This window comes from Orussus abietinus, unplaced genomic scaffold (genome assembly GCF_000612105.2).
Source record: "Orussus abietinus isolate OABI.00-Male unplaced genomic scaffold, Oabi_2.0 scaffold24, whole genome shotgun sequence".
NCBI classification, from domain to species: domain Eukaryota; kingdom Metazoa; phylum Arthropoda; class Insecta; order Hymenoptera; family Orussidae; genus Orussus; species Orussus abietinus.
In genome coordinates this window covers 1,034,384-1,105,221 of record NW_019394437.1, presented here as the reverse complement: position 1 = coordinate 1,105,221, position 70,838 = coordinate 1,034,384, and the positions used below count along the sequence as shown (strand labels likewise).

Here is a 70,838-nt window from a genome sequence, read left to right as displayed (position 1 = left end):
GGAGATCCTGCAGAGGGACCTCATGTACCTGGTCCCCCTTCGTTGGCGACGGAGGAACCTGCAGGTGGACGACACCCGCGGGACCGAGAAGAGTCCTCCCCGCGTGACCGAGTAGGCAAATTTCGGGACGAATGCCCGAAAACAAGCCCACCCTCGAAAAATGTCCAAACTCCCGCTCGACGTTTCACTCTCCAAGGGATGATCGACGAGCCGGAAACCCCGACCCCTGAGTCCTGTTTTCCCCCGGTTGGGGAAAATTCCCCAATTTGACGAGCTCTCCTGGCGACCAGGATTGGCGCAAAAAAAATGGGGATTAAATCGAGACCTCCCTGTTTTCCAGGATTCAGCTCGCGATGGGGGAGACCCGCCCCGAAGGCGTTCCCCCGATGCGAGACCAGAGGTGAGTCCTTAACACTCAGATGATAAGTCAGAGGATGCCGTGAAAATCTCGGGAAAATTCCCAGGAATCGAGGGGTCCAGGAGGAGGACCTCGACAGGACGATTCGCCAACTGGTCGCCAGCGAGTTGGCGAAGAGGCGCGAAAGGTCGACTACTGCGTCCTGCAATCGGCAGGACTCGGTAATTGTTTTCCTCCACGTTATCCCGATATCAGTTTCTATCTCCGAAATTTCCCTGACTGTTCTCAACCTCCTTAAAATTCTACCGCATTCCGAAAGTCCTGTCACGGGGTGCCGGAGGTCGTCCAGGAGGTCCTGCGAGACGTTGTGCAGGACGTCGCGGCTCGCATGTCCGCCGAGGTCATCAAAATTGAAGGCACCAAAGGATCATCGAGGTCGAACCTCGAGAAGGATCGTCGAGAGGTCCTTAAGAATTCGGACGAGGGCGAAAAAGGACTTCCTTTTGGACCGAAGGAGCCGCGCGTCATGGTCGATGCCGCGTCCGCGCCGAAGAGTCCTTCCACCTCCGCGTGAGTCCCCTCGGTTAAAAAAAAAAAAAGAAAACTATAGGAAATGTCGTAAACAATTTTTTACAGAGTGACTCTATTGACGCGATTTCTTGATTCGAGGCGAGTGGACGTCGCGACGCAGACGGAACGCGACCACGTGGCGACCGTCAGGAGCTGTCCTATGCGGCTCGGTCGTCAGCCGTTGCACCTGCACCTGCACCTGAACCCTCATTCGCATTTTCCCGGTTCCAGGACCCCTTTATCCGACATCCCTGCCACGGAGATCCTGTCCAGGAAGGCATCCGATAACCTGGTCTACGAGAAACGCAAGGGCAGCTCCAGTCCTGGGTACGTCCCCGCTGCGGAGAGATTCCGCTGGCGGTACGTCATGCCCAGGAGGGTGTCCCGGAAGCTGTGACTCGATCGATCCTATCGATCTATCGCCCCTTGCCCCTAAATCCTGGAATCCAGAGGAAGGATCCGAGGTCTCTTCGATAGTTCCCTCGTTCTGTCTTGCGGCCACGTGGACCGACTGTCAAATTGCCCCAAAGGGGTCCGATTGAATCGGATCGATTAGATTCCGATTAATCCTGATTGCCGGCGCATACGGCGCGTCTGAGAATTCCCTGATACCTTAGCAATAACTCGAAACTGCAGTTCGGTCTTCCGTAATTCGATTAGGCCCCGATTAAGGCGAATTGCGAGCGTATCGGGCGGTGCTCCTCGGAATGCTCCGATACCCTTAACACCGGTGATTACTCGCGGTAAATGACTTATATCACTCGGAGTTACCGAGTTGGGACAACGAGCCGATTCCGCCCGCGGTTTCCGCCTCTGCCGAGAAAGCGACGACGCGATCGCCAATTTCTAGAAAGACTTTCTCCCGGCGATTCGCTCGCGAGGAGAGTGGGAGTCGATCGAGAAATTCACACCGAGGAACTTGTCCCGCGCCTTTATTTTATTTTAATTACTTTCGCCGAACCGGCGACATGATAATCAATTATCCCGAAAATTCTGCCCAAGATACGGGAAATATCGAGAGAGGAGATTTAAGGATTGAAGTCCAGGATATGAAAGTCGGGATAGCCAGAGGAGACGGAGAGCGACTCGATGTCGTCTGCCGTTTAATTAGCATACAATGTCCGAGTTTCCCGGCAAATCGAAAGAGCTCATCTTATCTCGACTAGGAACCTACTCAATAGCTATATCGACCGTGATAGCGATGCATAAAAAAATGACAGATAATAGTCACAGTAGCCGATTCCGCGATTCGCAGGAAACGAAGACAGAGGATCAAGAGAAGTAACTCGAGCGCGTCCACGCACTTCCGACACGGTCGTGCTCGGAGAATTCCGCAAAAGAACAATGCCGGAAACCGCAGCCGCGACGCGTGGCCGTAATTACGGCTATCTACGTGCGACGAAATGCGGGGCACAATTGCGGATCGCGGAACGAAATCCGCGCCGGGATTCGCACGCGGATAGGGAACAATGCCGGCGAGCTAGCCGGCGGAAATGATTAAATTATTGCGGAAGGACGGAAGAGAGATTCCGAAAGGGCGGGGAGACGTTCTTTTTTGAAATTCCACCCGAAATTCCGGGCGCATAATTATTATAGATATTTAACTGGGGCGAAAAGTCAAGCCATTGTCTCATTGATTGGCGAACGGCTCGCGATTTTTCAGACATTCGATTCGGTGGGATTTCTTTTGTTTTCTCTCTCTCTTTTTTTTTTTGTTATTCTTGCGAATGGAGGAAATGTAAGGGTCGACGTTACTCACTGTTCTTGTCTCTGTACTGCGAGGCGACGCCGCCGGCGAGACAGACGACGGACAGCCACACCGCCACCCAGCACCACCTTCCCATTTGGTCCTGAATCCTGAAAAAGGGGGAAGAAAAATATTTAACGTCGAGAGGCATCCTCTTGGAAAGGATTCGAAAGGTTTCTCGGCACATCCCGGAGAGATTCATTCGGTGTTCATTAATATTTATTATTCGAGGACGTCGATCGTTACTCGGGGAATAATTCCTATCACGGCAGAATTCCTGAATTTTCGAGGCGCGGACCGGTGGAGGATGTTCCGATGGCCGAAAGAAAAAGAAAGAAAAATGGAAGCCGAGGTCATTGGAGGGAAGGAGAACGAGTGGCTTCCTCGAGTACGCGTTTCCCTCTCTCGGCCTCGGAGACCACCGACGAGTCGAGAGACCTAATGCAATTCCTGCGAGTACCCGAGGAGCGTCGCCGATCCTCGAAGGGACCTTTCGGTTTTGCTCGAGCACCCGCCACCCTGAGGAAGACGAATGCCCCGGAGGAGACTCCCTGGGAGTGACCGATCGATCCCGGCAAAACGCATCGGTGGTCTCGATTTCTCCCGAAAACTCGCTCCGGGCGGTTCTTTGCTCTCTTCGACGTTCCCCGAGGCCGACCTCGAGGAGTCGAGCCCAAACGAGCCTCGCCTACTTCTGCGGCAAATAATCGCCTTCGCACCTTCTCCTCGGTCTTTCTACATTTTTTCCTCCGCAAACATTTATCGAGCAAATACTTTTTTTTAGACATCTCTTTGAGGGAATTTCTCTCCAACGAAATTTACTTTTACTCCACGTGCTAGAGAATTTCCCTGCTAGGCAGGTAAGCTCGACGTCGAGCGCACCTGCAAGTTCCTCGCGCTAGAGGGATGCGGCTCGAACTGCACCTGCAGGGGGCCGCATCCCCAGGCTCCCGACACCGCTGGGATGCAACTCGTAATCGCGAGCGTCTCGCCGTTTGTCAGGGCTCTGCAACTGCGTCGGCCCGTGACAGTCCTGACAAATTGACACCGAGTACTTCCGGCCGGATGCCGAGAGGGCCGTTAAAGGATATTAATGGCTTCTTGTCCATTCGCTCCTCGCGAGTCGAACCCCTCTCGGGGTTTTAACGAGGCAGGAAGCTGCCTCCCTTATCCTTCGCGAGGATGTGGCAAACGGAGAATTCCCCGGGAATTCGAAACCGAGGTGAAGGTTTCCGTGTCTCTCGGCAGGTGCACCGTAAAAACCGAGGCACGGTGTCCCAGGATTTATCCCGCACGTAATGCATGGTTAATGCAACCATATTTTAAGGTGTCACATCGAGAGATGCGGCCGCGGTGCGGGGGGGAACACGCAATTATCTGTCCTCCTTTTGGCGAGGCCGCAAAATGTGGTCGCATTAATCACGGCCCGCGAATCATTGCCCTATCTCGAGGCGCGCGCGCATCCCTGCACTTGTACTTCACCTCATTCTATCTTCCGCTTTTTCATTATTCCTTTTACTTTCATTTCACAGAAATTCCCCCCGCGGTCCGTTTCCATTTTCGATTATCACGAGGGATTCCGGCGCGTCTGTTTCCTTTTCAGTGTTCCTTGTTACTCCCTCTTTTTTTTCTTTTTCTTTCTTTTAAGTTCTTTCTGCTTCCGTTTGCGATTATCGGTGCATGCCTTTCATTTTCTATTCTTTTTCATTTCTTTTCATTCTCTCCCGAGGAATTCTTCCGATGCTCATTTTCTGTTCGATCGTCACGCGGGATCCGGCCTAACGAACCCGGAACGGGGTCACGCGTCCCGATTAGAATTAATTTGTTTCGGGGGCTTAATTATGCATCCCGAAATCTGGATGGCAAATGTTAGCTCCCGGGTGCACTCGGCTGCCGATACGCGCGTACATGCACCAGGATGTGCACTCGATGCGAAACTCGGGGGTAAATACCGACCGGGGAGTCGGAATTTCCGCGCCGATTCGCGCTTTTCCGTTCCGTGGAAAGTCCACCCCCCGGTACGGGATAAAGGTAAAGAGAGGCAGAAAGACTTAAAGAGGGTCAACGAGAGAAACGAAGCCTTCCACGGGGGAGAGATCAAAGCGGCCATTCCTGCCCCGCCTGAATCCCGCTTCGAGGAGCAGAGGACCCCGAGGACCATTTTCCTCTTAACGAAAGGAAAAATAGAAAATCGCGAAAACGTTCTCATCGCCGTCCGAAATTCACGGCAAAGGCACCCTGAATGCGATATACAACCGTATAAACTCCTCGGAATGGATGCGGAATCCACGAGGCGTACCACTTCCCTCTTGAAGGAGGAGAAAATGGAAAAAGTGGAGAAATTCACGCCGGAGACCTTGAATTCCGCATAAAATGGTATAAATTCCTCGAGGTCGTCGCGGAATCCGCGGGCCGGAAAAAAGCCGCGACATTGCCGAAGAAGCCTGTGGGATAGGGAGAGGGAGCGGAATTCCGCGGATTCCAGGAAGCGCCCGATGCCTACCCCGAGGGATCCCCGTAGGGGGTGCAGGTCCGTCGAAAGACCACCTGTTGATCGAGGGAACACCCTGTAATACTGCGTTTCATCCTCGCGAAAGTCCGTTCGATTAGGGGGCGGTGTTGAGAGGGGTGATAAGAGTATACGCGTGTGTCAGGTGCGGAGAGGCCGCGCGAGGGTAGCAGGACGTTATCCGCGCCCGGAGGACGCGTCTCCGGAAGAGGGGCAGCCAGGGCAGGATCGATATCCTGGCCGGGACTCCTGGGAGTTTGAGGAATCCCTCGGAAATCCCCCAGGAATCCCGGCGGAGTTCCTCCCCTCCTCCGAAGGAATCCTCTATAAAAGCCCTTTACGTCCCTGCCGAAAATTGGTCTCGAAAGAAATTCAGGAAAAATTCAGGTGAACACTCGGTTGAAGATTCAGGTCGCAGGTGAGGGCGCGGCAATCCCCGGGGATCCTGGCCATTCCCCGTGCACGCGGATCCCACTTTCTCGGGCGCATGATATCCTCTTATCAGCGGCTCGTCGCGCGCTACCTCGTCCGCGTTCCATTTCCCGCGGAATCCGCCGCGGTGGCGTCTCCGCCGGAATCCGCGAGGTCCTCGAGCCCGAGTCCAGGGACGAGGCTTCGGGCTTATCAGAAATTTCCTGGCCGGTGATCGAGAGAGGAGACGAAGAAAGGGACGCGGAGGAGAAGAAGGCGAAGGTGCGGCAGGAGAGGGCCGCCAGGTGTCTACTTCCCACGGCTGATGATGGCCGCGTGGGCAGTCGCCACCAGCCCACCTTTCCGGGTGATAATTAAGCATCCTCGGTCTCTATTCCCTAAATGGTAACGTTCCGCCCCTCTCCCCTGGAGGCCCTGGAAAAAATGAACCAAGTCTGCCCGGACCCACTCGGCCCGACCCCGACACCTCGTCTCGATTTTTCCACTCCAAGGTGTTGTACACCTTAAGTTCCGTAATTATTCTCGATTATTCATATTCCGCATAATTCCCGCAATTCCGCGGTGCGCCGGGACGGCGGAGTGGCGATCCATCTTCGGGGGAATCGGCCGAGTTCGACGACGCGTCGAGGCAGGTCGCGGGGAGGGACATCAGGGGGGCTCAGGTGAGCGCGCGGGAGCAGGGGCCAGGGGGCCCGACACCTGTCGGACCTCCTGCTATCCTGGTCGGCCGATACCAATAACCAGCGACTCTGCGCACCTCGATCCGAAAGCGCTTTTTCCTCGGCGCACGCACGCTCGTCATTGGCTCGCACCTCGAGGCCGCGAAAGAGAGAGGAGAGGATCTACGCAGGCGTGCGTCTCAGGAGGTGGTCGATGCCGAGCACCTGCAGGGGGCCGTGCATGCGCCCTGGCGGCCTGGATCTCCCGGACCTCGCTTCCGGGGAACCTGGAATTCCCTCGAGGGATTATCTCCTGGGCTGTTATCGGTACAGGTGCATCGATCTACCAGGGGCAGGAAGCAGGGGCAAGGAACCGAGCACCTGCGACCGAGGCTCTAAAGAAAGATAAAACTACACCCAAAGACCGTAAAGAGAAAGAGACGCAACATAGAAATGCAGCGCGAAGGGCATTCGAGCATCTCCCCCTGATCCGCTCTTATTAATTTTTTTTTTATCAAATTCCATTTTTTTATTAAATTTGAAACATTCGTTTTGAATTTAGTCGAAGAGGGTTTTTTTAGTCCTCGAGGATATTCTCGGAGTCCCGTCACCAGGTTAGAATTCAGGATTTCAAGTTCGGTATCAGGTCGAACCGGATCCTGGGGGTCCGGGCGGGCCCACCTGTCCCCTCCTCCCGCACCTGCCTCACCTGCCGCGAACGGCCAAGACGACGTCGCTCCTCTCGCTCCTGCTCGCCTGGCAGGCAGAGGTGCAGCCTTCTACCTGGCTCGACGCCCACACCTCCCACTTTCCTGCGCAGCCCGCACTCTCCTGCGCCGTTCCCCGCTTCTCCTACCCCCCCTGGCCCTCCCTGATCTCACCTGGCGCCCCCACCTGCGCTCGCGACCGCCTCTCGCCTGCCTCTCCCCCTCTCTCACCTCCTCTCCTCCTGTCCAACCTTTCCGCCATTTTTCTCCTCTTCGAATAAAGTCCCTAAATGAAAATGGAAGAATCTCCCTCGCGGCTTCGTTCCAGGTGCGGAACCTCCGCTTCGAGAATATTTTATTTCCGGCCGGAAATTCAGGTGCGACGAGTTTCCCAGGTTTTTCGTGTTTCTCTATTCCTTTTTTTATATGAGAAGGAATCGCGCGGTCGAAACGAATTATTTTTTGGACCGTTGAATTTTGACCTCAGGAGAGCCGTTCTTGTCCCGAGGGATCCCCGGGCACGATTCGAAAGGTTTCGGGTGATTTCCATGCCTGGTCGGTACCAGGCGAACAGCTCGGCTGGAGGTATCCGCGGTTCCGGGGATAACGAACGGCCGACCCGCGCCGGGTGACTAATGTCGGCGCAAAAGCAACGGGGAGAAAAAAGGAAAATCGAGTCCGACTCCAGGAGCTCGCCCGGACGAGCCACGTCACGAGGGATTTCCTTTTCAGGTGAATTCCGCGAGCGTGGGCGAGCAGGGGAACATCGGCCGCAGGGGGTTGGCCTTGGACACGGCGGTTCCGTCTAGGGTCACGGCTCACCTGTGCGATCGAGCTCTTGAAGGTGCACCTTCCCTCTCAATGGTGAAAAAAAAAAAAATATGGACCACCTCAATTTTTGGTCCAATGAAAAATCCTAATTAATTGCAGTACATCATTTTTAGTTAAGAAGGTCAAGAGGGAATTTTTTCGTTTTCACCTTAAAAAGAATATTCCAGGGGGAGGATATTTAAGTAATTAGTAAATCTAGGGGGGTATAATTTTAAAAGCAATTTTGAAGAGGGAATCTTTTCCTAAGCGTACAATTGCCGGAGGAAATCGGCGTTCCCTGCCAGTGGTTTACCTGCGGTCGATTCACCTGCGCGGTCCAGGTCGCGGAAATGAGTTACCTGGAAGAATTGCGAGTCGGTGGGCCCGGTAGATCCCCTGGTACCAATGGTCGGTATTTCGACTTCCTCGTTTCGCCATCTTTCGGGTCGACCTGCGGCCGGGCCGCGCCATCCGGCCCGCAGGTGAACGCTCAGCCGAGCGCGAATCGATCTCTTCGATCGCTCGATCGTAGCACCAGGGGAACAGGATCGAAGGAGGTGATCTCTCGCTCTCGATCGCCGAGGATCATCCATCCGAGCGATCGCGCAGGTAACGCTCAGGTACCCGCAGGTGAGGCAACGAGCGCTTGAGTTTCTCATTTCCGCGTAACTTTTCCATCCTTAACCTGCAATGTAAATCCGCGCGGCGTCACCTGCGAATCACCTGCCCGACGTAACCTGGGTTGCGCAATGACTTTCGAAGAGCCGCGGTCCTCGGCGGAGGAATTCCGCGGGCGGGATTTCCATTCCGGAGAAGGAAGTCATAGGTTTGGAAGGGTTAAAACAAAACGCCTCCTCCGGTACCAGGGACGGCCGCGGCGGCAGGAGGCGGCGAAACCGCGTGCGCGGCCGGGCCTCGATCTCAGGTGATTCCGGTGCGCGAACAGGTGCGCCGGACCAGGGCAGCAGGTGCGGAGGAGCGCGCGCGGATCGACCAGTGGCGGGCGTCGATCTTCGGGATTTTACTGGAATTTATCGGCCCCCTTGATTTCCTTCCCCCTTAGCCCCTGAATGATTAAAACCGACGGGGTATCAAAATCCATCCGACTCGATGAAAATTGAAATTCCAATTGGGATATCCGGAAATCGCGGACTGGAAATCCCGGCATCAGTGGCAGCGTCTCGCTCGGTTCCCCTGCAACCGGTCGCGCCAGGTGAACGCGATCCCTGCGGTAACCTGACGCCCTGATCCCTCGCACCTGTTCGCTCACCCGGAGTCAAGATTTACCTGCGCAGGTAGGAGCGCTCAGGCGCGCCCCTGAGACCGCAGGGGAGGGACCGAGCCACCTGCAGGGCCTCATGCTCACCCGGTGCCCTTGAATACGAGGTTCGATATCTCGCCCGGTCGATCGGAACCTCGTCTTCCGCTTTCCTGGCGGGACGCGGAAAGACCGCGGAATCGCGACTCGCTCGGGCGGAAAGTCGTCGATTCGAGCCAAAGGACGAGTGCACTCGGTGCAACGCGTCCGTCTGCATAAAAGGGCCTCCAGGAATATTCCCGAGTCCTCTCAAGGACTTCCTCTCGAGCGAGTTCTCATCGAGATTTGAAAAAAGCCGCGGAAATAAAATAGAAAAAAAAAAAAGAAAAAGAAATTCCCATAAGAGAGGAGCCTCGGAAAATTCGAGGGAGCCCTTTAAAGGGGACGTCCCGAATCCTCCCGAGTTCTCGTAAGGACGTTCTCTCCGAGTCTCCACCCTAATTCGGAAAGGTCCTCTGAAGATGTTCCTTTGAGGGAGGCGCCTCTGAAAAATCCTGGGGAATCCCTTAAAGGGGAACTCGCGGCGGGCCGATTAAAGGGGACGCGTCGGAATCGAACTCGATGAGCGGATTCCCTTTTGCGGTCCCACGGGCAGTTATTCGCAATTCTCAAGGAGACCGGCGAGTCGCGATCGCGTAATCGGCCTATCGGCTTCGAATTCGCCGGGACGGAACGTAATCGATATTAGGAAAGCTCGCTTGCAAAGGCCGAGTGCAGGCCGTGTAACGCGCCGAGCGGTTGCGCGGACACGCCGCGCGCAGTAAAATCCCGCGTAATTCGATAGGGCCCCGGAATAGCTGCAGAATCGGCCACAACCCGTTCCAGGTGTACCCCGAAGAGACGCGGAATGTTGCCCCGCAAATACCTTTCCCCTCTACGTGTTTATTTTCTTTTTTTCTCTCCTTTTTCATTTTCCACCCCATTCGCCGGCGAGACTCTTCGATCGCCGTTTAACGACCTTCCGCCGTGGATAACGTCTCGTTACGTCGCGACTCGCCCGCAAATCGAGGCTGAGGGATTTAAGGTCGCCTCGAGAAAGCAACTTTCAAAAGCCAGCGTGCTAACTCTTCGAGGGAGAGAGAGAGAGAGAAAACTGGTCGGCCGAACCGCGGCCTTAACGCTCGGCGCGAAACGACATACTTACGCGTCGTAAAGAAAAAGAAGAAAAAAAAAAGAAACAGGAAAATTAAAAAAGGTAATTAAAAAAGAGAGATACAGACCCGCCGAGTCGGACGACATGCGCGAACGCGGCCGATATGCGGCCAGCGTAAATCCGGGAATTTACCAGCGTTTTCGACACGCTTTCGATTTTTATCACTTCTGAGTTCTTTTCCGCCGACCTTCAATTTGATCGAGTTAATTCCGCATTTACCAAAAATTCCATCAGGAGCGTCTAATTAATCGGACAGGTCGGAGAGGAAGACGGAGATGCGGAATAAAGCAGGGAAGCCGGGGGAGATAAAGGTGTCGAAAATTACGGTAATTAGTGCCCCGGGCATCTCGGGGCTGTAATAGAGGCAAATTATGCGAACCACCGACCGGCGATAACCCGTTGTTGAAGCACTCGATAACGGCCGAGAACCCACAGGGACAACGGGGGCGATAATTGGACGGAAATAGGGAGGACGCGGAATTAACGCGGAATTGGGTACTCTCTTCCAGGGAACCGGCAAGTCGGGCTCGTTACGTCCCCTCGGGTTTTCGGGACTCCGAAAGGAAAAAAAGAGAAAAAAAAAGAAAAATTAAAATCGACCGCCCAGATTTTCGGGTCCAGCGGCCGTTCCGTGCCGCCGGGTGCCGCCGTTTATCCGCCCTTTCGCCGCTACATTTGTCTGCATTTGTTGCGCGGGTTCGCTGCTCGTCGGCCACGGACCGCAAAAGTTACCGCTCTCGTCCCTGCCGCGCGGGACGCGGTATTAACGACGGTAATTGTTTCATTCGACGCGGTAACCGCCGGTTCCCGGTGTTCCCGGTTTTCCGCGGGCGCACCGCACTGCGGCATTATTAATATGGCCATTGTACTTTATCGCGCTCGCGCGGCTCGTACGGGACGGCGATCGCGACTCGCCAACCCCCTTCAACCCTTTATGAACGTCAACGAAATCCACCCTCGAATTTCCTCGGTAAACCTGGCCCAACGAAGGTAACTGTACAGAAAATATAATTATATAATATACAGGGAGATTCATTAAAAAAAGAAAAAAAAAGGGTGGAGGTCGTTTTAGGGGGGCGACCTACACCTAGACTTCTTTCCGACTCGGTGAACTCGGTGAACTCGGAGGGTGGAGGTCGTTCCAGGGTGCCTCCTCCGCTGCGACTCACCTTCTCGTGGGTCGCTTCCGCCCTTATCACCCCGGCTTATCGCCCCATTCGAGGTCCCCGATTCGAGGAGCTCTTTCCCGCTCCAGGTGTCGACTCTCGACCTCAGGAGGTCACTTCTTTCAGGGATAAGGTCGAGTCCTGCCACCGAGCGGACCTCAGCGGCATCTTTCGCGGCGCGTCCGCGATTCGCGCTTTTCGGCCTCGTCGGTAATTCCCTCGCACTCGCCGCACTCGCTCGTACTCGCCGTACTCGCGCCTTCCTCGGATCGAGGTCTTTCGGGACACTGACTTCGGGCCGAGACATTCTCCGATTCCTGACACCGCTCTCTCGCTCTCTCCCACCTTCTCTCGCGCCGACCTGGTGGAGGCGCGGAGACGGGCGAGGAGATCGCTCTCGATCGATCGTCGACTCTCCTCGAAATCGGAGTCCTCGGAAAGTGGATCTCGGAAACCGGTGAGATATTTCGGGCTCGTAGAAATCCTTCCGATGTGAAATCTCTTGGGATGGGCCGCTCAAAAAAAAAAAAAAAAATAGAAGGAACGGAACGAAAAGTGAAATTTGTATTTTTAATGAATGTTATTTCTATGCACCTTTCCTGTTAATGTTGGGACTGTCTGACGTCTATGGTGAATGAAAGGAGAGGGGAATTAAAAGGAGGGATCTCTTGGATAACCTGATATACCGATAAACGGAATATTAGATAATGGAAGCTGCGTAAAGAGCTGGAAACGAGGCTGAAATCGGTGACGGGCCGACTCGGCGGAGGGAGAAAGTTACGAGCGGAACGGAGCTCCTTGGCGATTCGGTAGACTGTTAACGACCAGCCATTAGTATTACCAGTAGCCAGTCGACAGAAATTCCTCAGGGAGCGGAACATCGAGATCGGGTCAAGGTAAGCAAGGAATCCGTTCTCCGGGACAACCACGTGGCGACTTCTTCCGAGTTCCCCAGGGTCGGGATGGAGGACCTCGGAATGAAATTCTCCTCTCTGCCGAGCCCAACTCCATAAATCGCGTATACGTCCCTTCACCACACCAAGCCGCGATAAAATATGAAAATCGACATACTCGTTCAAAAACCGCACTCGCGGCCATTAAGAATCGGCCCTAGCCAGGAAGAAAAACTGGAAATAAATTTGACGTCTCGCTTTACAAATGATCGGGGGTTAGAAATAAATCGATAAAAAACCGGGGGAAAATCTGGGAGTCGAGAAATCAAAAGGATAACACCCCTCCCCCCGTGGATACCGGGGATTAAATTGGCTGTAATTAAAGCTCCCGCTGCTATGACGAAGCAAATGGAAGAGGCGGATCGGCCTTTCGAAACCGATGTGTATTAATTCCCCCCGAGAGACGCGGTTTCCCTCCTTCTCGTCTTCCCCGTTTCCTCGAGGTGCGCGTGCCGCGGCCATTTTTCCTCCGAGGGATAATTTTAACCGAAGCGTAGGCGTGGCGAGGCGAAAGGTGATTCTTTTCGATCGAGTTTCACCCCTCGGCCCCATTGGGGCAGCCGAGCGAGGGAATAATATGCGCCGGGGCTCGCCATTGTCGAAGGGTTTCGTTACCCTAGGCCGTGGAGGCCATCGAGGTCGCCGAGGGTGGAGGGCGGCATTCCCGAGGGCCAAGGGTCTATAACTGGGAAATTGTCCCTTGGTCGCCGGTAATGGAAGTCGACCCGGACCTGGGGAAATACCCGACTCCATTCCACGGCTGCGGAATCAATCGGGCGGAAAAAAAATTCCATTCGCCGTTTATCAAGCGCGGACACCTCAGGGTGGGCTCGCGAAATTCCCCCCGACCCCCCTGATTTTTTCTCGTGAATTACTGCGATGGATTTTCATGGTTAAACGGACGGCCAGGGGGAGGAGGACGTGCCCTAGGGGTGGAGGTAAAAGGTAATTGAAAATAAATAAAGGATTCGAGGATCTCCGCAGGCGCCGGGGGAACGAGTCGACGGTGGGGTGGATGCCCCACGAGGGGTGGGGAACTACCGAGACTGCTTCGCTGGACCTGGAGCGCGATTGCGGAGGGTCTTCCCCTCGCGAGAGATTTGCGAGTGGATGCTGGAGAGAGCAATGAATAACGAGGGTGTTAATAAATAGGAGATCACCCTCGGGAATCCCTTGGTGAGCGAGGTAGTGGAACGCGCGGCCTCGGGTCAGCCGAAGTGGAGAGAGTACTCGGTAGTCGGCCACTGGGAATGATCAGACAATCGACGAGAACGAACGTTATACCGTGCACATTATTCGCGAAGACAAAAAACAAGGGAATTAATTAAATTATGGAAAGGAGCGCTCGCGATCGATCGGGCCGCGCTTTGAATTATTAATATAGAGGGGATGGGGTAGTTCCTTTTTCGGGGGCCTTTCCTACCCCGACCGCGGAACCCTTCCATCGTCTCTAAATTGTCAAAAACATTACCGTCACTCGCACACCCCTCGAGGGGGTAGGAGGGTGGGAAGAAGTCACTGAACGGTACGATTGATCGTTGCAAGTGCGACCGGGGCTAAATTATGCGGCGCATGTTCCATTACGAGGTTTCGGCCGCGATCTGCATTTTCTGCGTTGTCGTTACGGGCTGCATAAATCCACCCCCGGCTACGTGGCTCCCCATAATTTACGAAAGGGAGGGTTCCATGAAACGTCACCCCCCTGCGCCAAGGTGGGGAAGCCTTATCGAGATCAATCTGGATCGTGGACATCGAAGGGAAGCTTCCGAGATATGCCTCGAAAATATCCAAAATGTACGTCGGCCCTACCCCCCTGGGAGGCGCGAAAACGTCAAACCCCATTGATACAGCTGGGAATAATTAAATCCAATATCGCCATCCCGAGATTCAAAACCCTCTTCGAGGGAGTTTCCTGGCGGGACTCGTTCTTTAAACGAGAGTTCCCCTCCGGAGAACCCTCGGAGAGTCGAGAAACGTTCGATGCAAATTTCTCGGAGGGTCGATTAGCGAGGGGTGTTTCCACCCCTAACGAAGTGCCCGCGTCGGAGGAAGTAAGTTGGCACTTACTTTTTCCAGGAGGGGCCGGATGTGAGGGGGGGAGAAATCGCGAATAGGGATGCTTCGATCGGGGGTGCGAAGGGGGTTGGGGGTGGACTCGAAGGGACGCCGATCCGATCCTCGAGCACGGACGGGGGCTTAATCGAGCGAAAAGCACGACCGCCCGGCGAATCCGAACAAATGTCTCGAATCCCCTCGAATGTCTGACGAGTGCCGAAGAGAGCTCCGAGGGTGTTGAGGAATAGAAGCCACCTGGAGAAGAGTTTCCGGTTTAATTGGCTGCTGCCTTGGAACGTGCCCGAGTGGCCTTACGAGGAGTCGAAAGGCAATCGCCGGAAGCACCCCTAAACCTGGACTTCCTCCTATACAAATCGTAGAAGCGTTCGCCTGGCTGCAAACTTTCGGCCAGCGGATCCACCTTTCGTACCTGCCGAGAACCCTGAAGAGGATCTTCCAGTAGCGAATACCCTGAAACGAGATTCCGGGGTAACCGGATTAACTAAGTCAGCTAGCGGATACATTTGACGAATTTCTGGGGAAATCGGCAGGTGATCGAATAATTTATTCGGCCAAATTGTCAAATTGAAGCGGGTTGGAAATGATCCTCGACGAGATGGAAATCCACCCCGGCGGGATTTCTTTAAGGACCCGCGTCCTCCTCGATCGTCTTCACGGGCGGAAGGATATCGCGGGGGAGGTAAGATCCTCTTTCCCCCGAGTTAAGTAAAATTTCTCTCGATGGAACCGTTCCCAGCCTCCTCACCCCCCGAACCCTCTCGTCTCCTTTCATCGACCCCCTCGCACCGCAGCTTTTCCGAGCTTTTCCTCCGAGCGAGTCTGGAGCATTTTAAGGAGTTGGAGGCCTGTAATTCCCGGCCTTGAACTTCCCTCGGAACTTTCCCTCAACTCGAAGCCGATGTACAGAAAAATTCTTAAAACCTACCCTCTCTCCCTCTCGAGAGGAAAATTTAAAGTCGCAGATTTGCCGATTTCCGCGCGAGGCGCAGCAAAGCTCGCTCGCGGAGAAATTCCGACTTCGGCGTGGAAACCGAGGGGCGGGTTGGCGAACAATTCGCAAAGCAAACTACAATTGCAGCCCCGCAGCCGAATTCCCAATACGAGGGCCGGTAACTTTCCTTTTACTCGCATATTAGCGAGGAACTTTTCGTCGGGCGCGTTGTTTCGCCATTCAGGGGGCAGCTCATGAATTTAAGACACGAGTTCGTAAAAGCCCCCCTTGGTTGCAAAGCTCGGCGAGAATCCGGGGCAACGAGCTCCCCTTTCCACCCCGAAGGCTTCCAGGGAAAGTTCGAACTCTTCTCGCGTTACTCGCCGAGGGGAATCTTCGAATCGGCTGGTAAGGGCGGATACTTAACGGAGAAATCACGTTCCGCGAGCGTCTTCCTCGCGGAATCCGCGGAATTCCAGCGGCACGCGGCCCGGCGCTACCGTGGGGGCCGGGGGCAAATTCCCCCGAGAAACAGGGGTGTCGCCCCGATACCCCATCCCCTGGATAAAACCCCATTCCCCTCTTTAATTCTCCTAAATACTCCCCCAAACATAAACGCCGATGAATTTGAGCCCTTAGATGAATTTTTACTATATTTCCGCGTAACTTCGGATTCCGGACGCGGATGGCAGTTAATTATCCTTGAAGGGTGGTAATCCCGTTCGCGGGGCCGAAATTAACCATCAAGGGAACCGATTAACACCATGAGTACCGAGTTAAGCCGGATGAAGAGGCGGAATGCGAAAAGGGGTGAGAGTTGCGGGAAAGCAGGGGTGAAAAGGAGAGCCGCAGCATCCGGCGCGGATGAGAGGAACAGGCGACACGAGAGAAGTTGCACCGGCTACACGAGTTTCCGGCTGCGCAGCCGCAACCATGTCGAGGGGGGATGGGGGGAGGGGGCACCCTCGCCCCCGCAAAATCGGCGATCAAAGCCACAGGGGAATTAACGAGGCATTCAGCTAATTAGCACCCCCGCGACGCGGACGAGAGCGCACTCCGTTTTTCCGCCCCCTTGGCTATCCCGTGGACGTTGAAGACGAGAGGGAAGGGCGGAAAACGGCGAAAAATCCAGGGGCGTTTCCGCGGCGAAAGAGACTCCGCGCAAAGTGTCTCCCCCGGGAATCCTCCGAGCCGAGCGAGGAATAATGTAAGTGTCGTACATACGCGACAAGCATTCCGCGTTTACGTTTCCTCGTAAAGCCGCGCCGCGCGGATCTTTACGAGCGGAAGCACGCAAGACGGCGAGCGGGCAGATTTCCCCGACGGGGCCTCCACCGCCGCGACCCCTTAACGTCGCGACGCGACCCCTTAACGTCGCGTTTATCGCCGCTAAATTAACGCGCGCCATCGCGCCGGGGCGAAAAGTGTCGTTCGTCCCCCTCTCCGGGTGTCGACCGAGGGAACACGCCGAGTATCTCCGATTTGGCATCGAGGGGTGCCAGAGTAGTCGAAGATCAAAGATCCGAGATCAATGATCCAGGAGAAGAGGGGCGCGGCGAAAATCCGCCGTTCCTGGCCACCTCGCGGAATCCCGCCCTCGAGAGAAATCCCGCGCGAGAGAAATCCCGGGGCTTATAAAAATGCTCATAAAAATGACCGTCTTTCTCTGGAAGGAGACCCGGGGCCGAGGGGGGAGAGGGACTCTCGGTCTGCCCACTGGAGAGAACGAGGGTCATTAATCGCTCCACGGGAAAAAGTCCAGGGGACCCCATCGGGCTCCGCTCTTCTCGGAGGACTCGTGAAAAATACCTGAAAGCAGGGTATCCTAGGGGGAGGGAAAGGTAATCGCTGGAAGTGGACGGGAGAACCGCCACCCGAGGTGATCCTTCGGAATTATTGCCAAGGAGACCCCGTCGCGACGCACCCCAGACGCTGGTCCACCCTGCCACCCACCCCATGACAATCGATAACGATATCTCCCCGTCTACGGGCCAGATCAATTTCCCTCCGGACTCGACCGAGTATTTCCAATTTTCGGTACTTATCTAGACAACCCCTTGAGCGCTAGTCGTTAATCGGAGGGGTGCCTCGATTAAGTGAAAAAATTCAGTCCCTCGTGCAGGGGGAAAGGGGGTGACCTGGAGTCGTCCCACGACGAGAGGACGTAAGACATCCGTCACGGTGGTGGTCGACCCACCCACCGCCCGCCACTCTCTGCGCGTGCGCGGTCGCCCGGCCGCCGCGCGAAAGCTCGGCGAGCTTGGAGCGCTCCTCAGTCGGCGGCTGCCGGGCCTGGGGTGAGGGTCGGTCTGGCGCGTCGCGAGTGATGCCGCTGAACCGCGGGAGCCAGGGCGCCTCGGAGTGATCGGAGGGTAGGTCGGTGCGGGCCTGAGGTAAGGGTAGGTCGGTGCAGGCCGCGCGTAGCGGTCAGTCGGTCCCGGCCGCGCGAAGCGGCAGGTCGGTGCTGGACCCGCGCCTACCGGTCAGTCGGTGTGGGGTACGCGGAGTGGCAGGTCGGTTCCCCGGGTCCCGAGCCAAGCCGTCCTAACCTCATCATGACGGCCGGCTGAAGACCCTTCGGCGCGGACACGCACCCCCTGAACATGCTCTTCAAGGCGGGGACGTGAGCTTCGACCATGCAGGTAAGTCCTTCCTAACCTGTACCTGTAACTAAGGGAATGCCCTTACAGGGTCCATATAGATGGAGGTAAACGGGGGACGCGTTGTCCTAACCCGCAGGACATCCCAAGGGCGGAGGTCTTGCCGACTTGTTTTCGACGAGTAACGTCGATCGATCAAATCCCTATTACCGCGCCGTCGAGCGGCAAACTCCGGAGGAGTTTCCCTCGTTTATTTACCCCGCAGATCTCCGAGCGGACACCTCGTAGTCTCGCCAACTTTCGCGGAGTTGGAAAGGAGGACGCTTCCTGGGGGTCGAGGGTGCATACCGGACACGGATCGCTCCCTTTTGGAACCTCCCCTTTGGAATCGCGGACGAGTAGCTGGAGAAACCGCCACGTGAAAAACCATTGTTAAAAAAGAAAAAAATAAAGGACCTAAAGGCTAGGAATTGAGGCATTTTGATTTTCCATCGCGTAAAGATAAATTGTAAATATTTCTTTAACTCGTCGATTGATCGGGATGAAAGTAAATTCCGGGGAATTCTGTGCGAACGGGCGGCGAAAAGGGCGCGGCGAAAAGCGTAATTAATCGCGCGGGTATACAAGCACCCCGTAACATCCCCAGGCACGGTAAACCGAGCTCGCAACGGAGTGTAAGCTCGTTCGAGTATTCCCGATGCGCGGCCCGAGGCGGTGCAAGACAGGTGTACAGAGCACACAACGATGCGCAACCCCAACCCCTCCAGGGGGTGGCGGCTTTAAAGCCGAAAAATAACGGCCTAGACGGCGATACCCACACATGGGATCCGCTTTTCGCAGGGAGCGCGTTCCGCATCCGGAATGGCACTCGTGCACCCTCGAACGCCCATCGACGTACAAGCAAATACGAAACACCCTTGCGGGGAGAGCAACACGTTTTCGATGGCTCGAACTAACGCGCGCGGTGAGCGACGTTCCCCTCTGGGGCGAGTTCCACTTTCGCGATCCACGCCGTGTCGAGGGTGGATGGTCCCCCCGAGGTCGGATTTTTTTTTACATTCGAGGGGAACGAGGATATTCGGACCCCCTGAAAGGATGTTTCCGGGCTTGAGGGGGGAAATTAATCGGCAGGGAAATTTCCTCCCTCGTTAGGGGGTGGCTTTTCGAACGGAGGCGCACTCAGGACACCTGTAAGAGAGTTAACGCTAACGCGATTATAAACACCGAAGCGAACACGTGTCGGGGGTAAAACTCGCGATAAACTCGGGAGGGGTGGGGAATTATTTCGCGAGGGTCGTCTTGGCGGGGCCCCGTCCCGTAACTACCCCTGTACCTACTAAACGCCTCATAAAGCGCGGGAAAGTTTCGCGGCGTCTGCGACGCGCGAGGGTCGGGCCGGAACCTGGCATTGAAATTCATGGCAGTTGGATTCGATTGAAAAGTTGGGAAATCCCCGGCGGAAGTAGCCGACGCCCCCCGGGGGTTTGACCCGGGCTTCCGGTCGGTGATATCCGGTGCTCGGGCCCCGCGATTGGGGGCAGATGTAAACGGAGGAAATTAAATCTACATAACCTGAAATCCACCCCGGGTACCGGTCTCGGGGAATCGCATATATATACAGGGGTTGAGGGGGTGCGGTTCTGGAGTTTCGTTTCGTGGTTTCAGGGAATTACGGGGGTTGGACGGTTCCTTGATATTGGGTGGTTGAGGCGCGTACTTGGGAGAAGAAAATTGAACGGCGGGCGGTAACGGGGGGCGTCAGGGGGCGACATCAACCCCTCGGCCTCTAATCGGCACTAAGGGCGGCATTACTTCGTAAGCCGGGCCCGCCGACGATTGTCACCCCTCGAGCCACCTCTCGAGAGCCGACTCGAGGGCTGCCTCGAGAGCCGCCCCCGGCTGGCAATGCGCGCGAAAAATACTCCGGGCGCAAAGGGTTAAGGGGCGATAAAACGCGGCGGGGGCGCGCTCGATTCTCCTCACGCCTCGGGACTTAATTCGCCAGACGCGGAGGCGGTAACCATGAATAATCGACTTCGCGCGTACGCGACCTCGGGGATTCCGCCGGCCATTATGGATCGTTACCTATCGGGCCGCGATTTATGATTGCGGATTCGCGGCAGATGCTGCCGCGAACCCCCCACGGGGAGGAAAGGTGCCGCAAGGGGTGGAGGTCCTTCCAGGTGGAGGTCCTCGAGGTAGAGGTCTCGCGAGGTGGAGATTTTTCAAGACGGAAGTCCGATCGATGATCGATCCCGGGGATTCCGCCCCGGGACGGTCGGACCCACCCCCGGAGCCTCGTTTTTCACCCCGCAGTCGAATATCTTCCAGCGACACGCGCCCGTTTAAAGTGACCCCCTCGGGAGTGGGGGCGGGAGGGACCCATGAATATTCAGTGGATTTCAATTCCCCGAGTGCGGAATTCCGCGGTTCCGGCTGAATTTTCATTAATCCAAGGATCAACGATATTACATTGCGTTACGCTGATGGAACTTTTAATTGTCCGGCCCGATTAACGGCCGAGCTTTACGGCCGTTTTGGGGATTAATCGGCGGGGGATGAATTAATTTCAACGTCGATACGGTCGCCTCGATCCCGGAAGTGGTCTCTTCCTCCGATCGGGGAGGGGTGGAAACACTTAGGGAGGCTTTAAAGGGTGGCTTAAGGAGCTTTAAAGTTCGGGGCGCGATATTGCACTTAGGCACGCCGTACGTGCGTACGTGCCGAATTCTCGTCCCCGGCATTCCGACTCTTCTTCTACGTTTCTACCCCCACACCCCCGTAACATGAGAATTCCGCAAAGGGATAAGATCACGCGGGACGAGATGCTAGGAATTTCGGGGATGTCTTCGCGGTCTCCTCGGAACTCCGGATTTCAAAAAGTGGGAATTCGGCTACGTCGTAGCAGGGGGGGTAACGACCGAGGGGTGCTCGCGATAAGCCGGAAACAAGCCCTTTGAGGGAGAGACGCCTCCTGGCTATGCGGAGAGAATTTTCGGGGGAGTTTCGACGGGACGTCGACCACCCTCCGAAAGGGTTAACTCCCCGAGTGGAGGGCTACCCCCGGCGACGGCTCGCTTTGAGTCCACCCCCCCCCCCTTCACGGGGTTACAAAGTGGATATTAATTGCTGGTCCGCCCTTGTCAGCAGGCTTCTTGACCGATGGCGACGCCGAGCTCAAACGAGGAAGCTCAAAGGGTTGCTGGACGAGACCGATGTACAGGTGTAAGGTCGATGTGCACCCCTTACCCTGTGTTCGTTTCCCAGGGTACGAAGAGGGACACATAGGGACCTCGAGGGGTATATACGCGGGTGCAGGTGTATGCAGGTGCAAACACAATTTCACCAGACGGAGTACCGACCAATTGCCAATTGGCAATCGCCGATCCACCCCGTTACGTTTTTTTTTGTTTCTCCTTTATCAATCCGCGAGGCACCGTAATTCACCCCCGCAGGGTGGGCGGGAGGGGGGAGGGGGCGGCTGCGCTTCTTCCCCGCGAAATTCGACAGAAGCGGAAAATATTTTCCCGCCGACACTTTCGCCCGGGCGGAACAGCCCGTTCCAGCTCGCTCGAGATATTTCCGCGTGCGTAAAGCCACCGGGGGTTAACTGCCGACGCAATTTATACGCGTTTCCTGCCGTTCGCAGGGGAATTCGGTTAAGCGGCTTCACCTGTTACTCGGGAATACCTGACGGGCTAATTACCTGCGCCACCGCGAGCCCTGAAAGCCAGGTGCCAGGAAGGGGGAAACGCACCCTCCGGGGGCACCGGTGACAGGAGGTAATTTCCCTACTCGGTTATAGAATTTCTATAATTTTTATGATTCCGTTGAACTCTTTTATGGGAACCTTGTCATTTCTGTAGATATACGGAAAACCACCCTATCCTACATAGTACACGTCCCGGTCGTCCTGATACCTACATCACGTAGAAATCACACTCGGGATAATTTTCAAGGGGTTACTACCCCCCGAAAAGTGACACTATCGAGTGATGGACTCTAAAGGTGTCATTTTTCGGGGGAAAATAAGTATCTCGGAGGGATGTCGTTTATCCAGGTTATATACCTCGTCGCCGGGGGGGTGCGGCGCCCCGAGCGACGCTAATTATCGCAAAGTTAGCGGTGCCTCCCCGAGACACGGGGGTGCACCATTAGCGCGGCGATATTAATTACCGTCGCCAGAATCCCGGGCCCCTAACTAACACCGGTGTCGTTAAACCAATAACGCGAAATCCGAGGAGAGGTGCACCCTGGCCGGGGGATGCGCGGGATACCGGAAGGGGGGGTGGAATCGGAGATCGCCTCATTTGGTCCCCTTCTACCCCAAGAAGCAGCCAGACCATGGAGATGGGGTTATCGGCCACCAGGGGACAATGGACCTCTCTTCGTGGCGATTTTCCCGTAATCCAGGGGAGAGGGTACTCCACATCAAACCAGAGATGGTGGACGCCACGAAAATTAGGGGGTGAAAATTATTTCGAGGGTGGAGTTTTTGTTAAAAAACGCCCTGGAGGTCGTTTTGCCTTCGACGCTAGGCAATGCAACCCCGATGACGCCCCCCGAGCTCGGGTCGCGTGAAATTGATTTCCTCGTCCTCAGGGGGTGCGGTCGTTGACGGCGGCCACGCGTTTTCCGCTCCTCAGAGGGGAGGGGGCGGAATCGCGAAAACCGAGAAAACCAGGGCGAGATAGAGCCTCGGAGAGCTCCGGGCGTGCGGAAAGACGCGACCCCAGGATCTTCTCTGAAAGTGGACGCGCCACCCCCGCCCCTGGGGGGCACCGAGGGGAGGACGTTGTTTTCTTTCATTACTGCAACGAACCGTAACTCGGTACGATGATTCCCTCGTAAACGCGCCGGAGAGGGGGAGGCTGGAGCGAGCTTGCGCGAAATTGATTTTGCCGAGCTCGAGGCTCGTTGCTTCGTTAACTTGAATTTTCATGCGGAAAATTGCGTACGGGGGGCGGGGGATGGAGACCCCCCGGAGTGTAAGCGGGGAGTTTTTATACGGGACCGCACCTGCCCCCCGAGACGGCGGGGTCCCTCGGGATTACTGGCGAAATGGCCCCCTGAAGTATGGCTCGAATAACGCCTCGGCGACCCTCCCTTAATAATTCCTCCTGCATAATTCATTTATTACGGTATGTTAATTCGCCGTTACGCGGACACCAGAATTACCAAAGACCTGCCCTAGGATGGGTCCAGAGGGTGGAAAGAGCGACGTGGCCGACCGGACGACAGGAAATTCCCCTAGCTCTGGGATCGAGGTTAACTCTGGATTGTCCGATGTCATTTCATAATTAATAAAAAGAAATGACGATATTCAACGACTATAAGAAATCATATTGAACGATCGGAAAATTTCGAGGGGGTGGAAAGTCGAATAGCCCCGTCCTTGGAATCGACGTTTAACGATTATTAGAAAATGACGATGTTAAAATGCTATTGAGAAATATCGGCACCGAGGGATCGCGCGATTTTCCCTGCCAGACCGTACAGGAGAGACAATCGCGAGGGGGTGTAGGTGCAGAAAGCGGGAGAGGGTATATCACGGCCCGTTGGCATCGAGACCGTGTTTCCTCCGGGCGTCGCGTTGGCTCCGCGCGCGGGACTCCTCCGGGTTCCGCATTCATGAAAAATAGTATTCCCGGGGGACGGCCGGCCCTCCCAGTTTCGGAGAGCGCCGTGCTCGACAAACTCCCGACCGCTGCGTCGGCCACTAAAGGCATAATCCGCCCGGGGGGAGAAAAAACGGGAATTTATGCGGCGCGCCCGAGCGGGGCTGCGCTCTCTCTCTTTTTTTTTTTTTTTTCTTTCGGGGTCGCGATAAAATTTTATTTACCCCTGTTAAAACCCGAATCTCGGTTTTATCGGCTGGGATTGGTTATCGAGGGTGGGGCCGGGCTCAAGGGCGCCGAATTTCTCGTCCGCAGTCCCGAAAAAGGGAACGCTCAATTTATAATATCCAATTATGGCGCGACCACGTCATCCCCCGTTGGCATTGGGGCCATGTTGGCTCTGCTCGCGGGGGAGGTTTCCGCATTCATGAAAAATAGTGTTCCCGGGGTGGACCACCCCTCGGAGTTCCAAGCAGCGCCGCAAGTTTCGCCGTGGCCCAAACTTCTGTCCGACCAGCCGCCAAGTTACCACCCCTTGGAGTTCCGGCTCGAGGACGCGGCTTTATTTCGACCCCCTCGGTCGGTCCCTCTCAGGAGATTTTCCGTGTCCCTCGAGAATTTTCATACTCTTTCGGACAATCGCGGGAAATCGGGAAAAATCGAGGAAAATCGAGGAAAGTCACCGCCACCCACCTGGCCTCGAGGAGACGCCGGGGGTAGAAGACCCCGACGGGGGTAGAAGACCCCGACGGGGGTTGCGACAGGGAACAAGAGAGCCACGTAGGCGGAATTTCATCCGCGAACAAAGGCGACCTAAACGCCGAAGAAACGCACCGCAGATTCCCGCCACCCTGAATGAGTTTTCACCCCCTGCTCTTCAAAGGAACCGCCCCGGAGTGCTTCCTCGGAAGCTTCGAACCCTCGAGTTTATTCGGGATCCACTAGAATTTCTCTCACCCCCGGCGACAACGGCGCGGATTTTTAGCGAGGAGAACCCCCGGCGATAACCCCGTTAGTATCAATCCCACCGGGGGTGGTTATCCGGATATTGCCCGGGGTCGTTTTCCGTAAGTTTTGCACGGGGGTTGCCCGGGTCCCCGACAACGACCCCGTAAAACCGGCTCCTAGGGGTGGTTTTCAATTTTCGAATAGACTCGCCTCGACTCGGGGAGTGCACCGACTCGTTCGTCGGGGGGTGAACACCCCCACTTGGGAGCTAAACGGAAGAGCGGTCTTCTTCTCCCCTCTGCGCGCCCATCGAGAGGGGAAGAAGTCTCTTCCGCTGTTCCCAGGCGAGGGGGAGACTTCTAGGGGATGCTCCATGAATGATAACGCGGTTATCGCGGTTATGTCCGGATATGTAACGCGCTGAAAATATGCCGGGAGATTTCGGGGTTGCGATCTCTCAGGTAGAATGGGATACTTCGAACTGCCGAGAACCATTTATCACCCAGGGACGATGCCGGGCGATTAGGTGTGCATATCTGATACAACTGTATTAATTTTGAAAAATGACTGCTCTCTTCCGGGTGATAACGTCAAGGGGGCGCCCCGAAAAATATCTATCGCTCTCAGACGGCCGAGATATCGGATCCAGATATTTCTGGAATATCGCAAAATTCCCGATTGTTCGACGATGGAGTTCTTTTTTCCCCAGAGTAAACAGCGGAAGTGACGCCATTTTTCCACGCGTCCCGGAGGAGGCTCCTCTCGTCAAAGGCAACTCCTTCCGCCGAGCGTGCCCGATCACCTGCGGAATTTCATTATCGGAGAAATATCCGGCGGAGGCTGAAAACCGCGCGAGAAAGAAAAGGATAAAAAATAAACCGAGGGAAAAAAAAGGGGGAGGTGAAGTAAAAAATGAACAGGAACGAGGTACTGGATGGGAAGAGGAACTCGGCGCAGCCGGAATTCCGGATCGCGGAATTTGTCAAGGATTATCTTATCCCTTGTCGGCGAGGGATCGGACGGAGGATGTTCCGACAATGTCGAGGGCGATACCGAATCCGCGGGACCTCTTCCTCGTGTCTTCCGCCCCCGCGAGTGTCCTGGAAATTCCCCGGTCATTAATTCATCGTACCGCCGAGCCGCGCGGTGCGCAGCCCCCGGAATGGCCGCGTCCGTGCAAATTATAAACATTGTCCGGCGTCGAGCCAGCTCGGCAGGGCGGACCATAAACATTGGGGCCGCTTCCGCCGAGGCGCGGCCGTTCCGGCGCGGAAGAGAGCCCGTGCCGCGTAAATCAATCGGACCCTAGCCGAAAAAGTCGCGCGTCCACCTCCCCTTCTCTCTCTCCCCCTCGAACTGACCGAAATTAATGAAAAGAATTTGAGGGAAGAAAAAAAAGGAAGGAAATTGGACAATTCGAAACAACGGAACCCTTAGTTTCCAATTACCTAAGTAAACGCGTCTCGAGATGAAAGGAGCCGGGAAGACAGCGAGGGGTGCACCTATGCAGGGAGGGGGTGGTGGGTGGTGGGGGCGAACCTCCCCCTTCGAGCGGCAAAAGCGCACCCCTGGTACGCGTTTCCGCCCTTTGACGCATGCCCCTCCTCGGCAAAGGCCCTCTTTTACTCGGCATCTCGCGACTCTGAGGGGGGTGAGTCTAAACACGACCACCCCCGCACCCCTTCGCGCGGACCCGCGATTCATCTCGCTGATGCAGAGGATAGGTCGCGCCGGGTCGCGCGGTTCGTGGGGTGAGTTTCCCTCTGGGGTATTTTTGCATCCCTGGTCCAGAAACCGCGAATTTCGGGAGCCATCCACTGGACCACCCCTTGAATTACCCGCTGAATGACCTATTGAATTATCTATTGAATTACGCGTTGAATCGCCCATTGTACCACCCTGGCCAATCGAGGGGCTCCAGAGCTCCTACCCGGGATAAACTGAAAGACTCCCCGGGCCTACCGGATCATTATAAAACTTCCGGCCTCGGATCTCACCCCGTGAAGTTAGAATCCTCCCCCGAAAGTTCCGGATTCGGGTATCGAGCACTCCGGAATTGAAATTCCTCCGCGAGCGCGTTTAAGGGAATCGGGAAGATCGAGACCGGATTCGGGAAGGTGAGCTTATTAAATTCCAGGGGTTGTTTCGTCGGGGCGAGAGACCAGGTGGAGGGGTTGGGTGAGCTTTCACTCGCGAGAAGTAGAGAAAGGGGGCGACGGGGGGCGGGAGATCGACCCTTAAGGGTGGCGATTTAAGGCCGTCGCTCGTCCTCGTTGATACGTAAATTCCTTCCCCCGGTTAACGAGCCTCCGGGGAAAAAGCACCAGGGCTGGTCGGGCGTAAAGATATCTGCTTTAAGAGGAGCTTAAACCACCCCTTGCGCAGCGCCTAACGAGTCGACGCGAGGACGAGCCTTCGGGATCTGCCAGGCCTCTCCTGATCCTGAAGATTAATCCCCGACGCTGGGGAACGAGTTCCCTCGATCTCCGATATCCTGGCTCCCCTTGCGAGGCAACCCTCTTCCTTGGAATCCTCCTCTAACCTCAAAAAGAGATTCCAGGATTCCCCGACACCTCCCACGACGCTTTTCTCACCCCGGGCGGCAGCTCGAGGCGACGCCTCTCGATTTCCCCGATTTTTCCCCGGAAACGACTTGGTGGAAGAATCGAAAGCTCCCCTGACTCGCACCCCCGAGATACGTAAGTAAACGCGGGGGCGCTTCGTTAGCGCGAGCTTGCAACCCTCCGGGACTCTTGGCGCCGACGCCAAGAGAGCGAAGCGATCCGTTCTCCTCGGAAACCGAGTGCCGTTACGTCGACGTCTATATTTACGTCGATGGGGTACGTAAGGAGTGTACGTACCCGCGGGCACCCGCACATAGAGAGACTCGGGTCCTTCCGAGGGGTTGCGGCGCGATGCGCCACCTGCATCGGGACGTCTGCCGCAGCGCTCGACTTCCCTCGGGCGAAAGCTCAGCCCGGAAGCCGTAAATACCGGGATATGCCGTAAACTTTAACGCTTCAAGTTCCACCCCAGGTAGCACCAAGTGTGGGCAGGGGAAGAGGCATCGACGGCCGCCCTTACGACGGCATTAATCGGCCTCGAACTTTCCTCGCGTCTCCCCGTTTTCTAATTAAATCGGGTGCAGGAGATAGACGGTTCTTCCCGGGGTCTGTATCCGGCCTGCAGATGTGTCCTGCAGTCTGGATTAATTCTGGATTAGGTCTGGATTAGGTCCGGATTAGGTGCCGACCGGCACCTCCAATGTCCTCGATCAGCTGGAACTGCCAAGAGGTTGCTCCTCGTCTAATCGACTCCTATTCCGGGACACCCTGGACGATTTAACCCTCCGTACCCCCTCCTTCCTGGAAAAAGCAACGTTACGTGGGGAAAGAGAAAAAAGAATATTGAAAAGGGGAATTTTTCTGCCACTCGACATTGTTTTTTTAACTTTGCTAATTCGTTTGGTAATGTGGTATAGTCGGTGTTTCCGGTCCGAGACCGATTCCGGATGAGGAGGCAGGGGGGAAATCTGGAGTCCCGACTTCGGCGCTCCCGAGGGACTTTCCTGGATCCTGCTCGATCGCTCCGGGATCGATCGACGCGACCCGCCCGGTCGGGATATCACCGGACGTGATTCCCCTCCGGGGACGCCGTCGAAAACTAGTTTGGAACTGGTTTAATTTCCTCCCTAACCGGGTCACTCGGAAAGGCATTCGTTTTCCATTTTCCTCCCGAGCAGCCGATACCGCCCGGGCCTCGGGCGACTCTGGCCCGCCCTGGGCGGGAAGCAAGGAGCTATCTTAACTACCCTTAGGGTAATTAGGTCTCCTCGGGTGCACGCCACCCCTTCTGGACCAAACGGCTGAGATTCCATCGAGCGCGATTAAAATTGGCGATTTTCGAATTTTCACATTTTCGAATTTTCACATTTTCGAATTTTCACATTTTCGAATTTTCACATTTTCGAATTTTCACATTTTCGAATTTTCACATTTTCGAATTTTCACATTTTCGAATTTTCACATTTTCGAATTTTCACATTTTCGAATTTTCACATTTTCGAATTTTCACATTTTCGAATTTTCGCATTTTCACTAACAGGGAGATGATTAAATCCCACATGACATTTCGAGGGAGCTTCTTCGCGAGGATCTCGAATGAGAGATTCCCTTTCAGAGAAGGAAAACGAAGGGTCGAATCCTTCTTCTAGCTTCCGGAGATGGTGTCTACCCCGGACGGCGACGGAGCTCGGTGATAACTCACGGTAATCCCCGCGACAACGGCGAGCTCTCGTCGGGGCCTCCCGAGGGATCCCGCGGGACTTCCTCGTCGTTCAAAGACAACGTTCTCTCCCGGGGATCGATAAAGCTCTGAGCGCCGAAAAAGCACGCCCGGAAATTCTCCCCCCAAAAAATTGTCCCCTGAATCAAACAACAGCCGACGGCGGAATCCTTCGGATTGCTCTGTAACCGGCCGGACGGAAATTAGGAATTAAATGCCGGGGTTAGCGAAAAATCCCGGAGAGAAGGGTAGGAAATGGATCCCGAAGGTGTCGGGGATGACGCGTCCATCGGAGGGTCGTAATTTTCTCCCCTGGCAGGAGAGGTCGATCGCGTATCCTCGTAAAGGGGGTCCCAAGGAGGCGGGCGAAAGCTCTCTTCTACTAAAGGCGAAAGCGAATGCGGACAATCGGGGAAAGCGCGGGAGAAAATGCATTTTTTACGCCCCCGGGTGAAATTTGCGGTGGGTTGCGAGCGGGGTAGTGAAAATATGACGACGGGGGTGGCGGGCGATCCGCAGCGGCCGAAGGGCCCGGAGCTTTCGGGTCACCCTAGGCGCGGCGTCTCGAGGAGCTTTCAGCCAGATGCATCATTGATAACGCACCTAGCAATTTATCCTGGCCTCCCCCTCGATCCCTCCCCCGAGGTCGGGGGCGCCGACAAAGCAAGCTTTTAAGCCGCGCTTATTCCGCTTGCACGCACGCGCGGCTTAATGGGATCAACGCGGCTGGTTCAAAAGGAATGAGAAATCTACTTTGGCAGGAACAATTACAACGCGAGTACACCCGGGCGCTCGTTGATAACGACGGTGAGCTTTAAAGCCGTACCACCCCCGGGGGTCGTTTTCTCCCCCGAGACGAAGAAACCCACGTAAGGACAAGCTTTATACCCCGGAATGACCCGGGAGGACGACCGCGAGCTTTCGCAACCCCCGGCTTGCCAGCTTTCGAGCTTTTAACCCTTTGCATCCCTAATTCGGTTAACTGCCTTGTAAATGAGAGGCGTAGGTCGACGGGCGCCGTTTTGGCGAAGACCCAGGTGGCGTTTGCTCCTCGAGAAGCCACGATAAGGGGGTGGAAGGACTCCGGCTCCAGGGGGAGTTCACCCCCGGAGGGAAGGGTGGCGCCGAACACTCCTGGTTCTAAAGTCCCCTCGAAAATCCTGAAGGAAAACCACCCCCTAAAAGAAGATGGGAAGGGTGGAGGGTCCGCCGTATATCGCAAGAAGGTCGACTGCAGAAGGTCCGAGGCCTCGAAAGGTCGCCCTAATCCACCCCCGGGATATCGCGATCGACCGGGGCAGGATGGAGGCCAACCCGGCCGGCCAATAAATCCGCAGGACCTTCAGGACCTTCCGGCTACCACCCCTGGCAACCTCCTCCTCTCTCCCGGAAATTCCGGAAAATTCCACGAAATTCGAGAAACCTCGCGAGGGACCGTCGCGGCAAAATTTCCGACCCACCCCCGACTCCTCTCTCACCCCATGGAAATTTAATTTCGCCATCGACAGTGGCGTGAGATAACGTAGCGCGAAACACCCCCGAGACGAGGGTGGACGGTCGCCGGTAGAACTTTTCTCCGGTTCAAGCCGGGCGATTAAAAAGAGGAACCACCCCCTCCTGGGGTGCGAAGCACGCTCAAGGGAGACGTGGGCGGGGGTGCATCGGATTCCAATCGAGGTTCTCGATAAATGGCCCGGAAGTCGGGGGCGGAGGTCCCCCGGGCGACACATCGGCGCTTCTCTCGACCGCGGAACTTTAATTTTCATCCCCTGAGGGGGATGGGTCGGGGGGCGAATTCCCCGCATCGCTCGTGGCGGTCCTTCCTCAAAACTTTAATTTTCCTCCTGGGCGGTGTCGACGGGGTGGGTGGAAAGGAGCCGAGCACTCGGGTGGGCGCCGGAAAGGGAGACAAAAGCGACGCCGGTAAAAGGATACCCTGGTACAAAGTGGCGATAGCGGCCAGACCGCCGGGAGAGGCATTGGGGTGGGTGGGGGGAGCAGGGAAACTCGAGCTAAAGACTCGGGGTCCGCCGCTAAGAAAGGAGACGAAGGGATGACGGGGATTTCGCCGCCGAAGGCCCGCGCCGGCCTGCCATCGGCAGGCCTTCGAGGAACCCATTGTCCTGGAAACGGGGACGACGACCCCCCGACCCCTCCCCGTTCCCTGATATCCTGGGGAACCTGTCGACCCTCCTCTGTTCTTTCGCCGCTTCACCTTCCTCCCGGAAACGCGGAAAGACGAGAGAAATATTATATATAAATATATATGGTACCGGAAAATTTTTCAAAGGACCTCATACCCTTCGTACGTGTTTCACCCCCATGGAAACCCTTTCGGCCCTCGAGTCAGGGATCGGAAAAAATTCCGGACCACTCACTCCCGCCAGTTCTTTCGGTCATTTCGAGGCAGTCCTCGCGCCGTGATTCCGCCCTCCACCCTCGGACCTGCCCTCTTATTATTAATGACTCCCCCGAATCCACCACGTCCATGTAGGGGTTCATTCTCGGAGCCCTTGGAGCGACACCTACGTGAGAAATGAAACCTCCCCTGCGACGGGGGCGAGAGAAGAAAGGGACCGAGAGAGCAGTCGCGGCCTTTCGACCGAGCGTCGCTCTTAGAGGGGTGTCCTCCACCTGCGCCCTGAAAGGGCGTCCCGACGCGTCGAAATAATTCCACGCGAAAGCACTTAGACCGGCGCAGGACGGGGGGCGCCAGGAAATTTGGGCGCATCTCCCTGAAAGCCTCTTTTCGAGGGCACAACCCCCCAACCCCCCGTCCTGGGCTCATGTCCTGGGGAAATTATCCCACATGGAGCCGTGGGATTAAATTACCCCTGAGGACCTCGACTCCGCGGAATCGCGTCGGAGGAATCTCAAAGGGTCGCGCCCTACGAGGGGGTGGCATGGCGGAGGGGGAAAATTCCCGGATGCAAAATGGAACGGGCACTCCGCCACCGGTGCGGCTTTCCCGCGGAAAGTGGTCCAAAGTAGTTAGGGCGCCTGCGTGCCTTCGCTACTTTCGCAGCGCGGCGGTTCCGCCTGCGGAAACGACGGACGTGCCCCTCGTCGGGAGGGTGGGCCGCCTTTGACGGGAATTTCACGTAATTTGCACCCTCGCCATTTGGCACGGCGGTCCGGGGAGGAGAGAGCCTCGAGTTCGACGATGAACCTTATGGGGGGTATGCAAATATTCTGTAAATTAGGAAAGCTAGGGAGGTGAGGGAAATAGGGGAAAATCACGTGTCCTTTTCCTCGAGCGAGCGGAAACGAACGCAAGGAGGCGACCCTCGACCTCCACCCCGACCTCGGGGGCGACCCTCCCCCTACGGGACCCCGTGATCGGCCACCCTTCCGACTAGCTCGTCCGGGGCAGCTGGCGCGAGAGCGATTTCCTTGAACCCCTTCGATTCGGCCACTTCACCCTTGGGGGTACCGAACCCCCGGCCCGTTTCTCCTCGATTGAACCGCGACCCCTTGACCCACCCCTTCCGCCCATTTCCCTCGAACTCAGCGTCGAATCCGATTTTTCAGGAATTTCTACCTCATGGGTCGCTGTAAAAAAAAGAAAAGCACCCTTCGTCTCTTTTGGACATCCTGGGGTGAAAAAAGCTCTTCTCGACGACGTAGATCGTGTAGGCTATACTTACTCAAATTTCAACGACCCCTCTTTCGAGGCGCTCATGGGGTAGATCAAGGGGTGGGTCGAGTGGTCAACTTCGGCTCCTTCCGAGCAAAGCGGCAAAGGAACCTCCTAAGGGGTGAAAGAGAGGACCCGCTTCGGGGTTCCACCCGAAGAGTCAAAGCTCGCGAGCTTATTGCCGAGGGCCCGCCGGAAGCCTCGCAGCTTCCGGCTCTCGGATCCTGACTTTCGGAAGAGCTTATTATCCTCTGACCGGAACCTCTCGGTTGGTCTGCCGAGGAGCTCGGGAAGCCTCAAGTTCCCCGAAGCCGACGAGTTTTCGCTTTCGACGGGCCTCCCCGAGCCTCACCCTTTGACCCATAGACCCGGAGCGATCGACCCCTGCAAATTTCCCGGCTCCCAGAATTTCCCTGCCGTCCTCTCCATTTTCCTTGATATTTCTCGTCCAATTTATAAATATCCAAGCCGATCGATACGTCAATAAGAATGACAATTGGCGGGTACTTTTCCAATTTTTTTTTTTTATATTTCCAGGGATGTAACCCTCCTAGGGGAGGTTTTTCCCGAGGTGACTTTTTGCGAAAGAGCGTTTCTTTTTTTTCCGAGAGAGTCGCGGCAATTGACGCAAGCTCGCGCAATTCGGAGAGGACCAGATAGAATGTCGAGGGGGGTGTTCGATGTTTCTCTCCCTCATTCGAGGGGATCCTTCGGCAGGGGGATGTTCTTCCCCCCCTTCCATCGAGGTTTGAATATTGCAACGACCATTAGCCCGGCACCCCCACGTATCCGGCTGTTAATATTTCAGACTCAAGGAGTTTCTTGCCCTCCCCCGGTCCACAATTACGAGCCCGGCCACGCACCCCAGGAACCGGAAACGCGAGTCTGGAGAGAGGGCCCCGGGAAGCTCCCGGGGGGGTCAAGGGGTCGGTTCAATTCCGCGATTTCAATTCGCCCCCTGCGATCCCATCGCGACCCCCTCCGTCCGGGCGGGACGTCACCGGGCGACGTTTAATTTTCGTCCCCGCGGAGATTTCCGCCGGAAGCGACGTCGACCCCCTCGGGCTCCTATCTGGGGGTGGCGTCGATTGCCCCCTTCGACCTCTTTGGCACCGCTCACCCCCGACCCGGGGTCACGTCCCGATTGCCCATTCGAGAATGGTCCCGATAAGCGACTGGACTTCCAGGGTACTTTAACCGCGCCAATTAAATTTTTTTTTTATATAATGGCTTACTCGTAATTTATTTCTAACCTCCCTTGAAAATTTGAGGAAGGTCCCTTCTCGAGGGATTCTTTTTACCGTGGCTTTATTTTAAGTTACGGATTTTTTTTAAGTACTCCAGGATGCAGTGAGCTTCTTGCATCGTCTAGGGGGTGTCCAACCTCCGAGGTATACTAGCTTCCTTGCATCCTCCAGGATGCGCCAACCTCCTCGCACCCTCCGGGATACATCCGGGGCACCCTTCCGGGGAAAAAAGGACTCCGAGGTCCCTCGGGACCTCGTAAATCACGGCGCCGCGCGGGGGAGTACTTATCGCGAGCTTACTCGAGCTTACGTCGATTTACTCGAGTTTACCGTCGATCGGAGGAGGACGAAAGGGATGCGGCCCGCGAGCCGCGGCCGAAGCCGATCGACGCGGGCTCGATCGAGCGGAATGGCCGCGCGGGGTGTCCGCTCGTGCCAGCCGCACACCCCGTCGGCATGATAAATGCCCGCTCGTATTTAGCCTCGTTACCGGCAATTTGTTACCCTCGCGTGCCCGCGGCCCCAAAGATGGCCCCCGCGGCGGTTCCGCGCCGAAATTAATCGAATGACGGACGAGCCGCGGACGGCCGCGAGGGGGTGACCGCGCTCGTCGTTTCCGCTGCGGTCGATCGAGCGGGTCCGCGATTTACGGAGGTCCGAGGGTGTTTTCGAGCCGGGGAAGTTGCCCCAAGAAACCCCATGCGTCTTCGCCGCGTCCCCGGGTGCGTTTTCCGGCCCCGACCGACCGCCGCGGCTTTGACACCGGGATTAATGCGGGAAACACTCGCGACCCCTCGGGATCCTTTTCGAGGGATGATAATCCTTCTTCCACCCCCGAGTGCCCGAGAGATATTTCCCAAAGATGGAGGCAACACCCTCCAGGGTGCATTAGCTCCCGGCGATAATGCGCGCACCTCGTTAATAACTCTGCGATGCGTGTCGCTGCACTTAGGGGATGTTACGAGCCTTTACCCCAGGGGCTGGCAGGGTAGTTTCTGAGATGGGCATTCTCTTCCCGAAAGAAAAGAAATGGACGTCGCTTACCTCACGTTTTAGCACTCCTAAGACTTTTCTCCTTATTTCGAGGGAAAATTCGAGGGTAACATCCCCCGAAATGTATCTTGAAATATATATCTCTAGATATATCCTAAATAATATCTCGTAATCCCTTTTTCTCAATTTGCCACGTTTTAATCAGGAAATTAATTTCTGCCCTCCCCCTGGCCGCGGAAACGCAGCCCGGGGAAAATTCGAAACTCGCAGCGCCGAGTCGCCGAGGCGAGAAACGCGATCCTACAAAGTGACGGAACCGAGCGTAATGTAATTGCGAGTACCTGGCGCTACCGGGGGTGGCTTAATACATAACGTAAACGTGACACGGGGTGCGATCGATTCCTGTCGCCGCGCCCTCCGCGCTCCTCGGAGGAGCGGCCGAGGTTTCCCGCGGGTCGAGGTTTCCGCCGCGGCGCGAGTCGCGGGGGAAAAACGCCCCTCGAAGGGACGGAGCACTCTCGGGATTATTACTCCAAGCCGACGCCGGGATTCGCCATGAGAACCCCGACGACGGAACGCGAGCGAAGGTCCGGCCCCCGTTCGTCCCTCCCCATTTCCGGCGCACTTCCGGTAACGGAAATCGCGCCAAGTCGCGGGATTACAGGCGGGAAAAAATTAAAAAATGGCATCTCCGCTTTCCAGGATTTAATTCGAGGACTTTTCCGCGAAATCGCGGCGAGCCCCCCGCTCCTACTTCCGAGTCAACCCCCGAGGGGGTTGGAAGTTATCGTCGACTCGCTAAATTGCGACGTTTCAAGAAGAAGTGTCTCTTCCTCGCGGGTCCGGTTTTTCCGCCGATACCCCTCGGGGATGGGGACCGGGGACCGCTTCCGGCGGAAGCGACGGCAAAAACTCCTGGACATCGTTTCGGGACTCGTCCGGGACTCGCATGCGCGGGGTGATCGATGGTCCACGGTCGTAACTAAGCAGAACCGGAAATTGCTAATGGTCGGTCATCCGCATCGGTGGATAGACCGTCCCCGCTTCTAGGGGTGATGGTTTCGCGGTCGGTCTCGCCCCCCCTCGTCGCCCTCCACCCTGGCCTATCGATCACCCCTTAATTGCGAGCGTCGTCCCGCTCACCAAGCGAATCCCCCGATCGAGGTCTGGTCTTTTTCCAATACCTGGGACTTCGGAAAGATCCGATACAGGGGGTGCGACAGGTGCAGAGTGGAGGAAACCGCCCCAACTTCGCCCCCTTTCTTCCCGTTCTACCGCCCCCTAATTTCAAATCTCCCCGTCAGTCGCGGCCCTGGAGAGTCCCAGTCTCTGGAAGAGCTCCTCCGCCTGCTCTGGATTCAACCCCGTCCCCATGTTCGCCCTGGAAGCGTCCCCCCTGAAGGGGGGCAGAGGGGCGTCCGAAATCTGCCTCCCATGAGCGCAGGCCAGGTCCGAGGCGTAGTGCCCCCTGGAGTCGTCGGTTCCCAGGAACTTTCCCAGGGTCTGGTATTTCAGGAAACACCCCGCCCGGTGCGAGGGGTACACCAGATGCCAGGGGAGGGGCCGGTGCAGGGTGGAAGGGGCCACCCTCGAGGGGTACCACCCCGTCTGCGAGCTCTCTCGAATCGAGTCCTCGGCGCTCGGCGGATCTACGAGAAAACCTCGATTATGTGGAGGGAAGAGGGAGAAAAACGCAATAATACCGAGGACCGGAAACTCCGCGTTCTCCGTTACACGGAAACTCCGGGAAACCGCCCCGAGGGGTCGAGGAAACGCAACCAGCGCTCGTTCCAACTCTTAGGAAATTAACTTCGACGAGCCCTTTGACTTCCTTGGGGAAATATTTTTCATCAATTTCCGGGGTCCCCGGAGGCCCATAGAAATATCGAGGAAACTTCTCCGTGTCCAGGAGAAGTTGAATTTATGGGGAAATCTAGACGTACCCATTGTGGGGAAAGTGGAGGTCTCGAGCGTTTCGAGGATCTTCGGGTGGTCCTGGACCCCTTCCTGTATCAGGGATAACGTGGCGGCGATCGAGATAATCGTCTGCACCGCGACGGAGACTACCTCCGAGACCATGTCCTGCAGGACTACTCGAAGGACTACCGCACTTCCCACCGATGATCTCTGCTCCATGCTCTCTCGCGGGATCTCTCCTCGAAGCTGGTGCCCCGAGGGCTGGCGAGCCTTCACCCGGACTCGTCGAAGCAGTGCTTCCGTTTCACCCTCGAGGACGAACCTCCCTGGGAGAAGTTCCCTGCGATGAAAGTCACAGGAATCCGTTAGCAGAGATCTAACTTGCGCGTCTCGCTATGGAAATCGCATTGTTCCGCGGGTTGAAAAAAAAAAAAAAATTCCCTGGGAATGGAGCCAAGTAAAAGCTCGAGGGAGGCGCAAAAAGAGCATCCCGGTGATCTCTGGTACAACGACCCCGTAAGCTCGGGAACGGCGGGGCAAAAACTGGCGCGAAAACGGCCGCGGTTGACCGTAGGTCGATTTCGACTACCGGCGCGCGGAGCGCCACCTGAGGGTCTGTCGTTCTGGGATATCTGTAAGATTTTTCTTTTCGTAAGAGAAAGGCTCTCAAACCTGACGGGGGAGGGTGGTCTCTTGGGGAGGGTCTCCAGGACGAAGGTGGAGTGTCTGCCGCCTTGGAAATACCTCGCATTCGGCACTCGATGGTACGGAACGGACCTGGGGCGAAAAGAGGGCGGATAGAACCCGTCATTCCGGAGACGACAAGGGGAGGTTCCGGGGAGGTAAGATCAGACGAAACGGCTCCGCTTCGAAGATGAACCGGCCCGGGGCGCGGGCGGCCAAGTTTGAAACGCAAACAGAAAATCGGGCTGCGGACAACTCGGGAAGCGGTTCCTTCGGGACCGGGGAAAAGGTGGAGGCTTACGACTCGTGCGACTGCAGGGGATCCGTCACGGCTCGAGGCCCAGAGGGGGTTGACTCCGGGAATTGGGCGTCCTCGACCTCTAGTTCCTCCCGGCTGCCCTCGAGATCGATCCCAGGGACGACCCAGGACCGGGACTCCCCGAGATCGGGACTTTCCCGACACTCGCGTTCGTCGGAAAGTGGCTGGGAATCTCGCGACGCGTCGCTTCTTTCTCTTCTTCCACGATCCTTGTAGGACCTCTCGGTTCTGGCATCTTATGGGGAATAAAATTAACCGCTAATTTATTTTCCCGTAAATCGACGCACCGAATTTTCTGGGCAATCTAGGAAACGTTATGGGGGCGACTCAAAATTCGGGGACCTCCTCCAGGATTTATCTCGGGGGTCTTCGGATGAACCCTTTTACCCTTGTATCCGATAATTGGCCCGTCGAGCGCTCCGGCCAGAATTGCGCGACCGGCTTTACCCCGTTAACTTTAACGCGGTCGATCGCGAGGCGGGCACTTCGTCCGAAATTAACGGGCCGTGCAATTTGGGGGATGCAAGTCGGACACCGGGGTATCGGTGGTCGACCAGCGTGCCGTGATAAGAGGATCAATCGAAAATACACAGGAGCCGAGAGGCCGGCCAATAGCGCCCCGAAAAAGCGCGCCTCGAATAAAGCGAATGGAAAAACGAGACGAGGACGTACCGCGTTAAATTCTCCCCGTTATACGAGGGTCGTTGATAGGACGATTTTTCGCAGATGTGAAGGAATAACACAAACGCCCGTCAAATTTACCTTAAACCGGAACCCGGTGGAATCGAGATTCCCTCGACCTAGTCCTCGCTTTTCCACCCCCCTCGAATAAACGTATATATCCAGGGGTTGATTTTAGTCACCCTCGCGAGTCTAATTCGACATGTAAATAGAGAGATGCAAATATTCAAAGCAAACCGATTCCAGGGACGTCACGAGCCCTGGACTCGTTAGTGCCGACATTCCGGGGGAAAAAAAAAATAGAAGATAAAAATTTGAAAATGTTCATACGACAGATTTTCCGCTGTTATTTCGCCCCATTTTTTTTCTCTCCCTCTCCCCCTATTTTTCCCCTTTTTAATCGCTTTAAAGTTAATCGGAGCCTCGTCACGTCGACACCGATGACGCTCGCGTTACCTGGACTCGACATCGCTCGACGTTCGACAAACATTGCCGACCGACAATGGATTACCCCTGCAAACCTGATTACACTCCACCCGGGGAGGGGTGCGAGAACAACCTGTGGAGAGTAACAACCCCTTCGATTCCCAGGAACTCTCGGACCGATCCGTCCCGATCGAATCGGCCCTCGAGAGGGACTCGTTCTCCAGGGTGCTAGATTCTTTTTTTCTTCTTAAAAAAAGGTTTCTAAATAGAATTGTCTCAAGAAAGGGGTTGATTTAACCTGGGAGAAATCCACTCAAGGCCTGAGTTTCGGCTTCCAGGACGATTCGACCCGAGCTGGGGCAAATTTCGACGTCGACGTCGGACGACTCTACCGAGGAGACGGCTCCAGGCCTGAAGAGGGTGCAGATCGATTTCGAAATCGAAACGTCGGGGGTCTTGATTTTTGGGGGGCTGGAAACCGCAGCGGAATCTTTCTTCGAGGTCGAGGGGGTCGGTGGCATCGATTTGCCCCCTCGTTTGCGAATAAATGGGGGAAGCAGGGGCTCGAGGGATGGACTTCCTGGTCGCTCTTCGGGGTCCTTTTCCATTATTCCCCCAGTCGTTTTTCTGGGATTCTCTTAAAATTCTCACACTTTCTCAATTTAGGAGAAGGCAACCTTTCTTCACTCTAGGTTAACCCGCGATACGGGACCGCGCGAATTTGCGCGCTTATCGCATCGCCTCGATAATCGCTCGGCTCGAATCGAGCCAATTACGTCGACCCACCGGGAGAGGCGCATCGGGGAAAAGGAAGGGAGTCTGCGGAGCTTCCTCCCGGATTCCTGGAAATTACTTCCCGGAACCGGGGAGAATTCCGCTCGCGTCCGGACCGCGCGGAAAGATGAAACGCTCCCGGGGATGAACGACTCTCAAGGCGCGGACCCACCCCCGCAGTCTCTGCTTCTCGAGCTTTAAACTGCAAACGGCTTTTTCCCACCTCGAGATTACCCCTCGGGGCGTTATACCAATCGACGATCGACCTCGCGATCCTCGACTCCCTTCCGATCGACCCCATCCCTCTCGAGGCACTCCCTTAAGTAGTAATCCCCGCGAACGGTCCGACAAGCCTCCGGACTCCGTTTAAACTTCGCTTAAGCGGCTCCCGAGACGGGAGCTTAAAGATAATCCTGGCGAGGGAAGCTTTTCGCCGATAATTGCTTTCCTTAATCATAATTACACGGCGGGGATTCGCGGGGGGTCTGACCGCTCCACCTGCGGAGGCGCCGCGGCGGATAGCGAGAAATCCTTCCGGAAATTCGGAAAGAGGCTTCGAGGCTGAATGTGAGGCGGACTTGATAAAAGGGCTAACAAGGGCTAGAAAATGGCCTCAAAATAGCTCGAAAATGGCTCGACCGGCTTTTCCTGGTTTCCACCATTGCCTTAATCTAGTTTCGCTTGGTGTAATCCGTTAACGGGAAAGCGTAACGTTAAATGGAGTGATTCACGGAATCGGTTGGCGGGCAAAACGTGGATTTCTCTGGGAGAAATAGAGGGAGCCCTTTGAAGGGAATTCCGGGCGGAGGTGGAAAGGGGTGAGCGAGGGGGAGAATCGTTCCCGAGGCAAGATTCCGTTTAAAGTTCGCTTAAACGGCACCCGGAGGAGAGAGACGAAGTCCGGAGAGCTCGGTGGCCGGCTTAAGGCTAATCCTGGTCAGGAAAGCCCTTCGCCGATAATTGCGTCCCTTAATCATAACGACGCGACGTCGCGGTCGTCGAAGACTCCGTCGCCTTCCTTCGCGATTCCGCGTCTAGACGCTCGCGGAAAGCTTGTTCTACATTAAGTAGACTTGGAATCTTTCCCCGACGCACTTGAAAGGGGAAAGGGTGGGCCCGAGGAAAGCCAGAAGTTTGTCGAGTCGCCGCGGCGGAGCTCGTTTAACGAAAGACCCCCCCGGCCACCTGTAAATCCCTTAACGGCGGTGCTTAAGTCGGGCAAATTTCTGGCCGGGCGAAAGTTCGGGCGAAAATTGCAGCGTCGGGCGAGAATTGGCCGGAAGGACCTCCGGAAGAGCCAGGATGAGAGGTCGAAGCTCGGGCGATCTCGGCTCCTTTAATGGAGCTCACCCACCCCCTACCACCCCTCGTAAATCTCTTAACGACGATATTTCACAGGCGCAAATTCAATTTCGCGTCGAGTGTCGAGGCCGCGGTTCGCATTTTTCTACGTTCCTCCGCATCGCGGGAGATCGCGGCTCCGCGGATTCCGCCAGGTTCGAATGGCTCCTCCGAAAATAGATCCCATTGCCGTTGCGTTAAAGGAGCTTCCCATAGCCACGTGGCACTGCTTCTTTCCCATTTTTCGGGAAAAAAAGAAAATCCGAGATTCCGACAACCACCAATGAAGGTCGTTAACGACCGCTCGCAGAAGTCGCGGGAGCTTTCGCCGTTTCGCCGGAAAGCGCTCGTTAAGGGAGGGTCTCGCCGAGTCCACGAGGTCGAAAAGCTCTCGGGGGTCTCGAAGAGGGAGAGGGCGAGGAGATCGAACCGAGTCGTTACCGAGGTCGAGCGGAGTCCTCGGGAGGAAAATTGCGTCCCGGCCGGGCCGAGCTTTCGCGGAATCTCCCTAATGGCAAGTCGAGGCTTCCTTCGCGAAGCTTAACGACGGCAGGATCGAAGGGGTGCGTCCAATTTGGACCACCCCCTGGCCCCAGGGATCGAATTCGCGCCGGGACTCGACCGCATAAATTCGATTTCAGGACCGTAAAGAATTTCCCTCGAGCTTTCTCCGCAGCGTCGAGCTTTCCAGCGAGCCAGGGCAAAGCGGAGAATATCGGCGAGGGGCGAGAGGGGTCGGGAAAATTCGGAGAGCGCGATCGTCCGCTTTGAGAGACGCCGATAGGGCGTTTGGCCGAGGGCCAATCGTAATTATTATCGCGAACAATGGCGGAAAGAGCGCCCGGCCACTGCAGGGGGCGCGTTGCATCCAAGCCGATGCAAGCTCCGATGCAAGCTCCGATGCAAGCGCCGATGCAAGCGCCGATGCAACCGATGATCGAGCAAAGCGAGGCATGCCCATTCGTCGGGAAATCTGCACGTCGGGGGAAGCCAGGGAGGACCTGCCTGGAAATCCTGCGCCGACCTACCCCAAAGAGCGCAAGGTTGCGCAAGAATCCTCCTGGTTGGACTCGGGGGGCTTTCCACCCCTCGGGGGCGATTTCCAACACGGCGTTTACGTCCCTCCCTGACTCGGGAATGAAGAGGGAAAATGCCGGCGAAGGAGCTTCGCGAGTCCTCGCGCTGATCGCGCGGATCCTCGCGAACGTCGCGCCGAGGTCGGTGCACCCTCCGCCTCGGAAAGTGCAACCCCAGGCAGTCGCATTCGCATTACGAGGCCGAGAGCAAAGGAGGGTTGCATAATGCGACCCGTCCCGTGAAACGAGGATAGGAGGAAACGAGAGCGCCCTCGAGTAGGCGCAGTCGATGCTCGGTCAGACTCCAGAAGATAATCAGGAAGGTGACGCACCGCTTGCAAGATTTAGGACAGAGGTGCGTCCCGAGGGGGATGAAATAAATTTCGGGAGGTCCCAGGACCCCCTAGGACCTCCTCCAGACGGGGATCGATGGGACGGTCTTATCCCCGAGTCGGGCGTTAATAATCGAAAACCGAGTTCCAAGATGGCGGAGCGGAGGTCGAGACTCTCCTGCAGGACTACGAGGGCCGTGAATATTTCAAGCCACCCGCGAGAGCCCTCGAGGAAGTCTACGAGACATTGTAATTCGACGGAGGAATCCTTGCCGAGGAGGTCCTCGAAGACCTCGAGACTGAACGGAGAGCCTGGGAAAAATGCCGAACGAAATGGAGGGCGGAAAAACCCGGAGGGACGGAATTTCAATGTATCCGTGTGGCGGAAAAATGCGGGGGTAAAGAAATATAAAGCGAGACCGGGGAGCGGCGACGCCCCGACGAGGCCGAAACTCCTAGATCCTGGGAAATGGCGGCATTTTCGGATAAGGACCGAGCCAAGGTTAAATGGCATTCCGGGCCGGAACCAAACTAATCCAAGTTCCGGGCAAGTCGGGGGAGGACAAAGTGGAGGCTGCCGGAAGCGTCCGAGCGTCGAGCGCCAGGAGATGGTTCCGCCGGAACCCCGGGGCAAAGACCGAGGTAAACGGCGGAGGCCCTTCTCCCGGAAGCATCCCTGACCTCCGGGAAATTTTAATCGTCCCGACGCTTCGTCTTTCCCCGTCGGGCTTGTCGACGAGAGCAGGGGGTCGTCGAATTTAATTAGTCGGCACTAAATTGCCCCGCGACCGACTTAAGGCCCCCGACGTCCATTAGGGAGCAATAACGAATCGGAACGGCCGAGGGGCGCGACGCCCCCGAGACGTCGTCCTCGAGATTCGATTAATCGCGCTAAATGGCCCCTTCCGGTCGAGTGCCGAGAAGAGCGTCCCCCCCGGAGGCCGGAAACGGAAACTTCAGCCCCGGAAAAGAGCCCACCGGCCGACATGGGCGCCGTCGCTCGACGTCGAATTTCATTAGACGGCACTAAATTACCGCGTTACTAAATTAACGCGAGCTTAACGTCCATTAAGCTCCCGTCGTGCTTTGACGGAGCGGATTCCCCGGGGTCGGCGGAGGACCGCCGTCGGGCTAATCATCGACGGCACGATAACGTTATCGAGCGGCCTCCACAGCGCGCCAGGAGAGTTCCAGGACGCGCCGGCTGGTCCGAACTTTCCTAATTATAGATATATTTATTCTGCGGTTATCGAGCTCCCCGTTGTCCCTCGACTTCGTCGCCGACCCTCGCCAGTTCCTCCGATTTCCCGAATTCCCTGAAATTATTCATTCTGGAATCGTAGGGGAGGCGTCTCTTGGGATCTCGTAGGTCGGATGGGTCCATCGATGGGAGCGACTCCGGGTAGCGGAATCCGCAGCCCGGGAACGCACCGGAGAGCCCTCCATCGGAGTGCGGAAAATCCTGGCGGGGGCTGGGGGGTCCGGAAAATCCGCACGGCCGTAAACCTCGGGGGCGTAAAACCTCCCTGGCCGAGAGTCATTGGCTGTCGATAAACGTTGCCGTTGGAAAACGGCTCCCGTTGTTTCCGGCATCGTTACCGCCACCGAAACCGTAAATCCCGGCGAGAGGAAGTCGGCGGAAACGCCGCTCGTTCCGGCCGCGTGTAAGAGCACCGCGTTCCGTCCACTAATTACTCTCACTTTTCCCGCCCGGAATCGAACGCCGTTTTCTGCCTCTAGGAGTGGCCCGAAAACGAAGGGAGGATTCGATGTTACCATTTTCCAATTCTTCGATTCTTCCCTTTTTCAATTTTTCAATTTTTCAATCCCCACCGCGCGGGAATTTACCGACTCGTCCTTTTTCCACCCGGCGAATTATCGCGACTGCATTCTGCGGACCGAGTGCGAACCCTCCCCGAAACCTCCGCAAAAAGTTCCGCAAATTCCCATCCGAGCTGCAAAACCGCGAATCCTCGCTCCCGAAATGCGATTCCTCCCGTGGGAGAGGTGCAGGGATCGAGGGCTTCCATCGAGGGAATAAAAATCGACGATCCTTCTCTCTCGCTTTCGCGCCCTATCTAGGAGCCAGTAGTAGAAGCGCGCGTTCGTTCCGCCGCGGTTCTTCCACTGACAGCCGGTATTAGGGTGTATCCAAATGAGTAATAAACAATTTTTTACCTGCGGAAAATCATTTTGAAGGTGTAAAAACATCCCCACATTATTCGATTTTCAGTTTTCATTTTATTCCTCGCCATGCTGAGCGATACGACAAAATGTTTCCTCCTCAAAAAGTCCTCCTCCACCCCTTGCGCGCGCACCGGGACTAATAATGGTCTCGGCATAAAACTGCTCATTAAAAGGAGAGAGAGAGAAAAATAAAAAATAAGAAGACCTCTAGAAGACACTCCCACGGAGGGGGACGAACGGAGAAGAGAAGCGGTCGGAGCTCCGCGACGCGGAAACGCAGCGGCCGGTCGTTACGCCCGCAAGGAGTCGTCGTAAAGGAAGTGCCGGAAGTCTGACCACCCCTGCGTTTCCGCCGGGTTATTCCGCGGTTGGTTGTTAAACGAGAAACGGTCAGCCACGGAGGGAAGGGGTGGAGATCGATCGCCGATCGATCGATTTGAGGAAAGCTCAAGAGAGAGAGAGAGAGACTCGAATTCCGGGGAGGGCGCAAAGTGGCGGACGAAACGGCGCGGAATGGGATATCCGATTTCGATCAATCGCGGCGAGCCTCCCCGGCGTGCACCTGCGTAATGCAGGGATAAAATAACAATATCAAAGGTCGATTTATCGCCCCACCTATGTACCTGTGCCCCCTTCCTCGCCCTCCAGGACGCACGGGGTAGATATATCCGGAATCGATTTATCGGTTCCTGGAGAGGCTCCATCCTGTTTTCCCCCCTTCGCGATGTTCCTCGTTCCTCCTCTCTGGCCGGATGTCGGGAAAAGAGAGGAAGAAAAATAAAACAGGACCGCGAAGGGCTCTCGGGGGGTCCTGGCGAGGGGATAATCGCGCGTCCTGGCGCGTAGCTCGCCCGAAGGATACGCAACTAATTACTCGGCCCTTTACCCCCTAATTCCCGAAATGCGGCCCCGCGTTTAACGTCCCCCCCATGGGGTGCGTTAATGACTATTTCTCGGCCGAGATGCCCCAGGAAGTGGGGGACGTAATTCCCGGAGTCCCGGGACCGCGAGTCGCGGGGAAATGCAGGGAAGAAAAGAGAAATACCGCGACGAAGAGAAACACCCGGGAGAGGAGAGACGGAAATTATGCAAATGCATGGAATAAAAAGGAAAAGGCGAGACGCGAGGCGGGAAATGCAGGGAATCCCTGCGGGGAATAATGCATCCTGGGGGTGCGGACGGAGGAAGTGACCGGAGGATCGTCTGGGGTGCGGAAGAGTTCCACCGAAAATGGACCGAATCGATCGAGTCGCAAATCTTCGTCCCAGGGATGAACTAATAACTGATAATCCCTCTTGTCGGGCATCGCAGGTTCCCTGGATCTCGATGTACACGCGGCGGTGCCGTAAACGATTTAATGCGGCCAAAGTACCCTCGGTGCGGAATAACGTCGCGCGTTAAACGTACATTGCGGCGGTGGGTGTCGAGTATTCGGATCGAAACAGGCCGTAAAGTCGGGGAGGAGATTAATTCCTCGAGATCGTGGATTCCTCGCAACGCGATCGTGCGATCGTTAACCCTAAGTGGGATTACCAGGATCGCGACGATCTAGGATCGTCCAGGAAGATCCTTGGGAAAAACGGAAATTTCGAAGGAAATTCTATAGGGCTCCGAAATACGTTCCCATCTCCTTCCAGATTTTCGTCCCACCCCGCATCGAAGTTCCGGAACTGAATTGGCCGGCAAAAATCCTGGAATTTCTGGATCGTCTCTTCTATCTCTCCCAGCATTCTCCTGGATCGTCCAACGAGTGCAGCGATGTCATATGACTATCCCTCGGGACCCGGGTTCGATGAAATATTTATCGAGTGCCGCGAGGAAGAATCGGGGAATTTCCTTAGAGTGGAACGGAGTTCTTTGAGCGAGCGGAACGCGGCAAATCCCTTTTCCGCTAGTCGAGGAAGGACGCGTGGAGAAAGGAGAGCAAGGCGGATAAGGGGAACAAATAGAAAGAGGAAAGTCCGAGTCAAGCTTGATTACGAATTGAACGGGGCTTCCTGCGACGTCCTACAAAGGGTAACTCTCGACCGGATCCGGAAGCCCCGAGCGGCGATCGCGGCCTCGGAAAGAATGGGCTTAGTTATCCCCGCACCGGTTCCGCAGGTTAAATATGTATGGCGGTGCTCGCCTGCTAGCGGAAACGCGGAATCGCGGATCGGGCTCCAGGGGAAGAAAAAGAAGGACCCCCGCAAACAAGCGCAACCTCCCCGGGGCGCTTCCCCCTGCATGGCAAACCGGAAGAGGGATGACCGATCCCAAAAAAGGGGTAAGAAGGGAAAAATCCCCCAGAATTCTCGGACATACCAAGGGAATTTTTTTTCACTGGTTATATATGATCGAGTTTGAATAAGAACTCAAGGCGACCCCCCAGAAAGCTGAAAAACTTGGGGGTGATTCGGGGGGGGGGGGAGGCGACATTTCGAAGAAAACGACGGAAAAGTTTCCCCGATGGAACGCAGGGGAGGAAACGTGCGCCTCAATCCCTCCTCGACAGGGCACCCCCTTACCCCCTGTCTTCGTAAGGGTGGGGCTGCGATAACCGTTTCGAGATGGGAGTCGGGCTTCCGATATTAAAATATCAGGGAAAGGGATGCAGGACGAGGAGGAGGAAAAGGGTATCTCCGACGTGGGGGAGAAGCCGTGGAAAAACAATTTTCTTTCCCCCTCCCAGCCTCCCCCACCTCCCTTAACGTCCCTTGTATTCCGTTTATCCCGGAAACGGGAGAGAATTCCTATTGTAATATATCGCACGCACCACCCCCCGAGTTTCATATATCTCCCCCCTGGCGACGACTAAGAGACCGACGGTAAGTCTTTCGAAGGCGCTCCTCGGAATAACAAAAATATTTCATAGCAATTCCTTGTATAACATCCTGGCCAATTTTCCCTTCCCTAGGAATTCTCTGGAAAAATCCCGAAAATTCCTGGAAACCTCGAAGTCTTTATTGAGCGTCCCCGAAGTCGCCGATCGTGGCCGCACCCTTCCGGTAATCGCCCCCCTTAACCGAGGGGGTATTTCCCTTCGAGTCGCCCAAATCGCGGGAAAGCTCCTCTCGCGATCTCGTCGAGAGGTTCCCGTGGGTGAATCCCAGGGTATTCCCGGGAAATCGGCGATCCCCCGGAGGACGATTCGCCCTTTACGAGGCGACGTGCACGGCGTGCCACCGAAAATGGAAAAGCAACCCCTTTCGTCTCGCCGCCCCTTTTCGCCCTCTGGATACACAAGAAGGGAGAGAAAAGGGGGAGGCGGGGGGCCCTCCTGCAGGAATTACGAGGAGAATCAATTTCGAAAATGAGTCCTCGACCGGCAAAACGCTCGTCCCGGTCGAACTTATTACCTAAGGGGAGAAGGACGATCGCTGTAACTCCTGGACGCCACCATGCCACCCCCGGTCGTCCTTTTATGCCCTCGTAAACGCAAAACCGCGATGGGGGACCAGGGAGAGGATTCGCGCGAAAACCAATTCGCCTACTTTCCACCCTCGCTTCTCATCTTCGAGTGGGCCGAGTATTGCTTCTTCGATTTACTCGAGTCCTTGCCAGAAGGAGGGGCGAGGTCCTGCGAGAGGAAGGGAAAGGGTACCATCCCGGAAATGACGCTCGAGGGTGGAAACGTAATTGCGCCCTATCGTTCCAGGACGATCGGAAACTCTCGAGTCGATTTCCCGAGGACTCGTTAATTTCCCGTGAAAAATTCGGGAAATCGACTCGAAGAGTTCCTATGCAGGATTTCAAGCGATGCGTATCCTTCTGGAGCCTCCCCTTGAAAATTGGCCCCCTGCCCCCCGTCCCTCGGGAACACGTCGAGAGAATTCCCGAAGGACCTCGATCCAAACGTGCTCCCGGCTCGCGTAATTACTGACGCGTCGGCACGTCCTGCCAGTCCCAAAGGACTCCCCTTGCCAGGTCGAGTAGCTCCTCACAAAGGTCCTGCGCAGCGACCGAGACCTCGTCGGAATGGCCGTGACGAGGACGACGAAAGGAAGGAGGAAGAAGAGGAATGCAAGGCCGAGGAAAAGGAGAAAATCGGGAAAAGCGACCAGGACGACGGATAAAAAAAAAAGAACAGGACGAGACGAGGATTGGAAAAAGGCGATCTTTACCGGAGTCCTTCAGGAGGATACCGCAAAGCGGCGAGGACAAGGACTGAATGATCGATCTGAGGACTCTCCACCCTCTTTGCTCCTCCTAGTCCTTCCGTCCAGGATCGTCGCAACCAGTGCCACCGACGGGAGTAAAGCATCCCCTGTTTCCCTGCCCCCTGCATCCCCTTCCATCTCGACGTCTGACGTTTAATTTGTCAACCAAATCCTGGAGTCCTAGGGGAGGCTCTCAAGGACTCGATCTCATCCGCGGAAACGCGCGGCGGATCATATAATTTCCTCCCGGCGAAACCACTCGAGGGGGGTGGAACACCCCCTTTGCCCCATTTCCGAGTTCCGCCCTGGGATAACGTTTTTCTCGCGTGGCCTCCTTCTCTTTACCTCTCTCTCTCTCTCTACCTCTATTTTTTCTTTCTTTTCCTCTCTCTCTCGCTCGCCCCGCGTCATTGGATCCCGGCCACGCGAGCGAGCGGGTAACGCGATTCCCACGTTCTCCCCGTTTCTTCCGTTTCTCCCATTTTTTTCCCACCCTTCCTTCCCCCTTTTTTGCCCTCCAAAGACGAGAGCGCCGCCTCTCCGGGACGGGAAAAAGAGGACCCGAGACGCGGACGAGCCGCAAAAAGGACCGCGTCGCCGACAATGGGGTCGGGAAATTCTAAATTACGGAAACGCGCGCGGGAGAAACGTAAAGCGGAACTCCCCGTGCGGGAATTCTGGGGAAGAAACGTTTACATGGTCCCTCCTCCGCGCGGAATGAATTCCGCACTCGGGGCTCCGAAAAGTCGCCGCTTCTCTCAAACTGGCCGGCCGAAATTCGCCGCGGTCGCTCTGCGGACAGAAATTCCGCGATCTCGGCGCATTCCGCCGCGGAACGAAGGGCGGGGGACAGAGCGAATTCGGAACGCATTCCTTCGCGGGTGTATTCCGTGTGCGAGGATTAACGGCGCTGCGGAATCGATATCAGGGAACCCCCGGGGGCGGAATTTCGCGATGCGAGCAGGCGGCTGCGATTCCGCGATTCCGCTGAAGGGTGCCAAGAGGGGTGTCACGAAGGGGGGCGGATGTTAATCCGGAGGAAGACGTAGGTTGGGGACTGTCAGACACCCTGGCTGCGGAATGCAGGTATAACACCTCAATATTGCGGAGCGAGGGCGGCTAAGCCCGCGTTTCCGACCCGGAATCCCCGCACCCGCTGTAAATCCAGTTCAGGGGTCGCGCTCGACGTTTCCGCGGACGCTTTCACGCCCGCGGAAAAGCGGGCTCGGCGGAAAGGGATGCAAAGGCCGTGCGGAGATTTACGGCGGAGAACCTGCGGAATCCTCGAATCCGCGAATTTACATCGCAACTGGCGATCGCGGAAAAATCTGGATTTCATTCCGTCGCCGGAAATTATTACGCGTATGTTTCCGCGGCTATGACGTACGTCTGGCTGACTAGTCGCCGAGTCGCTCTACTAGCCCGAGGACTCCTTCGATGGAATAAATTTCTAATAATTCTGTATTAATAATGACCCGCGTTATCCGAGCGGCGTTAAATCATATCTCTGTGGGAGAGTCTACAGCAGCCCAGGAAAATCCATTTCACCAATCGGAGTCCTCTTTCACCGTATAATATCCCCGTGTTTGTGCGCGCACTCGCCGGATTTCCCGCAAATAGAGCCTTCAAACGGGACCGCGAGATTTTATAACGACGTCGTTATAATTCCGGGAATACCGCAGAGACGCACAATACCGCATCCGGAGCTAGAGGGGCATCGATCTCGCCCGGAAGACGCGGAATTAACGGAAGAAGGGGGGTGTACGCGCGGAGGAAGAGTGGCACGAGGTGGAGTGGTACAATGTGGGGTGGCACGGGTCGACGTGGGACGACATTGGGCGGCGTGGATCGGCGCGGGCCGCTTCAACGCGGAGCCCGATCGATCGTCCGGATCCGATCGGCCGCATCTTCCGCCACCCTCCCCAACCAACTCGTCACGAATTCCGGCATAATGTAGAATTTCAATTTACAGCCCCCTTCCGCCGCGGAATAATTCATTACTCGCGCGGTGCATCATCCCGTGATGCCCGGAGCGCCGCGGAATTTCGATCGGACGCGGATCGACCGCCCATCGAGTATCCCCACCAACGAAGATTTCCCTCCACCGCGTGCGGACATCCCGGACGCGTAACTTCTCTCCATGGGTTCCCTATAAAAAAATAATTAAAGTACGAGAAAGAAATAAAAAATAATAAAATCCTGCAAACCCGTCCAGAGAATACCCTAGAGAGAGGTTACTCGCCCTCCGCACGCGGAAGAGACGCCTAGGTATGGCCCTTTCATAATTTCAACCCCTCGCGTCGAGGGCCATCACCGTCATCGAGGTAATATCCGGGGGGCGTCGCGACGCCGGTGGAGGGTCACTTGAGGCCGCTCGTTTCCATCGGTTCTGCCGTCTGGCGAATCAATCGAGCGGGCCTACCGCGTCGAGTCGGCCGCAGGCAGGCCACCCGGGCGGACAAAATTTCCGCGGTTCTTGACCCTGGACCCTCGAGGGACCGCAAGTCGAGTCGAGGGTGCTCCTACCGAATGTACGGCACGTTGCAGTTGCGGCTCTCCGCGGGCCTCTCCGGCCACTCTCCGCTCGAGCGCCCCCGCAGCTGCGGCATCGATCGATCGAGCGCGGAGGGATTACGCGAGGGCCCCGGACTTCATTTTCGGAGTGCATCGAATTATCGGCGGACAATGGCTCGGCCAAAGTTGGCGGCTTGATTGGCGATTCGTAGGACAAACTCGAGGCGAGCCCTGGCTTGATTGGAGCCCCGCGAGTTGCGGGCAAAGAAGGGTGCGGTGGGCGGAAAAGGGGGCGGGGGGGCGCTGATTAAACCGAGCCGCGCGGGGATGTAACGACGTAAGGGGCGAGGTTGGCGAAGGTTTTCATTAAAGTTCCCTGGCGGCAGTTTCTTAAAAAGTTGGGCATCCAGGGGGAGGGAGGGCCCACGGTCGGCGCGCGACCCCCGGGGGCGCGAGCCCCCCGGACTGAAAAAGACCGCCCCGGGCGGTGCATTAACGCCCGCCTTGGAACCCCCGCGACCACTCGTTACCCAACTAATTAGCGACGACTAACGAGCTTCCCCCGGGCGGAAAGGGGTGGGCGGGCGGTGACAGCGAAAGGGTGGAGAGGGTGCGAACGAGCGGCGTCAAGGGGCAAGACGGGCGAAAACGGGCCTCGATAGACCCCTCCACCCCCACAGGATGGCCCAGACCTCGAATCGAGCCATTCGGCGTCACCCCTTTGGGGACACCCACCCTCGACATGAATCCCCGAACGCGGGGGAGAAGAGCCCAACAACTTTTATGCTCGCCCGGGTAAATGGAGGACTCCGTCGCGTGCAGGACGCGAGGCCCTATTCCCTCGGCGGGGCTTTCGATTCGATCCGGCGAGATCGATGGATCCCACGTCGGCCGGCGCACGTCGACGGGAGCGTCGTTTCCTTTTAATTTGCCGCAATCACGGAAATCCGGGCGATGGGACCGTCGTGGTCGATCCATTGGTTTAGAGGGTCCTTTGAGGGGCTAATGGCGGGGGCTCCGCCAGGACGCGCCGGAAATTCGTTTCCGATTCAGCGACCTGCTATCCCGGGGAACTTTCCCCCGGATTTTTGTATCCGGCTCGAATTTCCTTCCTTTTTCATCCCCTCTTGTTCCGGGGCCGCGGCCGCTATCTGCGTGCCCGGAAGATGAGCTGTACCTGCACTCGACGTGCGGAACTTCCGCTCGCCCCGATTCTTTCCCGTCTCGCGTGCGCGCTCTAAATGCTTGTACTCGCCCGGAGAGGCGTGTACCCCGCCACTTTTTGCTCACGGCTCAAAGTTTCCCGCCGAAACGCTCGCGGTATCCGCAGACGCGAGGGGGAAATTTGCGGAAACCGCCGAGCGGCCGTTTAACGGCGAGCGCTCCCCAAGGTCGAGTTCCCCGTTTAGCCGGAAACTCCCGAGTTCGTCGGCGAGATAAAAGAAGATCAGAGACTTGACGGCAGATTTTGGATGCCCGTTAATCCCCGTTAATCTCCGTTAACTCCAGTTAATTTCTTGCGATCACCCTCCAGGTCCTCGTTAAAGCGAAGGCCTCGCTCCGGGGGAGCCGTTAAAAAGGGGGCGGCCAAAACGGCGCCGTTTTAACGAGCCGAGGTCGGCATCGAATTAACGCCGCGGCGCGTTTAGCGGTTCGTTGCGAGGGGCGTCCTTTTTAAGGCGCGACGCGCCGCCGCCCCGCGACGCCGGCATTAACGGCGTCCATTATAACGCGGCCGCGGTCGATTACGCGCACGGCCGTCCGAGCGAGTGCATCCCGAACGGGCTGCAGGTCCTGCGGGAAGGACAATCGAGTCCTGGGGATGCAGCCCGGGATTGGGTCGCGGCTCGTTACGAGGCGGCCTTAAACGAGCGCCTCGACCACCGCCGTTAATTCCGCACCGCCGTCGAGTCCCGCTCCGAGGGAAATTCCCAAGGAAGAGGGAACGCCCCCACCCGCCGTTAAACTTCCAATTTAAATCTTAATTAAAAGAAGAAAAATTAAAAAGACCACCCCTTGAATCTCCCTGCCTTAAATCGTTGAAAAGGTAAAAGGGAATAATAATTGGGAATAAATTAATCGCAGGAAAAGAATTTCTTCCGAACGAATTAACGACTCTGGGACTGGGGGGAGGAAAAGGGGTGGCGCCCCCCACGTGTCGGAACAAGGGGAGCGAGGGAAAGGGGGTGGCGCGAGGGATACGCGAGATATTTCCAATTTCAAAGTTTTACATCCCTTTCGGGGCGGACCTCGCGTCCAAGCTCGGCTGTATGAATCTCCGCCCTCGGAGAAATAACAAAGTTCCTCCTGCAGGGGGTGGAAGGAAAGTCGAGAGGTGGAAGAGAAAGCCCCGACATCCCGGTGTTCCTTCCTGCCTGAGGATAATATATATATACGCGTTTCTATATACGTCCGTATATATAGACCCATATAATCGATTCGCTAGGGGATGAAGCCGGCCATCCCTTACAGGAAGGCAGGAGCAGAGGATTCCCGAGGATGCACCCCCGACTTCTTTGAGCGCGAGTTATTAATATTTCCGAGACGTTAGTAGCCCCCTTCCACGGATTAAATTACCCCAGAAAATCAAACCTCCGTTCTTTGTTCTGGAAAAATCCTCCCCGAGACCGCACCCCGTCCTCCACCCTTTGAGTCCGCGAGATCGGCGATCGGGCCGGAAGTGCCGCCTTAACGATCAGGGTTAATCGTCGCCATATTAATAAGGACCCCCCTTACGAGGGCTCGTAATCGCGGGATTTAATTCCATGAGGAGCCTTGACGTCCCTTAACGGACTCGTCGCCTTAAGCGACGAGACCTTAGGGTAGGTCGTGCCGTCGACTCGCCGCGGATTTAGCGCGAAACGGAGCGAGAAAGGGAGAAAGAGAGAGAGAGAAAGACGCTTCCGGGCGTTCTCGTAAAACCTTTATTACAGATGTAAAATTATATTGGACGAGGAGGAACTTTCCGCCCGGAAGTTTCGACGATTCTAGTCGCGGGGGTGGGTGGGGGGGTGGGAGTTACGACCCGATGCCTACGGGGGGAGCACAGCGGCGTCGGCGTCGCCGATACCGGCCTCGTGAACCTCCATTTCCGGCGATGGCAATTTCTCAACGAAGTGCGCCAGAAAATCATCCCCCCGACGACGAAGGTCCGAGGGTACTTCCGCATTTGTCGAGCGATCGAAGCGCGAGAGATTGGCCGCGATCCGCGCGATTTGCCCCCGCTCCCGGCCCCATTTCCGGCTCTACCCCACCAGGGAGAAGTTACATTTTTTTTCCTCCTTCCGGCTGATCGCGGAAATACGGCGCACTCTTATAAAAGGCACCGGATATAAGGGGGATGTTCGTTCGGCAATTTATCTCCCCCGGTTGCTGCAAGAATTCCCCGAAAAAAGGGATTTCCAAGGCTTAGGGTTTGCGAATGTACCCGTTAATGGGTTCTAAGGATAAGAAGTGTCCTTATAAGGACATTCAAACGAGGTCCTCGAAGAAACGAAATCCCCTCGGCGCGTAAAAGCGGCGCCGATCCATTTTCGCCCCCCAAGTAGATAAAGCCGATATACGGTCAGACGGCGCCATGATTTTTTAGGGGCGCTTCAGGGTCCCCTTGCGCATAAAGGGCTCAAGTTACGGCTTACTGAAAAGTCCTTTAAAACCCCTGGCAGTGCGCGGGACTATCTCTTAAGGTGCACTTCCGGGGTGCGAACAACTCGCAGCCCCTCTTTCGGGATTTCATCCCCAAACCCCAGCCCGGAAGCCGCGCTCTGAGTCTCTCTATTTTCGATTCGTCTTTTCGATCCCGCCCTGGGAAGAAAAAGGATTCCCAGAAGGACGCGTCACTCGCCGAGCGTCCCGACGAGCCGTCGAGGCGACGCGAGGGGGGAAGGACGCCTTAAAGCGCGGATTACGAGGGTGGAGCGTCGAGGGGGGAGGCTTAAGGACGTTACCGGCTCCTCCTCCGGGACACTTTTCCAGGATCCTCGGGATCCTGAGGAACCCCGTGATGTCGCCAGGACGCGTCTCTTTCCACCCCTTGAATTACTTGTCCATTTGTCAAAGTGCCGCCGGGGGTGGATGCAGCGAACGAAGCCCTCGAGTCCGTAGGAAAGCCTAAACGCTCCGTTGCGGTCGTTCCTGCGCGTTTTTCCGACGTCTTGCTCTCCACACCCCCTTTGGAGGACTTCTTCAAGGTCCTCTTCTGGGGCGCCAACTTCCGTCCCAGGTGCGAGTCCCAAGGGAAGCGTCACTTTCTTAACTTCCTCGACGTGACCAAGTTTCCACCCTCGGGACGCCAAAGGGGACCCCTGCGCTTTTCGCGATAAATCGACGGTCGGATTCCTGGGGGAAGACAGTGGCCACCTTGCCCTGTGCATCCCTGCACTTCTTTATGATCTAGGGACCCTATACGGACGATGTGGAGAGATTTACACCCGACCACGGTTAATTCCTAAGCTGGATGCATGACTGCGTTGAATGGGGCATCCAGGTGCTGGAGGGTATATCCCAGGATCCCGGAATTAATGCCTCCCCCAGGAGTGATGCTACACGTACACAAGGGTGGCTGGGAGTACCTTGAAAAAAATTCCTAGAGTCGCTCGTGGTGGGAACGAAATTCCGAAGAAATCGGGGCGATCCATCCAGGGGGGAACTTCCCCCTCGGCGCCGGCAGTCGTGTTACGCAGGCGGGGTTTATTGCGACATTAAAAGCGGCGCGATACCCGCGGAATAACCCCGCGGGGGCGACCTCGAAGAGCGGGGAGGTTTCGCGGGAATCGCCGGAAGAAACTGAAAAACCACCGAGGGGATTCCTTGCACGAGAATTCTCGAGGATCCTCTCTCGCTCCCCGTGGAAAATTCCCGCGGCGAGGACACCGCGTTTCCGCGCTCTAGCTCGGCGAAGCCGTCTCCGCGAGGGCACCGCAACGCGGAAAGCTCCTGGCAAATCGGATTTCCTTAGGGAAACTCGAGGTGCGCTCGTCCTGGCGAATAGCGTCGTCGAGCGATGATCGGCGGGCGATTTACCGCCGCGTTTCCTCCGCGCGTCGCTCGCAGGAGCCTCTCGTTCGATCGGGGGCGTCGCGCGGCCCGTCCGCGTTTATGCTCCGCCTGGAATTTCCGTACTATCCTCGATTTCCGTATTTCCGCATTTTCCTACCCCCGCGTTTCCGTATTTTCATATTTCCGCGCTTTCGGATTTTCGCATCCTCGCATTTCCTCGGAAGGAAGAAGCTGTCTTGAGAAATGCGCATCTTTCGGAGCGTCTTATTCGCTGCGGAATCGGACACTGTACGAACGTCTCGCACGCGGACCGTACGCGGAAGAAGTCGCGATTCCATCCTCTGGGGATGCAAGGAGATCCCACCGAGGGGTGCACTCCCTCGCTCCGGATTCCGCGAGGCGAGGGAAACGCCGACAACTTTTCCTGCGGAGTTTCCGCGAGGCCTCGAGACCCTGAAGAGGGATGTCGCGGATCTTACCCACCCCGAATATGGATTCCATGAGAAAACATTTTTCTTTCCCGGTAACCCCTCCAAAGCCCGCGGGTTCCCATTGCGTCGCTTTATCCGCTCCCCCTACTCTACTCGGAGTTTTTCCCCAGATTTCCCGAAAATAAAATACCACGTTGACAAATACAAAATCTTGGGTTCATCAGGTCGACCCGAATCCCTTGTAGGGGGGAATTAACGAATCGTTACGCGTTCGGGAATAACGAGGCGGAGCGGCCGTGCGGCGCTTTAATCCCGTAACGCGACGTTGCGCCGCGATGGGTAATAAAGGTAACTAGCGTGCTCCTAGGGAAATTGGTTTTACGGGGTGAAACATGCTCGAGGACTCACAGCTCCCCGGGGAATCGCTCCCGAAAGATGGCGGCGGTTTCGGAAGGGGTTGAATTTAGCGCTATTCCCGGGGTTACGGGGTTACAAGGAGATGAAAAATCCGAAAAGCTATCGGGGGATATTTTCTAGGTCCCTAAGAGCCCTCTCGTGTCTTTGGGGGTAGTTCCCCTCCGAACTTGGATCCCTGGGGGGGGTCAAGATCGAGCCGGGGGGCAGGAATCGGTTCCTAATGGCCCCGAAGTTCCCGGGACGTGTTTCGGCTCGATCAACACCCTCTGTTGTTCTTGTCGGTTGTACTTGGTCGGTTGTTCCCGGCGAGGGTATGGCCCAGTTAAATCGCGGTTTCCTTGGGGATGCCCGAGGGTAGACGTTCTCCCTCGCCCCAAGGGGATGGCGGGCAAATATTGCATCGGTTGCCCTCAACCTCGACGCAAATCGAGGACGCTCCTCGACTCGATTGGAACGGCGAGATAATTAGGGGGTATAACATCCGGCTTCGACGTTATCTCGCCCTCCCCCGCGCGGGGGGATGCAGATCCTCCCGGAAGCGGGTCTTCCCGGGGGAGGGTCCGTGCCCAGGGTGTCACCGGCAAACATTACACCCCGCGGCCCCGCAAATTCCCGACCCGGTCCGTCGCAGTTGCGTTTACATGCAAATATTAGATCCCGCCGAGTGCAAATCCAAAGTTACATCCGGGGGGATTACCCTCCCGCCGCCGAGAGGGCCGTTAGCGTTAACGAGTTATACCCCGAGTTTGTCTTTGCAAAGACCCCCCGCGAGGGTGCCCGATTTTTATCGACGTCGCATATTTTTACGGGAAACTCTCTAAGGTGGACTCAGAAATTTCGCGCCGACCGACAGTCGTCCTCGAGATAAAAAATATTAAATCATAATCGATCATCTCGGGAAAGCGTGATTCTCGGGAATATGTCTGGAGAGGGTGAAAAGCCCTCCACTTTAGACTAAACCCCGTGAACCTCGGATTCCCAGACACGGGAGGGATGTAAAGGGTCGTCCAAAAAAGACACCCCGGGCGTTGCATTCGTCTTTGCCGAGCATCCGACTTAACTGCCGGTGTTCCTCCGGGAGGTGTAATCGAGGAGAATGAAGACGCATGAAAGTACCTGGAAGTGTCCCGAGGTACTGGGAAACCCTCTCAGCGAGCTGCGGAAAAGAAGAACCGCCCCATTGGAGGTGGCGGACCCGGTGGGGGAACCCACCCCTGTCGGTCGACAAATCGCGATATCCAAAACAGATCGCGATAACCGGATACTTCCCGCGGTGATTTTCCAACCCTGGATGTGGATTCCCCGTAAGAAAAATCCCCACCTCCCAGGGGTGGCAATAAAAGAGCCCTAAGGTACCCCTGAATATCCCACGAGGTGGAATAAGAAAGCCATCCCGGAAAAAGGATTGTTTTCCGAGACCTCCACCCCCGTTCCCGCCCTCCTAATCCCCGTACACTTTCTCAAGGGATTCATCTCGGGAGTGTAGGAGTTCCCGGGGAAGTGTACGAGTACTCAGGGTACGGAGAAAGAGTACAAGCGAAAGTAGGTACATGAGGTTGTCTCGCTCCTATAAGCGATAACACGCATTCACGGATAAATCGGATAAACCGGAAGCGAGACTCTTCTCTTCCAAAGCGCCGACGTCAATTTCCAATGAGAGTGCCTCGGATATCCCGGGGGGGATCGAAATCGGTCGCGATTTTCCAGACTCGAGGGTGCGCCGAGCGTGAAATGGGGAGAGCTCCTCCTTGGGGGTGTAAAATTGACCGGCGCGTGTCCGCCTCGAAATATCGGCCGATGGGGGATCGATAGACCCGGGTCCGACATGGTGGGCCGCCTTTGTCGAGCTTTTAATGGGGCCCTTTATTACGGGCGACGTTTGGAGCGCCGCCAGGTTCGGGCCGAGCTTTTCAGCCCCATCGAGGCCCTCCTTTCAGGGGGGTAGGGGACAGGGTGCGTCGCGCGTGCGGGAATAAAATACCGGCGAGGAAAGGAGGGAATTTAATTTAACGTTTGGCACCCTCGGTCCAGGCTCCCGGCTATCCAGAGAGTGGGGGAGGGGTCCCGAAAACACGGGAATCGATCGGCATAAATCAGGGGGCAGCGCCGATAACCGCACAAATCATCCCTCTCGGGCATACCTCGGTACGCTGCTTTTTCCACCCTCTACCGGGGCCCCAGGTCCAGAGGATGCCGGAGAGCTTTATGGGAACGCCACGCTTCGCCGGTCCCGGGAACAGGTGCGCTCGATTCCGGGATCCCCCTGAATTCCCGGGAACGCGTCAGGGAAAATCTGTAACGATACAAGAAAATATTAGAAAACACAAGGAAATTTAATTTATCCCTCGGGAATGATTATGAATGATTCAGAGTTAGGGTGGCGTATAATTCCTAAGTAGAGCCCAGATTTGCGCCTGCAATTTTTCACCCTGGCCGTCCAGGTATTTCGGACAAGCGCGTCCACCCCATATCCTTGCGGCGACGTCGAAACGCGAAACCGAGCGCTAAATTCCTGGAAAACTATCCAGGATGCCAGGAATCGACTGGGACTCGGCGCGAGCGGAGGTCCCCGAAGACAACTGTCCGGAATGCAAATCAATTTCGACTCTCTAGTGGAACTATCCCGAGATCCGATGCCAGGACGTGTGGACTTCGCTTTCGGTCAATGGACTCGACACTTCTTCGAGACGTTACTCGATCTAATGGACGTATTCCGGGCGTAAAATCGACATAAAGAATAGGTGATTTTCTCACCTGATCACAGGTTCGCAGGAGGGGGCAATCTCCAAAAGCTCGACCCCTCCTCGCGTGACCGGCGGAGCTTTCGAGCTATCGAGGCGATAAATTCGACGTCTGGGGCCTAAACCTCTAGGGAGACTACCCCAGGTTTTCGAGTGGTAAATAAATAATTCCCCATAAGCTTCACGGCATCGAGGGGTTCGGAGACCTCCCCCGCGTTCACTCCCGCGAGGTGAATGCCAACGAGCGAGGACGAGGGCGGACGAATACGCGAAGACAAAGTCCGAGGTTTAATCTTTCCTCCCCGCCCGCCCGTAATCCCAGCCTCGTAGGCAACCCTGGGAGCACTCGAGCCGGATATATTATTCAAGAGTGTCTGTATCAAGGAAAGGGGCCCATACATATGTATGCGGCCCTCCGGAACCGCTTCGAATTATTCCAAAAACAATATACGCCGCGCAGCCCAGGATGCGGATCCTGCGAGGCGTCCTCGTTAATCCACCGCTGGCCCAAGAAGCTCCCCGGGGATGCTGCAAGAAGCGTCTTAGAGGAGGGTCCGCCTCTATCGGAAGTCCTTCCCGGTTACGGAGTTTAACAGTAATTAATTTTAACGACGAGTACTTCTTACTTAAGTCAAGTCATTAATTCACCGCCGACTGGAAGTGGGCGCGATAAGAAGCGTCTCATTTTGGGGAAATAACCGGAGCGGCGTCTTCGTGTTGCAGGTTGGAGGGCACAGCGACGTCTGGAGAGCGAGCCTGGTGATCCTGATCGGAAGCTGGATAGGAAGGGTCGGTCCCAGACCGGCCGAAGGGGAGATCGCCTCTCCAGGGTCGACCAGAGAGAGACTGGAGACGGTGCGCCAGGTGCTGGCGGAGGTGCCGCTCATCGACGGGCACAATGACCTCCCCTGGAACATCAGGAACTTCGTTCACAACCAGCTGGCAGACTTCGACTTCGACAAGGACCTGCGCCAGGTCGCGCCCTGGAGCAAGAGCGCTTGGAGTCAGACCGACCTGCTCAGGTTGCGCGAGGGCATGGTCGGCGGCCAGGTAATTCCCCATAAAACACTTCACCACCCCTAAATCGCCATCTGAAAGTTCATCCAACACATCAGACGAATCGTTCTTACCCCCGCCGCCCCCTGAAAGCGTACGTTCTGCGCCTGCCCTTTAAATTTTAAAACTCACCCCCGAAGGGCAACCCGGGGATGGACTATCTAAATTTAATGCGCACCCTGAAAGCCCTCGAGAGTGCCCGGGAATATTTACCACCCCTCGTGGCCACAACAGGGTGCACCTGTGGGGTGCCGCCAGTCGCGCACTCGGGGGATGAAAGGGCGCAAAAGGGGCGAGAAGCCTCGCCCTCGACCTCGGCTACTTTGGCCGTGCCTACGGGGGTGGTTTATCAATTCGTCGCCGTTTTCCCCGCGCTTTAATCTCGACCCGGAATAGAGAACTTGTCTGTGATCGGTGCAAAGGGTGGCCCCCGGCGGGGCGGACTCAGACAAGCGATTTCCCAACCTAATTCCGCCCTAACCACCCCCGTCGTTAGGGGTGCACGTACGCGAGCCGTATTCCCTATTACCCCGTAATGCGGTATACGGGTGCTCGCAACAACCCCGGGGTTGTTACATCCGCAAGACCGGGCTCCGCAATCGTATTACGCGCGCGGCACGCGTTCCCGTACTTTGTCGAGAGTAAGGGTCGCGAATACCGCCAGCTGGGGTGCGAAGAGGCGCCCTTTGAGGGCTCATCGCCGACATCGAAGATCACCTCGGGTATGGCCCGCGGATCCTGGGCCGTTAATGGATTAAAGGCCGATTCGAGCACATCTACCCCGGGTACGCAACAAATCCGTATACGTCCCCGCACCCGTGGAGACGGCATGAAATTTAATTGCGATATTATTCACGTGAATCCATAATAGGATGGGAATAACGAAAGGAATAATTCTCCTCCCCTAAAAGAGACCTGATCTCCCGGGCGTTGGGGTGGACGCGCACGAAGGTCCCATTTAGAATCCGAACATAAATTATTTCCCGATTATTTCCATCGGTGCACTGATACGTCACGGATACCGAATCGCCCTCGACGGATTAGCTCCGAGCGGTCGGTTTGCGAGTGGCCGGTATCTCGCGGAAAAACGCGGCGGAAAATCGAGCGCTCACAGGTAAACTCGATAAAAACGGGGGCGAATCGACCGACCGGAGCACCTGGAGGGGCTGAAGAGTGCGGCGGGATTTTTTCCAAAGTGCCCTCGAAAATATAAATTCCGCCCCAAGGGCCAATTTCCAAATTCCGAGTTCTTCTTCCTTAGGGGGGGGGAGTCAAAACTGCGGAATAAAAACGCGCTCAAATGACCGAGGGGTATTGGAAGGGGTGGCTCCGATAACGGGGCCCGTTTGATAGCGCGCCGTATCCGAAAACGGGAGGAACCCGAAACGCCCGGTTTCCGTGCTCCGTCCGCGCGGCGGAAAATCCGGCGCGGAAACGCCACAGTCGGTCTTTTTGATGTTGGGGGCGAGAGAGAGAGATAGACAGAGGGAGCGATGGCGATCAATGGACGCGTCTGGATATCGGGCAGCTTTGAAAGGGAGCCCCCCTGCCCCCTCCTTTTTTCCGCACCGGTGTCCATCGCGAGAGGGCTCGCAGTATCCGTTTAGAGGGTAATCCGCGGGTGATCTCGATTTTGCGGCACGACCGGCCCACGTGGAGAGCCCGAACCCTCCGCCCTTTGCGAATCGACTTTCCCCATAAAAAGGGAAAATGGGAAAATCGGAGAAATTAAAAGCGCCAGGGAGAGGATAGAAATCCCCGACTCGGGAAGATCCACTCGCGCTAATCATATTTCGCGATCCGCGGGTCCACTTGCGGCTCAGAGATTAATATTCTGGGGCTAAATGATATACATGCGTGCATATATGTAGGTGTAGAGAGAGAGGGGCAAAAAAAGACGGTATTTTCATCCGACGTCCGGACGCTCTCAAACGGAATTTCAATCATCCCTGGTTAAAGATTCAATCGTATTAACGCGGATAATCGATCCTCGCAAGTGCGTCGTTGCGAGAGAGAGACGGAGAAGGGGATAAAAGAGGAGGAAATAGAAGATAGGAAAAAGCGAAACAAAGGGAATGCATGAATTTTCTCGTCGAGGTGCCCTCGCGACAGTCGAAAATCCGTCGGCTGGCAATCACCGACCCGGAAACCGGAGAGTCATACGCGAGATGCTTATCCCGCATTTCCGGGACAATTACTGCGGCATTTCCGCGCCGGTTCCGCGGCGAGGGGCTCTAAGCCGATCGATCGAGACCCCGTCGCGAGTTCTTTCGATTAATGCCCCGCGATTGAGTCGAATACCCTCGAATCGGCCATGTCGATGCGAGTCGAACTCTCGACCCCGTTGCACCTGCAGGTCGCGCAGGTGAATCGCGTCCGGGCGTCGCGACGAGAATTGCACGCGAGAGCGAGACCGTGGAAAAGGGGGAGAGAATAAGGAGGGCGAAACGGACGGCCCCTAAAATTTCGGTCGCCGAAGAGAGGCGATAGAAGGGGCGCCACTCGTGTGCTTTCCGCATCGCGGAATTCCTGCACGGCACCCGGTCGTTCCTCGGATGCTCCATAATGCAGCTGCAGCGCCCCTTCCAGGGCACGTAGAGGGACGTGCACGCCGATTTCGCCCACTCCCTCTCCATATAAATACAGCCCTCTGTTTATATCCCGCCGTTAAGCGTTAATGCGCGAAAAGTATATAGAGCACCGCGCGGAGGGGGCGCGGAATAATCCTCTGGAGATGAAAAATCTGTCGATAGCAGGTGCGCCTAGACGGGTTCATCGGAAATCTCGCAATGCCCCTTGGAATCTATCCAGACGGGTGATCGGGCCCGCGGGCGCGAATCCGCGGGCGGGTTCCGCGTTCCGCAGGTTCCGAGACTCGACGCGAGGCTGCGCGGCCGGGAGCGGACCTGCAGGTGCAGCCGCGGCGGACAGATCGATGTAGCCTGTCGCTCCCGAGCACTAGTACCCGCAGGGGCGGCCTTTCCGCCGCGGAAAGGCGGGAAGGCGCGAATTTGCATTCCTACGGCTCGATCGTTAGCGCCGCTCGGTTCGGCGCGGGGAAAAGGGAATCGCCAAGGGTCTCGGCCCTTTAGCGACTCTCATTCGACCTGACATTCACCCGACCCTGCGGAATTAATCGAGCGTTTTCGCGAGCGGGCCCTCGAGAACAGGTGCGACGGCGGCCCCGCTTTGTGCGGCACTCTGTGCACGCCTCCGGAAATGCACCGCCGAGTGCCGTCGAAACCGCGGTCTCGCTCGACCGTCAATATTTTTTTTTTTTTCCCGACGAATTCCCGCGTATTAAAAATCGCATCGATAGACATACCGCGTGACATAAGGGACGTATTCGCTCGGGCCAATAAAACGCGCGGTTCGCTCGCTTTGAAGAGCGCTCGTCAAAGTGCGGGACGATCGACCGATTCGCGTGATGAAAAAAAAAAAAGAAAAAGAAATACCTATATATTTAGATGTCCGCATGGGAAAACTCGCAAGCGGACGTCGGTTCTCAGCGGAAAACGGAAACCAATGGGGAAACGATGCTTGCAGTTCTGGGCCGCCTACGTGCCGTGCGAGTCGCAGCATCTCAACGCGGTCCAGCTGACTCTGGAGCAGGTGGACCTTATCAAGAGGCTCATAGAGAAGTATTCGCAGCACATGCAGTTCGCCGCGTCCTCCAGAGGTAGGTGACTTCCGGTAACGAGCTATCGAACGTGTTCCAGCCGAGAGAAGGGTTGCAGAGGAGATCAGGGAAGCTGGGATGCACCGTCTGTGGGGATCCGCAACCCCTTGGAACCACCTTGAAATTCCTATCCTCGCGAGATCGCTGTACCTCCCTCCAAATTTTTGATAGTCGCTGATTGATCCAGATAATGACTCGTTCCTCGTATCTACGCATAAATACACACACATGAATATACATCGAGTCGTTCCCCATCCTCTAACCGATGCACTTCGCCTGCGCAAAGTGCATCGGAAACCCCCGAAAACGGAAACGCACTCGCCGAGGTGCCTCCAGACGACGAGTCCTTTGAAATCGAGCCTCTCGATGCTTCCCGGCGAGCATTCCCGCGACTTCGCGAGTACGTGACCGAGAATAGAGATTTCCTCCCCTCGAGGTCGCGAGTTAGGGGGTGGACGGAGCTTTCGTGGGTATTTTCCGACCAGCCTCTCGGGGTTAACGGAAAGAAAATCGTCCCTGGCTACCAGTGCGTCGAAAAAGCCGGGGAGCGTTTCCAGGGCGAGGAACTCCGGCGAGAAGCACCGAGTCGGTCCCGGCGAGAGCACAAAGCCACAGGGTGCAACTTTGCCCGAGAATCCCTTTAAGTCGCAAGCACAAGTCCCAAGCGGGAACTTCCGGCGCTCCGCGACTTCAGGGTGCCAAAGAATGTTCAACCCCCCCGGTGGAGGCCGGTGATCCCCGCAAGGGTGAACCCTCGCGATCGGAACTCGGCGGGCTCGCACGACACCCTGGAAGTGCCCTCAAGGGTCAAAGTAAATCCCGCAGAAATATGTACGGTCTCTTAATTAAAATGTCCAACGACCTCGAGGGCACTTCAGCATCCACCACGGTTCCAGTCCGCGCTTCGAGGGGTCCTCTCGAATCGTTAGTTATTCCTCAAGAAATCCTCGTTAATCCTGCCGAGAGGCATCGAGAGGACTAGCAGGGGTAATCCCGGTGTTGTCTGAATTGCAGAGATCCTGGAGGCCCACGGGAGGGGTAGGATAGCTTCTTTAATTGGAGTCGAGGGTGGCCATAGCCTGGGGAGTAGTCTAGCCGTCCTGAGGACGCTTTACCAATTAGGGGTGCGCTACTTGACGCTCACTCACACCTGCAACACCCCCTGGGCGAAAAGCTCCTCCGTGGAGCAGGATCGCGACGACGCCGGTAAGTAGATGAAGCCCGGGACGTTACGTCGGAAATTCATCCCCTGCGTGCACCCCATTCGTAGTATTTATCCCGTCCTCTTGTCACACCTGAAAAAAAAAAAAAAATAGTGAGACCTGATTTCCAAATTTCATACACAAGTGCTATGTTTTTTAACGAAAGAAAATATATTAATCTTGAAATATCCTCTGCAGGGGGAGGTCTGACAGGCTTCGGCAAGGCGGTGGTCCGTGAGATGAACAGGCTAGGGATGCTGATCGACCTGAGCCACACAGCCAGGGCGACCATGAGGGACGCTTTGAGGGCCAGCAAAGCGCCCCTCATCTTCTCCCACTCGTCGGCCTTCGCCATTTGCAACTCCTCGAGGAACGTCCCGGACGACATCCTGAAACAGCTGGTGAGTCCCGGCGAGTCCCGAAGAGCTGCAGATGGAACTCTTCGGGGCAACGTCGATTGATTCGCACATCGATTCGCCGCCGGTGGAGGGCTCGCTTGAGGTCGAGAGCCCGCGGGCAAAGAACACCGTTTGAAGGCTCAAATTAGACCGTGTGGAGCTCTTCGGGGCGAGCAAGGGGATGCCGAAGAGCTCCCCTCGGGACATTAGCCAGCGAGGGTGGCTCTCCAAAGATTCTCACCCCTGACGATTACTGGCACCGATTGCCCTCCACCGGCGGTCCCTCTTCAGGGTTCACGAGGTAGGAGCGAGGTCGAGATTTACAAGGAACAAACGACCAGGGGTGCACCTACTGCCCGGAAAGGGCGTCAAATATCCGGAAAGTATCCTGCGAGTCGGAATAATAACGAGGCTCTTCGGGGTGCTCGGGAGCTGCACCCTAAGAGGGGGTGGGAGAATATTCTCTCTCCGCGAGGAAGATAATCGAGACTCGGGCCCTTGTAGCTTTTCATTAAGGCCGGCCCGTGGCCGGTTTGGAAACGGGAAGAGATCGGGCCGTCGTTACCCTGGGGAGTGCAACGAGTGCAACGAGTGCAACCGAGTGCTCTCCGGGGAGCGCCGACCTCTCGACCTCCTTTCCTCTTCTTCGGCGAGTTCTTCGCTTCTTCGCGGGTTCTCGGCTCCCGGGGCGGTTTTTCCTGGTCTCCGGCAGTCTTTCCTGGGTTCCGGCGCGGGTCTCGGCTAAGACCCGGCCACAGCCTCCGTCGAGGTCCCGCGACTGCGGAAAACGCCCCGGGAATCAAGGGGCAATCAGCCCGGCCTTTGAAACGGCCCTCGTGGCCCGCAAAGGAAAGACTCTCGAGGAGACTTTCCAACGCTGCCTCCCCGCTTGGAAAGCTCCGTAAGCTCCTCGCTTAGTCCCATTTGCGTTGCGGCTATGTCGACCCGGGATTCCGACGACTGTAAATGCTAGTCCCACTTCTTGCGACCACCGGCATACATGCTTGCGTTTCCAAGACGCGGCGTCGTCGAGGCGTCGAGGTCCGCAACGCAAAACGCACGCGTCACGGTCGGAAGAAGAATTCCCGAATTTTACGACCCCCGGCGTAAAATCGTCGGACGAGTTCCAGGACGAGAGCGAAAACGCCAAACGATCAGGACCTTCCGGCTTAGTAGTAGAAGCGAGTGTCCTTCCTCGCTCGTTCTCGCTTTTTCCACCCCCTCTCGCCCTCTCGCTCTCTCGAAATGGCCCCGGCGAGCTTATTGTCCTCGCGCGAGCTCGTCAAAGGCGTCGTTAAAGTCCTTAATCGGCCACGTCGGAAAGACACCCGGAAGAGGTGATCGCCCCCTGGCACTTTACGCCCACCCCCGGCGTGAAACCGACCCCCGCAGTTTCTAATTTCGCCGCGCGCGGTCGTTATTTGCCCGGGGAATACAAAAGCGAAATGGACAAGGCCGTAAATTCTCGGGGGATCCATTGAACCCGTGAATCCGGCGGATGTCATTAAATCCCCCCAGAGCTGGAAGACGTCGCTTCTTCTGCACCCTGCCTCGACCTCGTCGAGACTTCCGGTCCTCCCGGAAGGACGAGCTCGAGGACCCTCTTCCGACTGGATGCGTCGGATCGGTGAATCGCTACGCACGCCGCGGGGGGCGATCGGGGATTTCGGGAAATTTATACCCCGGACCCGGGGCACAAGTTGGGAATACGTCGCGGTTATATCGGACGTGCCGATACGTTAATGCGGAAATAACAGGTGTCATCGACATTCATCCTGCAGGATAGGCGCCGCGGATTCGGGCCGGGCGATCGCGAGCCGGCTTTACGGTGCATTAACGGGGCAATATTGTCGGCCGTGCCGATACGTCAAAGGCGGGGGAGGAGGAATTGTGATTGCAGTAAAATCGAGTGGTTTATGTCCGGGGAACCGGGGAACTGCATGAGACCGCGTGCACCCGCCTCCTTCGCCCCCGCCGAAGGAGACGCTAATAAATCCTCCTTCGCCCCGCCCGACGCGGACGCCGCTCGCAACAGGTGTCGCTGGAGTCACGGCTGACCCATAATTAATTCCGGGGAAAAGTTCCGCGATTGGAAGTCTCCTCTGATCGGCCATTACCAGGTCGGATGTGCATCCGCGCGGCGGGTGAATAACCACGCTGGAGGAATTGCGGACTCTTTCATGGAGACGCGCCGGTGCAGGGTGTCGACGGGACTGACACAGGGCCGGCAAACGTTGTTCCAGAAAAATGAAACCGCAGACGGATCTCCGGGAGGTGTGGCTCCGCTCCCCGTGGGCGCAGATGGATGGAGAGCCGTACAAGTCGGACGTATCGACGGACGTCGAGCCCCGCGTTGGCTGTCTGCAAAAGTAGTGGATACGCCATGGTTATGTCAGCCGTGTCGATACGGTAATGTGGAAATAGCAGGTGTCATCGACATCGATCCCTCGGTACATAGGCAGTGGTTTAGCTCGGATGTTCCCGTCTACGGCGTATTAGTCGGTCGACGCGTGCGGCATCATCGACCCGCGCCAGCGGACGAGCACCATCGAGATCGGGTCGGAATCGTCAATGGGATCGATGGGCCTGTGTAACCTGCCCTCCTAGCCGGTTAACGTAAATCGTCGACGAATCCCTGCCTCGAGAACCGGGACTATCGATCACCCCGAGCACCGATCGAGCCTCGAAAACGCGTCGGCGCGCTCTCTCCGGACGCGGGGGATCCGTTGACCGATAAACGCCGGTTATCGAGCCTCGAAACGAGCGATTAATTGCGACTTACGATTCTTCGGGCCAGATACGACGCCAAGCAGGGTCACCTGGGAGAGACTTAAGCTTGGGATGAATCAGGAGGGCCATCGATTCTCGGTAACGAGTTCTTGAAGATACCTCCCTTAAGCCGAGGTAGATTCGGCCAGGCGGATCCTCCTGGAAATATATGCCGTTTAAAGGATATTTCTGGATATCCGCTGAAGACGGGACTAATGGGCTTTACCTCTCGTGGTCGTGTTTCCGGCAGACGGTAGGGTAGCCCTTCGGGGATGCGGGAGATATGCGGCTTGCAAGGTGCACGCTTCGAGTTTGAGGCCAACCGAGCCGCATGATTTCGGGAGACGTCTATGACGGGCCTGCAAGACTCCTCCAACGGAGCGACTTGCATCCGCGAGCACTTCTGGCCGACGTGAAATGCACTTTTCTAAGGCTCTGGGAGTGCCTTCGTCCCGATGCGTTCCGCTTCCTCGGCCGAGCTCTCGCCAACCCGGAGAGATGTTTGCCTTGCGGTTCTACCTCGAACCTACGTGGGTCTCTGGGCTCCGCGAATTTCCGCGGATATCACGTAGAATATTAAGGAAACATTGCATCGTCGAAGTTCGCGCCCAAGACGGGAGGAACTTTGATCGAAAGACGGCGCGCGGTCGCGAGTAGGGTGTTCTTCGGGAACCTGTCATCGATTATTATTGATGACGGTTCCCACGGAGAGAAAATGTCTCCCCGGTGTCGCGGAAACCTGGAGAGGTGCATCATCAACTTCGGTCGAGGGTAACTCGGAATTCCAGTTTCCCCGCAAAATGGCTTTGGAGGATAATGAGAACGCGCAGTTGGCGTCTCGTTGGAGGCTGGGGGTCGACAATCGATTTCTGAATATCGGCCTTTACGACGCCGTTAAAACGGCAGGGAATTAAAACCGCGGAAAAGACCGGGGCTTAATTTGCGCCAGTACCGCCCTCGAGTCAGGTTCCTAGCGCTGACGTTTCACGACGCAGTAAAGGTCCTGAACGCTGATGTCCTCAAAGAGAAAGGTTGCACCCTTTAAACGGCGTAATTAATCCCGCTCTTTAATTAATTTCTTCGGGGATGTAACGCGGAGTTACGTCCGAGCGGAGGAACGAGACATTGAAAGATCCCTTTGCTCTTCCAGGCTGCCAACGGGGGCCTGGTAATGGTCACCTTCTACAATTATTTCGTGAAATGCGGCCCGCAAGCGACCGTGTCCGACGTGGCCGAGCACATCTACTACATCAGGAACCTGATCGGCGTGGACCACATCGGGGTCGGTGGCGACTTCGACGGCATCAATAAGTAAGTGAAATCCTGAGCGCGATTCGAGCGGTGCGGCAAAATAACAGATCCGAGCAAACGTTCGACTTCCACTTCGCAGGACACCCAGGGGGCTCGAAGACGTCTCGAGGTACCCGGAATTGTTCGCCGAGCTCCTTCGCAGCGGCAAGTGGGACGTCCTCGATCTGAAGAAAGTAGCCGGTCTGAACCTTCTCCGAGTCCTCAGGCAGGTAAGACCGCTCCTTCGGGTGCTTTTCATTGATGATCCCTGAAAAATCGATGCCTGTTGCCCGTTCTCTCCTTTTTCCATCTTCCATTTTGCTCGATTGATTGGCCTCGGGGTACCTTGCCCCTCTTCCAGGTGGAGAGGGTACGGGACGACATGCGAACGGCCGGAGTGAAACCGTCCGAGGAGTTCCTGGACTCGCCGGATACCACCGGAAGCTGTGCCCTTGACATCAACTCCGTGCACAGGCTGATGGAGGTCTGAGTCCCATCTTCGGAGATGGCCTTCGAGCCCCAGGTCGGGCGCGTCCACTCGGCGAGATCGATCCCCAGGGACCGGCCCGGATCGGAGAGGCTCTACAGAGGAGCTTATGCGTTAATGGATTCTCGATGTCGCGCTATTCCGATCGTCGGATGGGAGTTATGTGTCACCTCGGCCGCTTCCGTCCGATCGTCTTCCCTTCTCTCGACTTTCGCGCCCGGCGACCCGCTCGACGACCCCGAAGAGCCGTCGAGGAACCGCGGG

General features: G+C 56.3%; 1 protein-coding gene across 1 annotated transcript; it reads left to right on the top strand.

The window, feature by feature from the left end:
* Positions 1–17,957: 17,957 nt before the first annotated feature.
* On the top strand, positions 17,958–70,577 carry LOC105701639 (dipeptidase 1). The gene is made up of 8 exons (XM_012428543.1): positions 17,958–18,031; positions 60,417–60,743; positions 64,296–64,428; positions 65,443–65,634; positions 65,829–66,031; positions 69,948–70,108; positions 70,188–70,317; positions 70,449–70,577. The coding sequence occupies exons 1-8, from the start codon at positions 18,026–18,028 to the stop codon at positions 70,575–70,577; spliced, it is 1,281 nt and encodes a 426-aa protein (XP_012283966.1). The 5' UTR covers positions 17,958–18,025.
* The last annotated feature ends 261 nt before the right edge of the window (positions 70,578–70,838 follow it).

Coding starts and splice junctions, on each gene's coding strand:
- LOC105701639 (XM_012428543.1), top strand. Junction 60,744..64,295: donor AGGGCATGGTCGGCGGCCAG/GTAATTCCCCAT, acceptor CGATGCTTGCAG/TTCTGGGCCGCCTACGTGCC. Junction 66,032..69,947: donor ACGACATCCTGAAACAGCTG/GTGAGTCCCGGC, acceptor TTGCTCTTCCAG/GCTGCCAACGGGGGCCTGGT.